Source organism: Haliotis rubra, unplaced genomic scaffold (assembly GCF_003918875.1).
Source record: "Haliotis rubra isolate DU_JTF1 unplaced genomic scaffold, ASM391887v1 Scf1820, whole genome shotgun sequence".
Classification (NCBI taxonomy): Eukaryota; Metazoa; Mollusca; class Gastropoda; order Lepetellida; family Haliotidae; genus Haliotis; species Haliotis rubra.
The window spans coordinates 2153-74241 of record NW_025765804.1 but is presented as its reverse complement, the minus strand read 5'-3'; the positions used below and the strand labels follow the sequence as shown (position 1 = coordinate 74241).

The 72089-nt window shown below is 43.2% G+C and overlaps 1 protein-coding gene across 1 annotated transcript; it reads left to right on the top strand.

Moving 5' to 3' along the window:
* Positions 1-17726: 17726 nt before the first annotated feature.
* On the top strand, positions 17727-70701 carry LOC124273631 (the record flags this gene model as incomplete). Its single annotated transcript, XM_046708905.1, has 27 exons — positions 17727-17747; positions 18983-19269; positions 20173-20342; positions 22987-23059; positions 32544-32611; positions 34000-34122; positions 40194-40326; positions 40577-40704; positions 41989-42159; positions 42392-42406; positions 46108-46367; positions 47262-47439; positions 48359-48419; positions 54923-54936; positions 56177-56303; positions 56552-56756; positions 57201-57258; positions 57976-58122; positions 58689-58822; positions 59837-59972; positions 60402-60556; positions 64490-64595; positions 65592-65726; positions 66233-66412; positions 67822-67929; positions 69615-69743; positions 70507-70701. Coding segments are annotated over exons 2-27 (3354 nt in total), but the record flags the coding sequence as incomplete, so codon positions are not given.
* Between the last annotated feature and the right edge of the window lie 1388 nt (positions 70702-72089).

Below are 72089 nucleotides of genomic sequence, written 5' to 3'. Positions count from 1 at the left end.
GTGGTCAGGGCGGGCCCAGAACGGGGTGAAAACACTCAGGGGGTCGGGAGAGGGGCTCGGGGACGAAGCCAGGGGACGCTACATCGGTGAGTGGGGAGGGTGGGAGAAAGGAGGGTCATTGGGCGAGGTTTATAGGAGTTGTTTATAAAAAACAATGTCAGAAAAGGTCATAGTGCATAGTCCCAGATTACACACTTTAGGATACAGTATCCCAAGACAAACAGGCTGTGCTAACAGATTGTTAGAAAGTTAACGTGTAAATGGGAGAGGGTACCCGAGCACTGATTTTCAGCACACCATAACACAGAAAATACAATAAAATGCCTCTATTATGCATACGACGATTATGGAAACTTGGACAAAAGAAGCAAACTATTCCGTCCCAGCTAAAGAAGATGTAGATAAAATGCATACACAGTCGGATTCCTCATCCAGCGACGGCCATAGACTAGCAGCAGGAGTGACATGATACCGGATCATATCTTCCCGTGCTGAAAATAACCAAAACAACACATTTAAATACGCATTAAATACATGAAGACTACGGCGACTACAACCAAAATGATTTAGGGGCCGTCGAAACGATAGTGGACAAGCGGATTGCCGATAATATAGACCATGGAGCCAATGGAATCTCTTTCGGGACAAGTATAGGCCACAAGAATAATAATGGGCATTTAATCGCTGCTTTGGTATACAATCCATCTATTACTAAAGCCATTATGGGCCGACTATTGGAATGAAAAGTGGACAAAAAATATGCCCGAACTATGTCTTATAAATAGTAAAACATGTCTACAGGATTGTAACAATACCCTCCGTCGTATATAAATACCGTGAGCTCTCATTTCGCGGGCAGAAAAGACATTAAACAGATACACATTTGGGAATTTTCACAAAATTGCAAATGGCGGCCAGTCATCCCCACCGTTACTGCTGTCAAACTACGGCCAATTTCAATGGTAATCTACACTTTAAACACTTTAAAATACAATGAATGGCTGCTTAAATACCTTGAATATGCAGCCTTGTAAACATCTTGTCAGTAGCAGAACTCGGAACGATGCTGTAGTCAACGAAATGCAGAGCGATAGGTAGCAAGAGCAATGGCGATTCTGTTAAAACAGAGGGACCGTTGGCAACGACAACGGTAACTACATGGAGACGAAGTCAGAACGAGGCGTCATCGAATGTTTCCGGCAACGTCAAACAGCCAGCTATAGCTGCTTCTCATGGTATCAAATACCTGACGATTTATAAGTTTTAAATCAATGCCTATGTGTCCCAACGTCGGATATACTGTAGTTCACTACCACGTCGTGTCTGTTAGTTCTTGAAAACACGCAGTCAATTCTCTAAAGCCCTGTAAAGATCAATACCAGTATGGAAAGTTGAGGGTTCGTTTTCAGTCAGAAATATCCAAGTCTTCCGATTCCCTTTGCTGTTATTTCACAGAAGTTTATCCCAGAAAGAGAAGTTGCAGTCTATAGGCTACACATGCAGTGCCGGTTATAATGGACAGATATACCTTAAGGTCATTTGCAGCAAGTTAAAATGTATAGGGGTTAGGATTTCTCGACAGGGACCATTTGTTTCCATAGAACTGTAAACAAACATGAAAACGACTACAAATAAGGAAGCACATCCTGCTTTGCCAGCCGTTGCCATGGTTTCCGTCGGTGATAAAAAGAAGTGCATGTTGTCTTTGTTTCGACCCCGAGTTTTAACTGGCAAACTGGTGAACGTAAGTAGTTGCTGGCAAAGTCCATTCATCTGATATTGGTACTGTCTGCTGGTGTGTAGCTCGTGGTGTACATTTATAGGTTGTCGGTAGCTGCACTAATTGCTGCGGAAAGATAAGCTACGCAATTCGGCTGGGTAAAATCGGGCTGATAAACGCTCGCTAATAGTCTGACAAGAGTTGTCTCCCTTTGTGCATCGGCCTCGACCAAGCTGGATAAGAGAGACCGGTCCATCCATTCCTTCAAATACACTTAAAGCTCATTAACCTGCTTGCGCGATCAGTTTGTTAATTTGGTGCACGATTCAATCAAGAAATTAAACCCGGCTACACAATAATCCATCCATATTCCCGCTCATCTGAATGCCAAGGCAAGGCGTCTAATTGTAAGGCAAAGAGTGTGATAACCTGCAGTTGCTTGTAATGACCGACCTGTTCTGACAGGTGGTAGTGGTAGCAGTAGTAGTGGTGGTAGTAACAGTAGTAGTAATGGTAGTGGTAGTAGTGGTGGTAGTTTGTCGTAGGAGCAGCAGTAAAAGTAAAAGTAATAGTAGTAGCAATCATTGTCATCATCATCATCACAATAAATATTGCATGTTTCAATCATGCTTATGTTCCGTCCAGCATACAGCTACACACATGACAGTACTAATTTCCATTCAATATCATGAGCATCGATCTACGCATTTGGGATACGATGACATGTGTCAACCAAGTCAGCGAGCCTGACCACCCGATCCCGTTAGTCGCCTCTTACGACAAGAATGAGTTGCTGAAGACCAATTCTAACCCGGATCTTCACGGGTATATCTATCAGGAACGCAATGAGCACCATAAATGTCCCAACATCATACAAGACCCGAAAGTATACGTCTATTACCTGGGTTGAAAATGACCACTAGACGAGGAGCACAACCCCTCTTTCAGTCTTAGAATATGTACAAATATCTAAAGACGAGGTGGGGTGGTAGGGTAGCCTTGTGGTCAAAGCGTTCGTTCATCCTGCGGAAGGGACGGGTTCGATTCCCCATTTCTGCTGTCCCCCGCCGTCATACAGCTGGACTATTGCTACAAGCGGCGTAAAATCCCACTCACTCACTAAAGACGAGGTGACGCTTAAACAGACACAAAGAGTGAAGGGAGACCACTCTCGATCATTCACCTGTGCATGTAACTTAAAGTACGTGAAGCCATCGTAAAATATCTAGACTTCCGACATCAGGTTTGTAGCTACAGCTGCACACGACTATAGACTCCGTCATTTCCATCACAGAGAACTTGTTAAACACTCGGCTAGAAGACAGCAACACAGCGGGATAGAGCAAACGACCACTCAATATCTTCATTTGTTAATTAGTTTACTCTTATAGCAACTTTAAGTTGTATAACGATAAAACAGGCTTGGTTCAATTGCCTCTCCTGCTGTGTTACTGTCCCCTAGTTCTTAGTAGATCCAAAGAAGGAAGGAAAACAGACTCATGTGTATACCATTCACTAATATTTATTATATATCAAGAAATAGAATGGCATGTGCTTAAAGAAAGTATCCGAATCGGGGCCAAAAGGGAAGAATGGTCCTCTCATTAGAAGAGAAATAAACTAAGAAATGTCAGCCAAAGGGTATGCCAAAAGATGCTTGATCGAAAGGGTGTGTCCAAAACAAAGCCCAAAAATGTAGCCAAAACAGACCAAAGAGGGGCAAATGGGATAATAGGGGATTATACGTGCAGCCAAACGTGTCAGCCAACCTGAAAACATACATATCAGAGCAGGCATGCAAATCACATGTACATCACAGATACAGAAGAATATCACCCGCTCTCTCTCTCTCTCTCTCTCTCTCTCTCTCTCTCTCTCTCTCTCTCTCTCTCTCTCTCTCTCTCTCTCTCTCTCTCTCTCTCTCTCTCTCTCTCTCTTTTCAAACATAAAGAGCGCATTCTTTCACATTCACACATTATCATACATCAAGCACTCTCGCACACATACACGTCTACATCCGTTCAAACTTCATAAACACGTTCACACACCTACATATTCACTGCCACACGCACGCACACTAACTGACACGCAAGCAAGCACACACACACACACACACACACACACACACACACTGGACGAGGAATCTACGAGAATACTCTCCTAAAGAAGGCAGCCACTCTCCTCAGCGCCTTCCTCACGGGGTGAATATCCTCCACAAAACTGTCGTCGTCCTCATCCTCATAGACCCAGTAGTCACTGTCGTCGTCACTTGGGACAGGGTAATAGTCGACATAGGTGATGGTGACTGGGGCAGGGAGCGTCTCGCCGTGGTCAGGGCGGGCCCAGAACGGGGTGAAAACACTCAGGGGGTCGGGAGAGGGGCTCGGGGACGAAGCCAGGGGACGCTACATCGGTGAGTGGGGAGGGTGGGAGAAAGGAGGGTCATTGGGCGAGGTTTATAGGAGTTGTTTATAAAAAACAATGTCAGAAAAGGTCATAGTGCATAGTCCCAGATTACACACTTTAGGATACAGTATCCCAAGACAAACAGGCTGTGCTAACAGATTGTTAGAAAGTTAACGTGTAAATGGGAGAGGGGTACCCGAGCACTGATTTTCAGCACACCATAACACAGAAAATACAATAAAATGCCTCTATTATGCATACGACGATTATGGAAACTTGGACAAAAGAAGCAAACTATTCCGTCCCAGCTAAAGAAGATGTAGATAAAATGCATACACAGTCGGATTCCTCATCCAGCGACGGCCATAGACTAGCAGCAGGAGTGACATGATACCGGATCATATCTTCCCGTGCTGAAAATAACCAAAACAACACATTTAAATACGCATTAAATACATGAAGACTACGGCGACTACAACCAAAATGATTTAGGGGCCGTCGAAACGATAGTGGACAAGCGGATTGCCGATAATATAGACCATGGAGCCAATGGAATCTCTTTCGGGACAAGTATAGGCCACAAGAATAATAATGGGCATTTAATCGCTGCTTTGGTATACAATCCATCTATTACTAAAGCCATTATGGGCCAACTATTTGAATGAAAAGTGGACAGAAAAAATATGCCCGAACTATGTCTTATAAATAGTAAAAACATGTCTACAGGATTGTAACAATACCCTCCGTCGTATATAAATACCGTGAGCTCTCATTTCGCGGGCAGAAAAGACATTAAACAGATACACATTTGGGAATTTTCACAAAATTGCAAATGGCGGCCAGTCATCCCCACCGTTACTGCTGTCAAACTACGGCCAATTTCAATGGTAATCTACACTTTAAACACTTTAAAATACAATGAATGGCTGCTTAAATACCTTGAATATGCAGCCTTGTAAACATCTTGTCAGTAGCAGAACTCGGAACGATGCTGTAGTCAACGAAATGCAGAGCGATAGGTAGCAAGAGCAATGGCGATTCTGTTAAAACAGAGGGACCGTTGGCAACGACAACGGTAACTACATGGAGACGAAGTCAGAACGAGGCGTCATCGAATGTTTCCGGCAACGTCAAACAGCCAGCTATAGCTGCTTCTCATGGTATCAAATACCTGACGATTTATAAGTTTTAAATCAATGCCTATGTGTCCCAACGTCGGATATACTGTAGTTCACTACCACGTCGTGTCTGTTAGTTCTTGAAAACACGCAGTCAATTCTCTAAAGCCCTGTAAAGATCAATACCAGTATGGAAAGTTGAGGGTTCGTTTTCAGTCAGAAATATCCAAGTCTTCCGATTCCCTTTGCTGTTATTTCACAGAAGTTTATCCCAGAAAGAGAAGTTGCAGTCTATAGGCTACACATGCAGTGCCGGTTATAATGGACAGATATACGTTAAGGTCATTTGCAGCAAGTTAAAATGTATAGGGTTAGGATTTCTCGACAGGGACCATTTGTTTCCATAGAACTGTAAACAAACATGAAAACGACTACAAATAAGGAAGCACATCCTGCTTTGCCAGCCGTTGCCATGGTTTCCGTCGGTGATAAAAAGAAGTGCATGTTGTCTTTGTTTCGACCCCGAGTTTTAACTGGCAAACTGGTGAACGTAAGTAGTTGCTGGCAAAGTCCATTCATCTGATATTGGTACTGTCTGCTGGTGTGTAGCTCGTGGTGTACATTTATAGGTTGTCGGTAGCTGCACTAATTGCTGCGGAAAGATAAGCTACGCAATTCGGCTGGGTAAAATCGGGCTGATAAACGCTCGCTAATAGTCTGACAAGAGTTGTCTCCCTTTGTGCATCGGCCTCGACCAAGCTGGATAAGAGAGACCGGTCCATCCATTCCTTCAAATACACTTAAAGCTCATTAACCTGCTTGCGCGATCAGTTTGTTAATTTGGTGCACGATTCAATCAAGAAATTAAACCCGGCTACACAATAATCCATCCATATTCCCGCTCATCTGAATGCCAAGGCAAGGCGTCTAATTGTAAGGCAAAGAGTGTGATAACCTGCAGTTGCTTGTAATGACCGACCTGTTCTGACAGGTGGTAGTGGTAGCAGTAGTAGTGGTGGTAGTAACAGTAGTAGTAATGGTAGTGGTAGTAGTGGTGGTAGTTTGTCGTAGGAGCAGCAGTAAAAGTAAAAGTAATAGTAGTAGCAATCATTGTCATCATCATCATCACAATAAATATTGCATGTTTCAATCATGCTTATGTTCCGTCCAGCATACAGCTACACACATGACAGTACTAATTTCCATTCAATATCATGAGCATCGATCTACGCATTTGGGATACGATGACATGTGTCAACCAAGTCAGCGAGCCTGACCACCCGATCCCGTTAGTCGCCTCTTACGACAAGAATGAGTTGCTGAAGACCAATTCTAACCCGGATCTTCACGGGTATATCTATCAGGAACGCAATGAGCACCATAAATGTCCCAACATCATACAAGACCCGAAAGTATACGTCTATTACCTGGGTTGAAAATGACCACTAGACGAGGAGCACAACCCCTCTTTCAGTCTTAGAATATGTACAAATATCTAAAGACGAGGTGGGGTGGTAGGGTAGCCTTGTGGTCAAAGCGTTCGTTCATCCTGCGGAAGGGACGGGTTCGATTCCCCATTTCTGCTGTCCCCCCGCCGTCATACAGCTGGACTATTGCTACAAGCGGCGTAAAATCCCACTCACTCACTAAAGACGAGGTGACGCTTAAACAGACACAAAGAGTGAAGGGAGACCACTCTCGATCATTCACCTGTGCATGTAACTTAAAGTACGTGAAGCCATCGTAAAATATCTAGACTTCCGACATCAGGTTTGTAGCTACAGCTGCACACGACTATAGACTCCGTCATTTCCATCACAGAGAACTTGTTAAACACTCGGCTAGAAGACAGCAACACAGCGGGATAGAGCAAACGACCACTCAATATCTTCATTTGTTAATTAGTTTACTCTTATAGCAACTTTAAGTTGTATAACGATAAAACAGGCTTGGTTCAATTGCCTCTCCTGCTGTGTTACTGTCCCCTAGTTCTTAGTAGATCCAAAGAAGGAAGGAAAACAGACTCATGTGTATACCATTCACTAATATTTATTATATATCAAGAAATAGAATGGCATGTGCTTAAAGAAAGTATCCGAATCGGGGCCAAAAGGGAAGAATGGTCCTCTCATTAGAAGAGAAATAAACTAAGAAATGTCAGCCAAAGGGTATGCCAAAAGATGCTTGATCGAAAGGGTGTGTCCAAAACAAAGCCCAAAAATGTAGCCAAAACAGACCAAAGAGGGGCAAATGGGATAATAGGGGATTATACGTGCAGCCAAACGTGTCAGCCAACCTGAAAACATACATATCAGAGCAGGCATGCAAATCACATGTACATCACAGATACAGAAGAATATCTCTCTCTCTCTCTCTCTCTCTCTCTCTCTCTCTCTCTCTCTCTCTCTCTCTCTCTCTCTCTCTCTCTCTCTCTCTCTCTTCAAACATAAAGAGCGCATTCTTTCACATTCACACATTATCATACATCAAGCACTCTCGCACACATACACGTCTACATCCGTTCAAACTTCATAAACACGTTCACACACCTACATATTCACTGCCACACGCACGCACACTAACTGACACGCAAGCACGCACACACACACACACACACACACACACACACACACACACACACACACACACACACACACTGGACGAGGAATCTACGAGAATACTCTCCTAAAGAAGGCAGCCACTCTCCTCAGCGCCTTCCTCACGGGGTGAATATCCTCCACAAAACTGTCGTCGTCCTCATCCTCATAGACCCAGTAGTCACTGTCGTCGTCACTTGGGACAGGGTAATAGTCGACATAGGTGATGGTGACTGGGGCAGGGAGCGTCTCGCCGTGGTCAGGGCGGGCCCAGAACGGGGTGAAAACACTCAGGGGGTCGGGAGAGGGGCTCGGGGACGAAGCCAGGGGACGCTACATCGGTGAGTGGGGAGGGTGGGAGAAAGGAGGGTCATTGGGCGAGGTTTATAGGAGTTGTTTATAAAAAACAATGTCAGAAAAGGTCATAGTGCATAGTCCCAGATTACACACTTTAGGATACAGTATCCCAAGACAAACAGGCTGTGCTAACAGATTGTTAGAAAGTTAACGTGTAAATGGGAGAGGGTACCCGAGCACTGATTTTCAGCACACCATAACACAGAAAATACAATAAAATGCCTCTATTATGCATACGACGATTATGGAAACTTGGACAAAAGAAGCAAACTATTCCGTCCCAGCTAAAGAAGATGTAGATAAAATGCATACACAGTCGGATTCCTCATCCAGCGACGGCCATAGACTAGCAGCAGGAGTGACATGATACCGGATCATATCTTCCCGTGCTGAAAATAACCAAAACAACACATTTAAATACGCATTAAATACATGAAGACTACGGCGACTACAACCAAAATGATTTAGGGGCCGTCGAAACGATAGTGGACAAGCGGATTGCCGATAATATAGACCATGGAGCCAATGGAATCTCTTTCGGGACAAGTATAGGCCACAAGAATAATAATGGGCATTTAATCGCTGCTTTGGTATACAATCCATCTATTACTAAAGCCATTATGGGCCAACTATTTGAATGAAAAGTGGACAGAAAAAATATGCCCGAACTATGTCTTATAAATAGTAAAAACATGTCTACAGGATTGTAACAATACCCTCCGTCGTATATAAATACCGTGAGCTCTCATTTCGCGGGCAGAAAAGACATTAAACAGATACACATTTGGGAATTTTCACAAAATTGCAAATGGCGGCCAGTCATCCCCACCGTTACTGCTGTCAAACTACGGCCAATTTCAATGGTAATCTACACTTTAAACACTTTAAAATACAATGAATGAATGCTTAAATACCTTGAATATGCAGCCTTGTAAACATCTTGTCAGTAGCAGAACTCGGAACGATGCTGTAGTCAACGAAATGCAGAGCGATAGGTAGCAAGAGCAATGGCGATTCTGTTAAAAACAGAGGGGACCGTTGGCAACGACAACGGTAACTACATGGAGACGAAGTCAGAACGAGGCGTCATCGAATGTTTCCGGCAACGTCAAACAGCCAGCTATAGCTGCTTCTCATGGTATCAAATACCTGACGATTTATAAGTTTTAAATCAATGCCTATGTGTCCCAACGTCGGATATACTGTAGTTCACTACCACGTCGTGTCTGTTAGTTCTTGAAAACACGCAGTCAATTCTCTAAAGCCCTGTAAAGATCAATACCAGTATGGAAAGTTGAGGGTTCGTTTTCAGTCAGAAATATCCAAGTCTTCCGATTCCCTTTGCTGTTATTTCACAGAAGTTTATCCCAGAAAGAGAAGTTGCAGTCTATAGGCTACACATGCAGTGCCGGTTATAATGGACAGATATACGTTAAGGTCATTTGCAGCAAGTTAAAATGTATAGGGTTAGGATTTCTCGACAGGGACCATTTGTTTCCATAGAACTGTAAACAAACATGAAAACGACTACAAATAAGGAAGCACATCCTGCTTTGCCAGCCGTTGCCATGGTTTCCGTCGGTGATAAAAAGAAGTGCATGTTGTCTTTGTTTCGACCCCGAGTTTTAACTGGCAAACTGGTGAACGTAAGTAGTTGCTGGCAAAGTCCATTCATCTGATATTGGTACTGTCTGCTGGTGTGTAGCTCGTGGTGTACATTTATAGGTTGTCGGTAGCTGCACTAATTGCTGCGGAAAGATAAGCTACGCAATTCGGCTGGGTAAAATCGGGCTGATAAACGCTCGCTAATAGTCTGACAAGAGTTGTCTCCCTTTGTGCATCGGCCTCGACCAAGCTGGATAAGAGAGACCGGTCCATCCATTCCTTCAAATACACTTAAAGCTCATTAACCTGCTTGCGCGATCAGTTTGTTAATTTGGTGCACGATTCAATCAAGAAATTAAACCCGGCTACACAATAATCCATCCATATTCCCGCTCATCTGAATGCCAAGGCAAGGCGTCTAATTGTAAGGCAAAGAGTGTGATAACCTGCAGTTGCTTGTAATGACCGACCTGTTCTGACAGGTGGTAGTGGTAGCAGTAGTAGTGGTGGTAGTAACAGTAGTAGTAATGGTAGTGGTAGTAGTGGTGGTAGTTTGTCGTAGGAGCAGCAGTAAAAGTAAAAGTAATAGTAGTAGCAATCATTGTCATCATCATCATCACAATAAATATTGCATGTTTCAATCATGCTTATGTTCCGTCCAGCATACAGCCACACACATGACAGTACTAATTTCCATTCAATATCATGAGCATCGATCTACGCATTTGGGATACGATGACATGTGTCAACCAAGTCAGCGAGCCTGACCACCCGATCCCGTTAGTCGCCTCTTACGACAAGAATGAGTTGCTGAAGACCAATTCTAACCCGGATCTTCACGGGTATATCTATCAGGAACGCAATGAGCACCATAAATGTCCCAACATCATACAAGACCCGAAAGTATACGTCTATTACCTGGGTTGAAAATGACCACTAGACGAGGAGCACAAGCCCTCTTTCAGTCTTAGAATATGTACAAATATCTAAAGACGAGGTGGGGTGGTAGGGTAGCCTTGTGGTCAAAGCGTTCGTTCATCCTGCGGAAGGGACGGGTTCGATTCCCCATTTCTGCTGTCCCCCGCCGTCATACAGCTGGACTATTGCTACAAGCGGCGTAAAATCCGACTCACTCACTAAAGACGAGGTGACGCTTAAACAGACACAAAGAGTGAAGGGAGACCACTCTCGATCATTCACCTGTGCATGTAACTTAAAGTACGTGAAGCCATCGTAAAATATCTAGACTTCCGACATCAGGTTTGTAGCTACAGCTGCACACGACTATAGACTCCGTCATTTCCATCACAGAGAACTTGTTAAACACTCGGCTAGAAGACAGCAACACAGCGGGATAGAGCAAACGACCACTCAATATCTTCATTTGTTAATTAGTTTACTCTTATAGCAACTTTAAGTTGTATAACGATAAAACAGGCTTGGTTCAATTGCTCTCCTGCTGTGTTACTGTCCCCTAGTTCTTAGTAGATCCAAAGAAGGAAGGAAAACAGACTCATGTGTATACCATTCACTAATATTTATTATATATCAAGAAATAGAATGGCATGTGCTTAAAGAAAGTATCCGAATCGGGGCCAAAAGGGAAGAATGGTCCTCTCATTAGAAGAGAAATAAACTAAGAAATGTCAGCCAAAGGGTATGCCAAAAGATGCTTGATCGAAAGGGTGTGTCCAAAACAAAGCCCAAAAATGTAGCCAAAACAGACCAAAGAGGGGCAAATGGGATAATAGGGGATTATACGGGCAGCCAAACGTGTCAGCCAACCTGAAAACATACATATCAGAGCAGGCATGCAAATCACATGTACATCACAGATACATAAGAATATCATCTCTCTCTCTCTCTCTCTCTCTCTCTCTCTCTCTCTCTCTCTCTCTCTCTCTCTCTCTCTCTCTCTCTCTCTCTCTCTCTCTCTCTCTCTTTCTCTCTCTCTCTCTCTCATACATCAAGCACTTCTCAAACATAAAGAGCACATTCTACATCCATTCAAACTATCATACATCAAGCACACACGTCTACACATTCAAACTTCATACACGTTCACATTCATTCACTGCCACACGCACGCACACACACACACACACACACACTGCACACACACACACACACACACACACACACACACACACACTGGACGAGGAATCTACGAGAATACTCTCCTAAAGAAGGCAGCCACTCTCCTCAGCGCCTTCCTCACGGGGTGAATATCCTCCACAAAACTGTCGTCGTCCTCATCCTCATAGACCCAGTAGTCACTGTCGTCGTCACTTGGGACAGGGTAATAGTCGACATAGGTGATGGTGACTGGGGCAGGGAGCGTCTCGCCGTGGTCAGGGCGGGCCCAGAACGGGGTGAAAACACTCAGGGGTCGGGAGAGGGGCTCGGGGACGAAGCCAGGGACGCTACATCGGTGAGTGGGGAGGGTGGGAGAAAGGAGGGTCATTGGGCGAGGTTTATAGGAGTTGTTTATAAAAAACAATGTCAGAAAAGGTCATAGTGCATAGTCCCAGATTACACACTTTAGGATACAGTATCCCAAGACAAACAGGCTGTGCTAACAGATTGTTAGAAAGTTAACGTGTAAATGGGAGAGGGGTACCCGAGCACTGATTTTCAGCACACCATAACACAGAAAATACAATAAAATGCCTCTATTATGCATACGACGATTATGGAAACTTGGACAAAAGAAGCAAACTATTCCGTCCCAGCTAAAGAAGATGTAGATAAAATGCATACACAGTCGGATTCCTCATCCAGCGACGGCCATAGACTAGCAGCAGGAGTGACATGATACCGGATCATATCTTCCCGTGCTGAAAATAACCAAAACAACACATTTAAATACACATTAAATACATGAAGACTACGGCGACTACAACCAAAATGATTTAGGGGCCGTCGAAACGATAGTGGACAAGCGGATTGCCGATAATATAGACCATGGAGCCAATGGAATCTCTTTCGGGACAAGTATAGGCCACAAGAATAATAATGGGCATTTAATCGCTGCTTTGGTATACAATCCATCTATTACTAAAGCCATTATGGGCCAACTATTTGAATGAAAAGTGGACAGAAAAAATATGCCCGAACTATGTCTTATAAATAGTAAAAAACATGTCTACAGGATTGTAACAATACCCTCCGTCGTATATAAATACCGTGAGCTCTCATTTCGCGGGCAGAAAAGACATTAAACAGATACACATTTGGGAATTTTCACAAAATTGCAAATGGCGGCCAGTCATCCCCACCGTTACTGCTGTCAAACTACGGCCAATTTCAATGGTAATCTACACTTTAAACACTTTAAAATACAATGAATGAATGCTTAAATACCTTGAATATGCAGCCTTGTAAACATCTTGTCAGTAGCAGAACTCGGAACGATGCTGTAGTCAACGAAATGCAGAGCGATAGGTAGCAAGAGCAATGGCGATTCTGTTAAAAACAGAGGGGACCGTTGGCAACGACAACGGTAACTACATGGAGACGAAGTCAGAACGAGGCGTCATCGAATGTTTCCGGCAACGTCAAACAGCCAGCTATAGCTGCTTCTCATGGTATCAAATACCTGACGATTTATAAGTTTTAAATCAATGCCTATGTGTCCCAACGTCGGATATACTGTAGTTCACTACCACGTCGTGTCTGTTAGTTCTTGAAAACACGCAGTCAATTCTCTAAAGCCCTGTAAAGATCAATACCAGTATGGAAAGTTGAGGGTTCGTTTTCAGTCAGAAATATCCAAGTCTTCCGATTCCCTTTTCTGTTATTTCACAGAAGTTTATCCCAGAAAGAGAAGTTGCAGTCTATAGGCTACACATGCAGTGCCGGTTATAATGGACAGATATACGTTAAGGTCATTTGCACCAAGTTAAAATGTATAGGGGTTAGGATTTCTCGACAGGGACCATTTGTTTCCATAGAACTGTAAACAAACATGAAAACGACTACAAATAAGGAAGCACATCCTGCTTTGCCAGCCGTTGCCATGGTTTCCGTCGGTGATAAAAAGAAGTGCATGTTGTCTTTGTTTCGACCCCGAGTTTTAACTGGCAAACTGGTGAACGTAAGTAGTTGCTGGCAAAGTCCATTCATCTGATATTGGCACTGTCTGCTGGTGTGTAGCTCGTGGTGTACATTTATAGGTTGTCGGTAGCTGCACTAATTGCTGCGGAAAGATAAGCTACGCAATTCGGCTGGGTAAAATCGGGCTGATAAACGCTCGCTAATAGTCTGACAAGAGTTGTCTCCCTTTGTGCATCGGCCTCGACCAAGCTGGATAAGAGAGACCGGTCCATCCATTCCTTCAAATACACTTAAAGCTCATTAACCTGCTTGCGCGATCAGTTTGTTAATTTGGTGCACGATTCAATCAAGAAATTAAACCCGGCTACACAATATTCCATCCATATTCCCGCTCATCTGAATGCCAAGGCAAGGCGTCTAATTGTAAGGCAAAGAGTGTGATAACCTGCAGTTGCTTGTAATGACCGACCTGTTCTGACAGGTGGTAGTGGTAGCAGTAGTAGTGGTGGTAGTAACAGTAGTAGTAATGGTAGTGGTAGTAGTGGTGGTAGTTTGTAGTAGGAGCAGCAGTAAAAGTAAAAGTAATAGTAGTAGCAATCATTGTCATCATCATCATCACTATAAATATTGCATGTTTCAATCATGCTTGTGTTCCGTTCAGCATACAGCTCCATTCGTGACATAAAAGTAACGTGCTCCTTCTGTACTTGCTTTATGTTTCGGATGATACGTGTCCAACTAAAACGTGTGAAAACCATTCTGTTGCTAAGAGCTAACTACACTCACTCACTTTGAAGTCATGGCGATTTCCGTGTCTAAAATATCAAGGGGAGTCTAGACCTAGTCAAAATGGCTGTATTTGTGGGTTTGGTTAACGTTTCTCAAACACCACTATGTTTTCTTCATCCAATATTGTAGCCTATAGCTATCAGGGATGGTCGGTTGTGTAACGCCGCACTCTGCGATATTCCAGTTATATGGCGGCGGTATGTAAACAATCGAGTCTGGACCAGGCAATCCAGTGATCAACGTAATGAGCACCATAACTGTCCCAGTATCATACCAGAACCGAAATAGTACATCTGTTGCCTGGATTGAAAATGACCACTAGAAGAGGAGCACAACCCCTCTTTCAGTCTAAGAATATGTACAAATATCTTTTTAAAGACGAGGTGTGGGTGGTAGGGTAGCCTTGTGGTCAAAGCGTTCGTTCACCTTCCAGAAGGGCCGGGTTCGATTCCCCAAATGGGTGAAACCCATTTCTGGTGTCCCCCGCCGAGATACAGCTGGAATATTGCTAAAAGCGGCGTAAAATCCCACTCACTCACTAAAGACGAGGTGACGCTTAAACAGCCACAAAGAGTGAAGGGAGACCACTCTCGATCATTCAACTGTGCACGTAACTTAAAGTAGGTAAAGCCATCGTAAAATATCTAGACTTCCGACATCAGGTTTGTAGCTACAGCTGCACACGACTAAAGACCCCGTCATTTCCATTACAGAGAACTTGTTAACACTCGACTGGAAGACAGCAACACAGTCGGATAGAGCAAACGACTTTGTATATATTGATTTGTCCAGAAAAGATCATAGTGCATAGCCACAGATTACACATTTTATGAGATAGTAACCAAGGACAATTAGGCTGAGCTGAGGAAAGTTGAGGATTCGTTTTCAGTCAGAAAGATCCAAGTCTTCCGATTCCTTTTTGTATATTTCACATATGTTCATCTCAGAAAGGGTTTGTCCCCCCAAAAAGCCGAAAGATGTAGCCAAAGAGGGGCAAATGGGATATCAGGGCATTATAGCGGCACTAAAATACGCCATCCAACAGAAAAACATCTCCATCTGAACATCTTTCTCCCAAACACAGAGAGAGAGAGAGAGGGACCCGCACCCCTTGTAGCCAAAACAGACCAAACTGGGGAAATGGGATAATAGGGCACCCCACCATGTCAACCAATACCTCTCTATCTCGCACACACTCACACACACGTTTGTAAACATCCGATGAAATTTCATAAACACGTTCTCACACCTATATATTCACTGCCACACGCACGCACGCACGCACGCACGCACGCACACCATACTCAATCACACACACGCGCACACTGGATGAGGAATCTACGAGAATACTCTCCTAAAGAAGACAGCCACTCTCCTCAGCGCCGTCCTAAAAGGATGAACATCCTCCACGAAACTGTCGTCGTCCTCTTCTTCATTGTATTTTTTTAAGAATCTTCAAAATTCATTTAATTTGCTAGACATTTTGTTGTAAATCAGAACAGAACAGAACAGAATTTTATTTCAGTAACAGGCCTCCGGCCCAAAATACATGTACATAAATTGATGATAAGTAGAGCACATATATATTTCATTTAGATTTGTGTTTCTTGTCAACAAAGTATAAAAATAGACATACATCCTTGATAATATTAACATTTTTACTCTGTAATATTGATATAAAATTAATAATTGATGGACATTTACTAAAATATTTTGATATGTACTTATTTCTGATATGAGAATATGCATCACAGATATAAAACACATGCCATTCATCTTCAACAACAAAGATACCACTTAATTTACAAAACAGGCAATGCCTTTCATTATATGCAACATCAGTGTATCTGCCCGTTTCAACTGCTAGTTTAAAATTACAGCACCGAAATCGGGCATATATAGTTTTTTAAATATTGAGGGATATCATTATTTATCAAGTAGCTCTCAACATTTAACAAAGATTTGAATTGCTTATAGTAAAGACATTTACGGTTACTGTGCAAAGATGAATGCCAAGATTGAAATAAATTATCACGTAGTCTCTGTTTAAATGATTCCATAAATATTTTGTGATCACCAATTTCTTGACTTATCCAAACAAATCCAAAGCCAAATTGAAAAAGAATATTTTTAATTCTAGTTGTCCATGAGTTTCGTCCTACCCTGTCTAAAGATAATAGCATAAAATAACATTGTTTTGGTAATCTATAGTCAGGCATGTTTAGAAGTCTGCACCAGTATTTCACTGCATTGGTTGTGTAAGTAAACTGTAAAGGCACTCTTCCACATTCACCCAAGACCATATTATTGTTACAGGTGGATTTCCCAAGTTTCAAGACATATTTACAGAATTTAATATGGACAGATTCAATGGTATTACAGTAGGATGTGCCCCAGATTTCAGACCCATAACAGAGAATGGGTGATATCATACAATCAAAGATTTTAAATAAATCTGTACAATTAATGCTGCCAAGTTTCCTTTGGAAATTTTTAACAGAGAATATTGCCTTACTAGCTTGTGATGCAAGGCAAGATGTAGCTCTACTCCAGGATAATTTAGGAGTGAACATAATTCCAAGGTACTTGTAAAAGGATACAGTGTCAATAACATTGCCATTATAAAACCAATTTTCATATGAGCGCAAGGGACCACCATTTCTAAAAACAATAATCTTAGTTTTCTTTAGATTCACATTTAGATTTATGTTGTAAATCCGCCACTATGAAAGCCTGAAAAAGCTAGTGTGCTCATTTACTGTGAAGATGCCGTGTTTATCAACTTTAGTATGTAAAGGGTGGATTCAAAGTGTGGGTGTAAAACTGGTTTTAATGTTATTTATTATATATATATATATGCATGTGTCGATAAAACATAATGGGAAAATTGCATTAGTGCACATTTATTTTGTTTGCCATTTTAATGACGACATGATATTATGGTGTCGCTTTTCTGATGTTTCGCATCAAAGTTTTCTTGACTACATTTTCAATGTTTAAATTTATTGGCTCTCAGTGAACACACAATCAGGGGACATCACTCTAAAATCTTTGCTTACTGTTATACTACTTCCGGTACATGTGACATGTAAACAAGAGGTGGGTTGGGTTTGGCATGTACATTTTTCATTTGTCAGTCTTCACTTGTGATGAGATAAGTTGGTTGGATATGGCGGAAAGCTGGTTGACCATATCCACGGTGAAACGATTTGGACGACATCCATAAACGCAGCTGTGTATTTTCAGTGTAATGCATCGTAAAACAGATGTTGTATCACCATATCATTATCAGCTTGGCTGCTAGAGGGCTGCTGATTAAGAAATGATGATCAAATTCTGATTTATGTACTGTGTATGCAGACATAGAGGTTTTTCAGCAGAACACCCATTTGTTAATTCACGTTATCATGAATTCTGTCAAAAATTTTGAAAAATTCTAAAAATATCAACTCTCTTATTTCTTGTTAATAGTCTATTGCTGGCATACTATTAGCAAAGCAATACAACGAGTGCCAGCCTATCATCAATGAAAGGTTTTGCTAAACAGTGTTGCAAAGCCAATGGCACTGTTAAAATTATGTTTAGTCCTGCTATCATTGAAAATCATGATGAGTCACATCTACCTGGTGCCAGCCTTCTCCCTCATGCTGAGCCTTCTCCCTCATGCTGAGCCTATACTATAGTTCATATAAATAAAGTTGTATTCCAGCCAAAGCCAACATCGGCAGACCTTGGTATAGTGCTAAGTTGTCTCGTTATATGCTGAACTAACTAAGCCTAATACACTTATACGATCCATTTCTGTTGTTGTTGTTTTCTTCCTGGACAAAATAGGATGTACCGGTAAACGTTTTTAAATGATTCAAAACATGATGAAAGGGTGAATGAAGTATCCACAACGATATAGTGGTGCGGCTTTATGTTTCTACTTTTGGAATTCCTTGAATATACTTGTTATTAAGAGAAATAGGTAAGCTAGCTTCATGCTTTACCGGTACTTTCTGTCATCCCTGCTTGCCAGGCTAGCTATTCTCGAAACCTTCGTAGCCCTACAAACTTCTTAAGCCCATTCTAAACATATTGGCTACGATCAAAGTTAAGACTTCTTAGGACTATGAACGTTTCAAGAGTACGGGCCCAGGACCTCCAATAGAAATATCCTCAATTCTTTATACAGAAAGATATCATATCAGAAGAAAAGATATGATTTTATAGAGGTTGCTTTGGACACAGAAATGTTTATTTAGTATCATTATCTTAAAGAATACTTTTATTTCATCATGCAAGATCTCCACCATCCCTTGTCAAGTTAAGTTGTATCACATTTATTTCAGGTTAGATTTACTGGTGAACCTGTACAGACCTATGATGGGATAGAATCAAAGATGAATACATAAGAAAAGAGTTCCTGATGAGCCATGTAGTTGAAGAGAAGGAGTCATAGCCGCACCACTGGTAGAAGTTGTATCCCGCAACATGCAGCACTCGTTGTTTGAAATGACGCGGCTGTTGTCGCTGAGTCAGGAGACACGTGGCAGTGTCAAGCCAAAGAGTTCCATCACGCAGTACGCGTGGAAGGAAGAAGGAGAGGTCAACATGCTGGCGTTGGCTTGTTCAAATGGTACATAAATCTTGACCAGAATCCGTTCACCAAAGTGAACACATGCAAATCTTGTGCTCAGGCAATTGTAAATTCAGTACTTTAACATAGGTTTACATCTGCGACCAATTCCTATGTCATCGTATCACAATTACGTAGATCAATGCTCATGCTGGATTGCTGCCATATAACTGGAATATTGCTGAGTGCGGCATAAAACTAAACTCACTCACTGATCTTATAGTTACGATTGTCTTTGGCTTAGGTAAAGTATTGGAGTTACGATTGCTTTGTTGAATGGGCCCAGATTACAGTCAAATCCGACTGCTGCATTTTGTTTTCTCACCAAGATCTCTTCAAGCAAATTACAAGTAAAACAACAAGAAATCACAGTCTGTTTTGCAAATACTTAGTATTCTATTTGTTGTTGGCACACTTGTTATCCCATGGAACCGTTTCCATAGCAACATCCTACAAATGTATTTCCAACTGTAATCACAAATAGATAGGAAAGATTAATTCCTGATGCAGATGTGTGTATTAGAATATTTGGTGTTGTATTTTTGTACTTTTTAATTATAAATGGTTTACTGTTATTTCATTTACTAAGGCCATTTCTTACACTTTTCAAGGGGCAATGGGGTAGCCTAGTGGTTAAAGTGTTTTCTCGTCACGCCGAAGACCCGCATTCGAATCCCCACATGGGTACAATGTATGAAGCCCATTTCTGGTGTCCCCCGCCGTGATGTTGCTGGAATATTGCTAAAAGCGGTGTAAAACCAAACTCAGTCAGTCAGTCTTACACTTTTCAACACTCACTCACCCACTGTTACTGTTATCTGCTCCATGTCACATGTTGTATTAAGTTTTTAATCTATTTTTCATTTATCTATTTATATTTCAAGTACTTATTGATGATTTCAGATCAGATTGTGTTGCGGTATTGCATTGCTGGAAAACCTCCACTTATTAAACAGTTGTCATGGATACCGAGTACCACAATTGTGGCAATGTGTTTTGACCCAACAGTGACCTGGCTCCTCATCTTGACCCATAACCCAGATATCTACCTGGTGCCAGCCTTCTCCCTCATGGTGAGTCTTACCTACCTGGTGCCAGCCTTCTCCCTCATGGTGAGTCACATTTACCTGGTGCCAGCCTTCTCCCTCATGGTGAGTCACATCTACCTGCTGCAAGCCTTCTCCCTCATGTTGAGTCACATCTACCTGGTGCAAGCCTTCCCCCTCATGGTGAGTCACATCTACCTGGTGCTAGTCATGGTGAGTCACATCTACCTGGTGCCAGCCTTCTCCCTCATGTTGAGTCACATCTACCTGGTGCAAGCCTTCCCCCTCATGGTGAGTCACATTTACCTGGTGCCAGCCTTTTTCCTCATGGTGAGTCACATCTTCCTGGCTCTATCCTTCTCCCTCATGTTGAGTCACATCTACCTGGTGCCAGCCTTCCCCCTCATGGTGAGTCACATTTACCAGGTGCCAGCCTTCTCCCTCATGGTGAGTCTCATCTACCTGGTGCCAGCCTTCTCCGTCATGGTGAGTCACATCTACCTGGTGCCAGCCTATTTCCTCATGGTGAGTCACATCTATCTGGTGCCAGCCTTCTCCCACATGGTGAGTCACATCTACCTGGTGCCAGCCTTCTCCCTCCTGGTGAGTCACATCTATCTGGTGCCAGCCATCTCCCTCATGGTGAGTCATATCTACCTGGTGCCAGCCTTTCCCTCATGGTGAGTCACATCTATCTGGTGCCAGCCTTCTCCCTCATGGTGAGTCACATCTACCTGGTGCCAGCCATCTCCCTCATGGTGAGTCACATCTACCGGGTGCCAGCCTTCTCCCTCATGGTGAGTCACATCTACCTGGTGCCAGCCTTCTCCCACATGGTGAGTCACATCTACCTAGTGCCAGCCTTCTCCCTCATGGTGAGTCACATCTATCTGGTGCAAGCCTTCTCCCACATGGTGAGTCACATCTACCTGGTGCCAGCCTTTTTTCTCATGGTGAGTCACACCTCTCCCACATGGTGAGTCACGTCTATCTGGTGCCAGCCTTCTCCCTCATGGTGAGTCACATCTACCTGGTGCCAGCCTTCTCCCCCATGACTGCCTCCATGGTGTAGTGGTTAGAGCGTCCGTCCGCCCGGAGAGCGGAAGGTCGCGGGTTCGATCCCCGGCCGCATCATTCCAAAAGACGTTAAAATATGGTACTTGTTGGTCCCTGCCTGGCGCTCGGTATTAATGGGTACAACAAGGACTGGTCGGCTCGGAGTCAGTATAATGTGTCTGAGTGGGGTATTCATGCTTCACTGCGGCATGGTATCTCAGTGGGCTAGCACTATAAAACCAGCTTAAGTCTGGGCTAGTACAAGCAGCCGCACTTACACATACACACGCATGCCCGTCGTCATATGAGCGAAATATTCTCAAGCCCGACGTTAAACCCAATTTCACCTCACCTCACCTTCTCCCCCATGGTGAGTCACATCTATCTGGTGCCAGCCTTCTCCCTCATGGTGAGTCATATCTATCTGGTGCCAGCCTTCTCCCACATGGTGAGTCATATCTACCTGGTGCCAGCCTTCTCCCTGATGGTGAGTCAGTCACATCTATCTGGTGCCAGCCATCTCCCTCATGGTGAGTCACATCTACCTGGTGCCAGCCTTCTCCCACATGGTGAGTCATATCTACCTGGTGCCAGCCTTCTCCCACATGGTGAGTCATATCTACCTGGTGCCAGCCTTCTCCCTCATGGTGAGTCACATCTACCTGGTGCCAGCCTTCTCCCTCATGGTGAGTCATATCTACCTGGTGCCAGCCTTCTCCCACATTGTGAGTCATATCTATCTGGTGCTAGCCATCTCCCTCATGGTGAGTCACATCTACCTGGTGCCAGCCTTCCCCTCATGGTGAGTCATATCTACCTGGTGCCAGCCATCTCCCTCATGGTGAGTCTCATTTACCTGGTGCCAGCCTTCTCCGTCATGGTGAGTCACATCTACCTGGTGCCAGCCTTTTTCCTCATGGTGAGTCACATCTATCTGGTGCCAGCCTTCTCCCACATGGTGAGTCACATCTACCTGGTGCCAGCCTTCTCCCTCATGGTGAGTCACATCTATCTGGTGCCAGCCATCTCCCTCATGGTGAGTCATATCTACCTGGTGCCAGCCTTCTCCCTCATGGTGAGTCACATCTACCTGGTGCCTGCCTTCTCCCTCATGGTGAGTCACATCTACCTGGTGCCAGCCTTTTTCCTCATGGTGAGTCACATCTATCTGGTGCCAGCCTTCTCCCTCATGGTAAGTCACATCTATCTGGTGCCCGCCTTCTCCCTCCTGGTGAGTCACATCTACCTGGTGCCTGCCTTCTCCCTCATGGTGAGTCACATCTATCTGGTGCCAGCCTTCTCACTCATGGCCAGACTATATAATATATATGTTGAGGCAGTATCACATAAAGTATGTGGTATAATGCACCCCCTTCCATCTCATAGTGAAGATCCGGGTTAAAACTGATCTTCAGTAACCCATGCTTGTCGTAAGAGGCGACTAACGGGATCGGGTGGTCAGGCTCACTGGCTTGGTTGACACGTCATCGTATCCCAATTGATCAATGCTCATGCTGTTGATCACTGGATTGTCTGGTTCTGATTCAATTATTTACAGACCACAGCCATGTAGCAGGAATATTGCTGGTGTTTATGATTATTATTATATTTTCAGGAGCCCAAGGCACGTGTGAACCAACTTTGGAACACAGACGATGTCACACACATCAAACTCCAACAGCCAAAGGGTAATCAAAGCATTCAGTTTTGTCTAAGATCATATTCATGAACACAAAGCAGTAAACCTCATACTCATAGGGTTCTTTTTCATTTAGACTGACTGACTGAGTTTGGTTTTACGCCGCTTTTAGCAATATTCCAGCAACATCACGGCGGGGAACACCAGAAATGAGCTTCACACATTGTACCCATGTGGGGATTCGAACCCGGGTCTTCGGCGTGACGAGCGAACGCTTTAACCACTAGGCTACCCCACCGCCCCTTTTCATTTAGAAGGTCGATTTCTGCAAGACCCGTGCGGATCCGGGTTAGAATTGGTCTTTAGCAACCCATGCTTGTCCTAAAAGGCGACTAACGGGATCGGGTGGTCAGGGTTGCTGACTTGGTTGACACACGTTATCGTATCCAATTGAGTATATCGATGCTCATGCTGTTTACCACTGGATCATCTGGTCCAGACTTGATTGTTTACAGACTGCCCCCATATAGTTGGAATACTGCTGAGTGTGGCGTTAAACAACAAACTAAGACCAGCAGCCAATCTGTCAGCATTTGTATTCTGTAAAGAGATTGAGGTGCCGGGATCGAGCCCACCTGTGACCAGGTGTAAAAACCTTGGAGTCAACTTTGTGTGCAGACTCTTTCAGTGTTGTCACAACCCCTAGTGTACAGTACACAACCCTGTGCACTTAATTGAACCCGAAAATCCGATGGTAATTGACCAGATGATAGCCACAGGAATATGTGCAAACACCTAGTTGCGGGTACAACAATGTGCAGTTAATGTGGACAACGTACTGTCACTATGTGTCTCAGTCCACCCAGCTGTGAATGGGTACCTCGTAAGGATGGGAAAGCCACATAAACCTTGTGCGCCTAGTGGCTGCAAGAATTGTATGATCCCCAGGGAGTTGAGATAAATAATACGAAGTGCTGGTGATATTGACATCATATGATCGAGGGGTAAACAGGGATTTACCTTGAGTCCTGTATTTGAGGGTCCCTGGGACTCATGCTTATAATTTTCAGGGGTCCTGGACAACAAAATGGGGGTCCCAGACACTTAAATATTATTACTAATACTGTTATTGTATTGTTTATCATGATCATCACATTGTTACAGTGATTAAAATGCAAATGATACCATAACCCAGCTAGTAGCAAACTCAGTGATAACTTATTGTTACTTGATTGGAATTTTTACAAAAGTATTTGACTTTTTTCCCTGTGGATGCCCTGTGGATGCATATAGGGCCTTAGGAATTCGGCGATCCTGTAAATCCTGGGTAAGCACAAAGCATATGTGAGCAGCCATTGTATATAATAGTATAGAGGATGCCATGTTCATATGGATCTGTGTCTTTTATTTGGGACTGTACAGGATGCTTGCTTGACAAACGACATTAGAATCTATGTCAAAATGTCAGCCCACAGAATAAAGAATTTGTATATCCACAAAAATCATCATTCTCCGCACAGAATAGGTTTGTAGCTTGTTCCACCACCCGCCATGTTACTATTACAATCAGGGTAATTTGATTGGACATCTAGTTTTGAATCTGTTTAAAAACGACGCTAACAAATTTACAGGGATGAGAATTTTCTGCGGATCTGCGGAATTCCAGGAATTTCATAGGGCCAAGGGTGATTTTTGTGAATCATCTAAATCCGATAGATGCTAACCCCCTGGCTAGGTTTCAGAGTTTTTCTCAAAACTTTATTCTCATCCCTGACTTTATCCAGGGTTTTTATCAGAATAGAAATCAGATATATTACACTGTATAATCAAGTTGTATGGGGTTTTGTTTAATGCTGCATACAGAGACTTATGTGACAAACAATCTATGATTCTTTTTTATATATTCCTCCTTGGGGTACTTATAAGCATTTAAATGTCCATTTAAAATCCCTACGACAGTTGTAACAATATTTGAATAAAAATATTTACAAAACAAAAACTACGTTTTGTCTTGTGAGACCACCCTTACAGGGCCCTCCGGCCCCCTACAGCCAAGAGCAGGTAACTCTAGACCGTAACCTCGTACCTCACTTTCCATGCTGTCGTTTCCCGACAAGACGTGGGTCCATTACAAGAAAGTTTTTCCGCCAGAATTATGAGTGGGTCAGAAACAGCAACTGTATGTATGGTTCTCTTTTTACCTGCATGGGCGATTTGAAGGCTTGTTCTGAACTTTTTCATTCATAAGTTTTAGTTGTAACTTGGTACCTGTCGCTGTCGGGAAGTCACCGGTGCATGCCAAGATGGCGCCAGGTCCCTTCGCTATCATCACTGTTCATCGGTTTCCCGTGTGGTTTTCAATGTTACAGGTGGTTTTAGTCATTTTTACTTATATGTGGTTACATGTAGGGCGCTTCCACTGCTTGCATTTTCTATCTTCACGATAATAAGTAAGAAGTTATGTCAGTGCGTATTATGGTTATTGTCAACTGTATGCCACGCTGTCGCATTAGTTGTGTCGCCCATCGTGTTTTTTCATATATGTATGTGTGTATGGGGTTGATTGCTGCACAGGTTGTTTACTTGTTGCAGTTTAAATCCTGTACTTCTGCGTGCGCCTCGCTGCCATTCCCGCCAGGGACACACACGAGGTGTGCTTTACGCTGCCCTCACCCAAACTGAGCATGAGGAAGAGGGGTGTGTGGCATGTGCCACTTTCACGCCCAAACTATTAGAGCACGACGAGTGGATCAGCTGTTCTACAGCAACCTGATTCGGCGGGGTGATATCTGGGCACAGGATCCCCTGTCCAAGCCGCTTCACAAAAAGGGGGTCTACGGGAGCCGCTTCCATAACGGAGCCAGCTCCCCAAAAGAGCTAAAAGGTTCCAAGGAGGCATCTAATCCCAAACCTCAACCTGCTCCTGTCTCTACCACCACCCCCCATGTTGTGGCGTCGGCACCAGTTGTGCCTGTTGAATCACTAGCCACTTTATTCCAGGAACAGATGGCGCCAGTGAAATCTCTCATCGATACGGCGTTGGATGGGTTCCGTAAGGAGCTCAGCGCGCCGGTCGTAGGGGGTGGATCTGACACATCTGGGGGGGTTGGCTGCGGGGAACGCGCCTCCCCCAGGGCAGCTTGATCCCGGAGGAATCGGAGGCGGGAGTGCCGTACTCCTTTGGCTCATCTCTGAGGCAGGTGCGGGAAAAAATTACCGAAGCCCTGCCCCAGGTGGCCGTTCCCACACAGGCGCCCGACCCCGCGGAGTTTCGGCTCCCGGGGGAGGCTTTCGGGCCTGCCAAGGTCGCCGAGGCGTGCCTCCGCATTCGACCATCACTGGTAGGTGAGGTGGTAAATCCTCTCTTGACTGGTTCTCGCTCGAGATTTGATCTGCCCGACGTTGGCACGAGGTACCAGTTGGGAGAGGAGGCGCTATTCGAGCCGCCAGTGGTGGACGAGTGTGTCTTTGCGTCCGTTACTTTGGGGGGATCGTCCTCGTCTTCCCTGGCCTCGGTCAGGCAGGGCAGGCTCCTCCCCCCTTTTCCTACTAATTCCCTTACGCTGAAGTCTGCGTACCGGTCCTTCGAGGAGTGCTACCGGTGCGCAGCCCAGCAATTAAAGGTGGCGGTCCACTCAGCCTACCTGTCTGCTCTGCAGGGGCAGCTGGTGGACCAGAGCGCTTGTGACGCCGACTCACATCTGGCTCGGGATAGCATTCGGTGCTGTGCCAGTCAAATGATGGGTGCCCTGATGGGCCTGCACCGCCTGTGGTTGTCTGTGGCGCGGTATTCACCGGCCACGCAACAGGCGCTCCTGTCATTGCCCAATACCATGGGATCTTCCCTGTTCCCTGGGGCATTGCAGGTTGTACCAGAGGCCGCGGAGGCTGTTTCTACCTTCAAAGACTCTAAGCCTTTGTTGGAGCAACCCTCCGCTCCTCGCCACCGGCCTTCCCGCCGCTCGCTTTATCCTTCTGCCCCGGCGGAAGGACACTGCAAAGTGGACTGCCCCTTGCAGTCCAAGCGAGCAGGCGCAAGAAGAGGCAAGGGCAGGCCTGCCCAAGCTCAGCAGCCTTTTCGGGGCAGGGGGAAGCCAGCCCCGGCTTCCCACTGATCACTTCCCCAGAGCCCTTATTGCCCCCCACTCACGCAAGCGGAGACTTGCCGACTGTGGGGTGCACTGCCTCATGCCACACGCCCCTGTCGGGCGTCGGTTGTCCCTATTCCTTCCGGGAGTGGGAGGCAGCCACCTCAAATCCCTGGGTCCTGTCCACGTTCAGGGATGGCCATTTGCCACAGTGGAGGCGTAGATCCTCCGTCCTTCTCCGGGTTCGGCTACGCCTGTGCCGACCTCCCCGCCGATGGGCAAAGGCGGACACGCCCGATGCCGAAAGTTCATTCCTTACTGAACAAGGCAGCCATCGAGGTGGTTCCTGTGGGTCAGCAAGGAGAGGGGTTTTACTTCCACCTACTTCCTAGTGACAAAAAGGACGGAGGGTTCAGACCCATTCTGAATCTCAGAGGGTTGAACCAGTTACTGGAGGTGCCGTCTTTCAGGATGGAGACACTCAGGTCAGTGATCTCCTCCGCCGAGACAGGGATTGGCTTACGCCAATCGATCTCAAAGACGATACCTCCATGTTCCAATGCACCCCGAAGTTCAAGAAGTACCTCCGGTTCTCCTTCGACGGGCGCACTACCAGTTTCAAGGCGGCTCCCTTCGGCATCTCCACGGGGCCAAGGGTGTTCACCAAACTTATGCTAATCCCAGCTCAGTTAGCCAGGTCTCAGGGCAGGTGTTGTCACCCGTATCTAGACGCATTGGCTTCTCAGGGCCTTAGGTCCTCAGTTAAGCAGAGCCTCCACACTGTGCGTGATGGATACTCTGGTGTCACTGGGCTGGATTATCAACCTCAAGAAATCAGACCTCGCTCCGACGCAGGATCTGATATTCTTGGGGCCAGATTCAACATGGAGCTAGGGATTGTTTCTTTGTTCGACCGCATCGCCAAAGTCCAGAGGACTGTTACACAGTTTCTCCAGTCGCCTAAATGCGCCAGCCCTAACATGGCTTCGGGTTGCTAGGGCAACATGGCTGGCGACAGTGGACGTGGTTTGGCGCGGCGCTGCCTGAGGATGCGACCAGTTCAGCAAGCGCTAGCTCAGCTGTGGTCCCACTCGCAGAGCTATAAGATTATTCTCACAACGCCAGAGTGGTTAATTCTCACTTTGCGATGGTGGACGGACGCCGGAATTTGTCCAGGGGGATCCCCCTCGACACCCCGACACCTTCCCTCTCAGTTCAGACGGACGCCTCCCTCACAGGTTGGGGGGGGGTCCTGGGCGAGCACTCAGCATCCGGCCTCTGGTCGGAGCGGGAAGTCAGCCTACACATCAATGTGTTAGAACTGAGAGCAGTCCGCAGGGTGTTCGAGTGCTTCCGGGTGTTGGTGCAGGGCCGTGTGGTTCGCCTAGAAATGGACAATCAAACGCCATGTCTTACATCTCAAGCAAGGCGGCACAGTGTTCCGCCGCCCTTCAGGAGGCGTGGCAGTTTCTACTGTGGTGCGATCAGTTGCATTCGGTTTTGCCTGTTTATCTCCCCGGGTAGACAACGCCAGGCAGATGCACTCTCACAGCGTATACTAGCCCCACACGCGGTGGATGCTCGACCGAAATATTCGGATTATCTCCCAGTTGTTCGGTCGTTTCCAGGTGGATCTGTTTGGCGCCTGGGGTGACGAACCAGATTCCTGTGTTTTGCTCCCGGATTCCTCGATCCGGGAGCTTAGCCAACGACGCCTTTCAGCTCGATTGGACGGACAGGGTACTGTGGGCCTCCGCATACCACTGATTTCCAGGGTCCTGTCACAGCTGACCGCACAACCAGCTCGGCTACTTGTGCTTCTGGCACCCCTTTGGTCGGCACAACGCTGGTTTCCGTAATTTCAGGTTTCTGACTCAGCCTCCTGTTCTATTACCTTTTCGACCGACCTCCTATCCCAGAACGAGTGCTCCCACCAATCCCAGGATTCAGTGGGTGGCTTCGGGCTGCTGTCAGGGATCGCCTCCGCGAAGCGAATTCCTGAACCAGTTGCAGACACAATTCTGGCTTCATGTGGAGGGATTCGACAAACGCTCAATATGAGGATAGATGGGCCTGTTATTCAAGGCTGGTGTGTCAACAGGGGATTCTTGATCCCTTTCTACAGATTTAGTCTGTGTTTTAGAATTCCTCTAGTCTCGCTTGACGCCGGTCTAGCGGCTTCAACTGTTCGAGGATATTCTACAGCTATTTCTGGCGCTTCATATTCCTGTTGACGGTGCTCTCTTTGGGGCAGCACCTCTTGTACACAGCTTTTAGCAGGCGTGGACAGAATCCGTCCGGGTTATCCGGGCGGATTAGTCCCCGTGGGACTTGTCAATCGCTCTTGATTGGCTGTCCGGTCCACTGTTTTCACAATCTGTCGGCTCTTTCACTCCAGCTGTTGACGTGGAAGACGGCGCTTGTGGCGTGTGACTTCAGGCAGGCGGGTTGGCGATATTCACGCAATGTCGGGCCGATCCTCCCGCTTTAATGTTTTTCACAAAGACAGAGTTAGCATACGGCTGCCTGATACTCTACCGCCCTAAGAAGGATAGTCCCTTCCATGTGACTGCGCCTATTGAGCTCCCAGCTTTCACTCAGCCTTCCTGTCCGGGTACCTCTCTACGACGTGTTTCACATCTTAGATGTCCGTAAGACACTTAAGGCTTATATCAAATCGAACAAGGGTACCCGTAAGGGTAACCAATTGTTTTGTTGTTATGGCGGGTTCAGGTTGGTCTTCCGCCACCAAGCTTAAACCATTTCTCGGTGGCTTGTCTCTGCCATACATATGAGCTATACTCAAACAGGGCGTATCCCGCCTGTAGGGTTGAAAGCTCATTCGGTTAGGGCAGTTGCTACATCGAAAAGCTTACGCTGCAGCCCTGCCCATTGAGGAGATCTCGTTCGCTGCTATTTGGAGCCGTCCGAAAGCACGCTCATCCGGCTATTACCAACTTGGCAGACTCTCCAGTGAGCGCAAGGCTCGGTTCGGTCAGTCAGTTCTCTCCAGTGGGCATGGTTCCACCTCTCTAGCCGATTGAGCTTTCGAGGAATTATGTGAACCATTCTATGCCAAATTTTTTAACACTGGTGTTGGGTTTTAAAAATCTTGTTTACATATTCCCTTGGTGACGGGTTTTATGTGGTGATGGTTTTTATTCCCATGTCTTTTGCATTCTGCTCTAGACTTTACTGGCCTTGGAAACTTTGCTAAATATATACATATTAAGGCATTTCGTTTCTGGCGGCTTATTAGCGGGACCCTTATCTTCGCTCCGAGTGCAGATTACGGGAAGGAGGGAGGGTGTGTCTCGTTAGTTTGCTTTAGCGAGGTTTCGCTGGGCAATTTACATATGTTCGACCCTGACCCTGGCTCATGCCCCCGCCTGATTGGCTATGGTGGACACGTGACCGGGTAAGTGTGCTTTTTCTGCTATAATTAGCTTGGGAAATTCCACTTTGTCGGGGTGTTTTCTGCAGACAGAATGCCGCCCTTAGTCTCGGGCTCTTTAGGAGTCTGTCTTATGCTTATAAGTACCCCCAAGGAGGAATATATAAAAGAATCGAACTAACCTGTAGAGGTTTCAGATTCTTTGAATATATTCCTCCTTGGGGTACTACCACCTCCCACATTCTGTCTGATGTCGCTCAGCATGGAAAGTGAGGTACGAGGTTACGGTCTAGAGTTACCTGCTCTTGGCTGTAGGGGGCCGGAGGGCCCTGTAAGGGTGGTCTCACAAGACAAAACGTAGTTTTTGTTTTGTAAATATTTTTATTCAAATATTGTTACAACTGTCGTAGGGATTTTAAATGGACATTTAAATGCTTTTAAGTACCCCAAGGAGGAATATATTCAAAGAATCTGAAACCTCTACAGGTTAGTTCGAGTTATACTCAGTGATAAGTATTGTTGATTTCTTGTGTTTCCCCACTAATAGTGCTGTAATGATGCATCGAACTATCGATGGATTGCAATTGTTACGTCTCTCATTGCAATTAATCGATGGTGGAAACGAAAACCTGTCGATGCATCGATAGTATGTGTGACTATCGATAGTTTAGTAATTGAATTCCGTTCATAAATGCGCAGTGCAAAATACTATAAGTACCAGATTCATTCACTTTGATTTAGAGTTATCTGCCCCTGTTACCTCTTAAACAAACATGCCATGCGAAATTGTGAATATCAATAAGTTTATGTTTTAACTGTTAACTTGATCTGGGTTTCAAGTTTCTTGTCAGTTATTAAAAGAGACTGAAACTACTTCAACTTGTTTTTATTTCATATAAACTATACCCTCATTGGGAAAACAACTTCAAATGAGACAATTCAAGGAGAAAAAACTGTTCCCCCTCAATAGTCACCCCTTTCCACCATCGTAGCTAAGGAATATTGCTTAAAGTCATTTTGCTAGTCTTCAAATAGCTGAAAAATTACTGAGTCATCTCATCAGGTCTGGCTGTGACAAACAAACCATTGGAATGTTAAAACTGTGAAATTTCTTTAACACCGTGAATGTATTAATTACATTAAGGTCATCAGTTTATTAAGTTGCTGCTAGATAATGTATGTATGTGATATGTGTCATAGAAAATGTTAGTTTGTACATGAATTTCATTGGAATTGCTAAAATGAAGTCATTCAGAATATGCTCTCATTACTCCTGTTGTTTTGATAAATGCAGACACTATTTCCCCATCTGCAGACCGCCTCTGTTGTGTGGTGGTTAGAGCGGCCGCCCGGAGACCGGAAGGTCGCGGGTTCAATATCCAACCGCGTCAAACCAAAAGACGTTCACATATGGTATTTGTTGGTCCCTGCCTGGCGCTCGGCATTAATGGGTACAACAAGGACTTGTCGGTTTGGAGTCAGTATAATGTGTCTGAGTGGGGTGTTCATGCTTCACTGCGGCATGGTATCTCAGTGAGCTTGCACTATAAAACCAGCTTCAGTCTGGGCTAGTACAAGCAGCCACACATACACATACACACGCATGCACTTTGTCATATGAGCGAAATATTCTCAAGCACGACGTCAAACCCAATTTCACCTGACCTCTCCATCTGCAATGTTTATGCTCAAGAAGCTCTTGAGGTGTGGCGTTGATGAACAAAAGGTGTGGACAAAAATCACAGTTGTGACTTAGACCTGTGTTTGTCATAAATCAACAACATCAATAAAGAAGAGGTGTGAAATATGTACCCCTATAGACGTCATTAGTTTCACACCCATCCGATGTTTTTTTCTACGTGTGCTGTCTGTTTTATGTTAACACCGTTCATAAAAAGGCGTAACATTTTAGAACACTTCTATCATTTGAAAGTGCCACTCTCATTTAGTGTTTTGATCTACATGTGCTGCCTGTTTTACGTAAATAACGCAACATTTAGAACCCTATAGACCTCGTCAGTTCCACTCTCATCCAGTGTTGTATTCTAAAGGTGATGTGTGCGTGGTGCACTGGTGGCACACTCTAGACGACCAGCAAGTTGCTGTCATTGGAACTAAGGTATGTGTTTCTCCTTCTCCGGCATACGAGAAAGTTACATATGTCATATTTGGGATTACACGTTCTAAGTAAAGCACAAATTCTAGTACTTTTTTAGTTGAGTCCCATCCGGGATTCGAACCGACTACCCCATAGTCAGGCACCTAATCGCCAGCACACAAAGTCAGCCTAACCCGCTCAGCCGCCGTGACTTCCACAAGAATGGAAGTCGGACAACTGGTAGTCTAGACTGCGTACTTTGTGTACCCCTCTGATAAGTGTAAATTGGCACGGCTCCCACAGCCGAAAGCTATGATTACACAATACCATTTAGAAAGTGGTCAAATGTAACATATGTTATATTTGGGATTACACTTTCTTAGTAAAGTACAAATTCTAGTATGTTGCCTTTGACCACTTTCTAAATGGCATTGTGCAATTAGTAGATAAACGCATCGGGTGTTTTTAAATTAGATGAATATTGGGCCAGTTGAGAGTCTCTAAATTTGATGGTCTGAAATTTCATTTGAAGTTTCAACACGGATCAGGCTGAATCTCAATGCTGTTCGATCCCCAACCGCTGGCCATACCAAAGAGCGCTAAAATATGGCACTTCTTGGTCCCCGTCTGGTGCTCGCAGGTGTAATCGGGTACAACAAGGACTGAATTCGGCTCGAGTCAGTATAATGTGTCCTGAGTGGAATTATTCATGCTTCACTCATGACATGGTATCTCCAGTGGGCCTAGCACTATAAAACCAGCTTCTGATCTCTGGCTAATTACAAGCAGCCCGCTTTGTACACATACACACACATGCACATTGGGTCATATGAGCCAAATATTCTCAAGCTTACGACATTAAACCCACTTCGCATTCCGAACTCACCCTCTGGTTTGCGGATCAACCTTCAGTTGCTGGTGATCTATAGCCCGTTGTATATATTGTAATTGTCCTTCAGTATGAGCAATGGTATCACTCACCTCACTCACCACCACCACTCACTCACTCACTCACCACTCACTCACCTCACTCACTCACCTCACTCACTCACTCACTCACTCACTCACTCACTCCTCACTCACTCACCTCACTCTCCACCACTCACTCACTCACTCACTCACTCACTCACTCACTCACTCACTCACTCACTCACTCACTCTTCCTCTCACTCACTCACTCACCACTCACTCACTCACTCACTCACTCCACTCTGCACCACTCCACCACTCACTCACTCACTCACTCACTCACTCACTCCACTCTCCTCACTCACTCCACTCCTCACTGCACAGTGGTTATTAGGTCTCTTTGTACTTTTATTTCCACAATCACAATTGATTGTTTTGAAGGACAGTAGACTTGTAAACTCATTAATACCATGGTTGTAATGATGTTTCATGTTTCCCAGGCCGGAGAGATTATATTTGTCGACTTGTTGCGGAAGAAGACTGTTGCTTCTACTCGTGTTGACACTGCTGTCTTGAAACTTGATCTAGTGATGGATGATCAACAGATGGCGACATCACTACTGGTAACCTCAAACCGCGCTGTCCTTCTGTATGTAGTATGATAAGCTCACCTGCTTACAGTATTCATTGGTATATTATAGGTTGTTCACTGGTCTCGATGGGGGACATGGGTTCATATACTCGATGTTTGTTTATGTACCCAATGCGCAGGGAACATAAAGAAACATCGAGGGTACTATCAACCCATGGGACCCGAGAGGACCAGTGAACAACGTATCTATCTTACCGAACACCTCAGTGGTAGTTTTGAACTGTTTGAAACACGGGTATCAGATCATAGTATGGAGTACCAGGCGACAAGAAAAACAATTTAGAGTTATCTCTCTTCTATCGATTTGCATTCTACAAAAACATCGGTGATTCCTCAGACATCATACGTGATTCAATGTTATTTGAGATAAAGAAGTACTACTACGAGGTACCAAATGAGTTCGGCATTCCCAGCCCGAGGTACATAGGAAATGTTACTGAAGCTTGTAAATGGCGGGGGTACACTGAAAATAATAGAAAGGCTCAGCCAATCAGAAGCGACATTCATGTGTGGGGCAAGAGATAATAACAGTTGTCTGCTGCTTCAAGATGTTCTGACCCGTATGAAGATCCGGTTAGGTTTGATCTTCAGTAACCCATGATTGTCTGAAGAGGTGACTAACAGGATGGGATGGTTAGAGTATGACTGACTGATCTTCCCCATGCTTGTCTGAAGATCAGTATGTGTTAGGTTTGATCTTCAGTAACCCATGCTTGTCTGAAGAGGTGACTAACAGGATGGGATGGTTAGAGTATGTGACTGACCCGTGAAGATCCCGGTTAGATTTGATCTTCAGTAACCCATGGTTGTCTGAAAGGTGACTAACAGGATGGGGTGAGTTAGAATTATGTGACTGACCTGAAGAGGTGCTTATGCTTGTCTGAAGAGGTGACTAACAGGATGGATGGGTTAGAGTATGTGACTGACCGGGGTGGTTAGGTATGTCACTGACCGATGAAGATCCGGTTAGATTTGATCTTCAGTAACCCATGCTTGTCTGAAGAGGTGACTAACAGGATGGAGTGGTTAGAGTATGTATTGACTGACCTAGGTGAAGATCAATAAGAGGTGACCGGTTGAAGATTTGATCTTCAGTAACCCATGCTTGTCTGAAAGAGGTGACTAACAGGATGGGGTACAGAGTTAGAGTATGTGACTGAGGTGACCGGATGGGGAGTGGTTGAGTATGTGATGGACCGTGAAGATCCCTGTTAGATTTGATCTTCAGTAACCCATGATTGTCTGAAGAGGTGACCTAACAGGATGGAGTGGTTAGAGTATGTGACTGACTGATCCGCGGTTGGAATTGGATCTTGAAGATCCCGGTTGACCCGTGAAAGATCCCGGGATTTGATCTTCAGTAACCCATGCTTGTCTGAAGAGGTGGACTAACAGGATGGGAGTGGTTAGAGTCATGTGACTGACCTGCGAAGACGTTAGATTTGATCTTCAGTAACCCATGCTTGTCTGAAGAGGTGACTAACAGGATGGGATGGTTAGAGTATGTGACTGACCCATTGAAGATCACGGTTAGGATTTGATCTTCAGTAACCCATACTTGTCTGAAGAGGTGACTAACAGGATGGAGTTAGAGTATGTGTGACTGAGAAGATAGCGTTGATTTGATCTTCAGTAACCCATGGTTGTCTGAAGATCCTATAGGATGGAGTGGTTAGAGTATGTGACTGACCCGCGGAAGATCCCAGTTAGATTTGATCTTCAGTAACCCCCATGCTTGTCGTGAAAGAGGTGAATTTGATCTTCAGTAACAGGATGGAAGTGGTTAGAGTATGTGACTGACCGTGAAGATCGGTTAGATTTGATCTTCAGTAACCCATGCTTGTCTGAAGAGGTGACTAACAGGATGGAGTGGTTAGAGTATGTGACTGACCCGTGAAGATCCATGATTGTCTGAAAGTTAGATTTGATCTTCATTTGTAACCCATGCTTGTCTGAAGAGGTGACAGGATGGGGTGGTTAGAAGTATGTGAGGACCGTGAAGATGTGGTTAGAGTGATCTTCAGTAACCCATGACATCTGAAGAATTGTGAACAGGATGGTGGTTGAAGATGTGACTGACCTTGAAGATCCCAGTTAGATTTGATCTTCAGTAACCCATGATATGTCTGAAGAGGTGACTAACAGGATGGAGTGGAGTTAGAGTATGTGACTGACCCGTGAAGATCCCGGTTAGATTTGATCTTCAGTAACCCATGATTGTCTGAAGAGGTGACTAACAGGATAGGAGTGTAACAGGATAAGTATGTGACTGACCCGTGAAGATCATCCGGTTAGATTTGATCTTCAGTAACCCATGATTGTCTGAAGAGGTGTGAACAGGATGGAGTGGTTAGAGTATGTGACTGACCCGTGAAGATCACGTGAAAGATGTTAGATTTGATCTTCAGTAACCCATGATTGTCTGAAGAGGTGAGTAGTTTGAACAGGATGGAGTGGTTAGAGTATGTGACTGACCCGTGAAGATCGCGGTTAGATTTGATCTTCAGTAACCCATGATTGTCTGAAGAGGTGACGAACAGGATGGAGTGGTTAGAGTATGTGACTGACCCGTGAAGATCGCGGTTAGATTTGATCTTCAGTAACCCATGATTGTCTGGAAGAGGTGACGAACAGGATGGAGTGGTTAAGAGTATGTGACTGACCGTATGAAGATCGCGGTTAGATTTGATCTTCAGTAACCCATGATTGTCTGAAGAATTGACGTTCAACAGGATGGAGTGGTTAGAGTATGTGACTGACCCGTGAAGATCCCGGTTAGATTTGATCTTCAGTAACCCATGATTGTCTGAAGAGGTGACGAACAGGATGGAGTGGTTAGAGTATGTGACTGACCCGTGAAGATCCCGGTTAGATTTGATCTTCAGTAACCCATGATTGTCTGAAGAGGTGTATTGAACAGGATGGAGTGGTTAGAGTATGTGACTGACCATTGAAGATCCCGGTTAGAATTTGATCTTCAGTAACCCATGCTTGTCTGAAGAGGTGGCCGAACAGGATGGAGTGGTTAGAGTATGTGACTGACCAAGTGAAGATCCCAGTTAGATTTGATCTTCAGTAACCCATGCTTGTCTGAAAGGTGTGCGAACAGGATGGAGTGGTTAGAGTATGTGACTGACCGTGAAGATCCTGGTTAGATTTGATCTTCAGTAACCCATGCTTGTCTGAAGAAAGGTGGCGAACAGGATGGAGTGGTTAGAGTATGTGACTGACCCGTGAAAGATCCCAGTTCCCAGGAGATTTGATCTTCAGTAACCCATGCTTGTCTGAAGAGGTGACGAACAGGATGGAGTGGTTAGAGTATGTGACTGACCCGTGAAGATCCCAGTTAGATTTGATCTTCAGTAACCCATGCTTGTCTGAAGAGGTGACGAACAGGATGGAGTGGTTAGAGTATGTGACTGACCCGTGAAGATCCCAGTTAGATTTGATCTTCAGTAACCCATGCTTGTCTGAAGAGGTGACGAACAGGATGGAGTGGTTAGAGTATGTGACTGACCCGAAAGATCCCAGTTAGATTTGATCTTCAGTAACCCATGCTTGTCTGAAGAAGGTGACTGAACAGGATGGAGTGGTTAGAGTATGTGACTGACCCGTGAAGATCCCAGTTAGATTTGATCTTCAGTAACCCATGCTTGTCTGAAGAGGTGACGAACAGGATGGAGTGGTTAGAGTATGTGACTGACCCGTGAAGATCCCAGTTAGATTTGATCTTCAGTAACCCATGCTTGTCTGAAGAGGTGACGAACAGGATGGAGTGGTTAGAGTATGTGACTGACCCGTGAAGATCGCGGTTAGATTTGATCTTCAGTAACCCATGCTTGTCTGAAGAGGTGACTAACAGGATGGGGTGGTTAGAGTATGTGACTGATCCAATATAGTGAAGATCGAACAGGATGGAGCGGTTAGATTTGATCTTCAGTAACCCATGCTTGTCTGAAGAGGTGACTAACAGGATGGGGTGGTTAGAGTATGTGACTTGGTTGACACATGTCATCAAGTCCCAATTGCGTAGATTGATGCTTCATGCTGTTGATCACTGCATTGTCTGGCCCAGACTCGATTATTTACAGACCGCTGCCATACAGCTGGAATATTCCTGAATGCGACGTAAAACTTAACTCACTCACTCATTCAAGATGTTCCTGCCTGGTATCTTATGGAAATAACACAATTGAATGAACAATCTTATGAAAAAAACAGGAGCATTTTGATGACAAATGAGATAAGTCAGTGCTAGCAAGATGAATTCGTCATCATCCTTTATACCGGTAGTAAGCGCCGAACCGAGACCACCAGTAGTAAGCGCTGATCCGTGCACACCGGTAGTAAGCTCTGAACCGAGACCACCAGCAGTAATAAGCACCGATCCGGGGAACACCGGTAGTAAGCGCCGATCCGCGTTACACGGTAGTAAGCGCCCGGGTGGACACAAGCTTTGGCTCTGAAAGACATCACGTGATCGGCAACAAGCAGCGCTCTCACAGATATCTGGCCTAAAGGAAACAACGCTTGTGAGGCAAGTGGCGCACTAGAATAATGTGGTGGTCTATAAGCAAGTGACACATTCGACGGAAACACCGAATGAGAAACAGACGTAGTAACAACCACCGTAGACAGACGAGGTTGTGGTGAGGACGTAGACAACACAACAACCCTAGGTGGAGACGAGTCTTCCAAAGTGATCGGGTTAAAGCCACACGGTTGGAACAGTTGTCTTAAGTTCTCACTAAGGTAGGAATCAGATGCCTCTCCTAGGAAATCTTCAGTAGGAGACGGGGACCTCGAACGACGGACTGCCATAGTGTTACGACGATTAGCCTTAGTACGTTTCGATGCCGACGGACCCTCAGATAGTTGACGGCGATCTCTATCTGATAATCGTCTACCAGCCACCCGGCGATATGCCGAGAAGTCATCATCATTGAGATCCTTACAAAAAGTACAACGACGCGACTATTCACATTTGCCTAAACAGTCTACACACAAGGCATGTGGATCCGCCGCTGAAAAATTACTGTTGCATTTATCACAATGCTTTCGTTTCTTAGAACTACTGCGATTAGACTTTCCCATAGTTGAAGAAAGCGAAAACAAACTTTCTATAGACAAGCACCGTCCACACGACCCAGCAACAAGAAGGAGAATGACAGGCACAGGTAGTCACATGATCATCTGAGCGAGCTCCACGCTTACAGAGATGATTGACAGGTGCTGATGTCGGAGTGAGGGCAGAGGTCAGGGCAGGTCAGAGGCCAGTAAGATTTGATTCAACTTAGCCTACAGCGTTTCCAAACATGGTCGTAGAAGAAGAGAAGAGGTGCATACCGTGAGATAGGATAAGTATATAAATATACAATTTATAATAAAATTTTCAATTTTCTACTCTGTCTAGCTCTATTGCAGCTAGCTATATTGACCGTCTATTTCAATAAACTATTAAATTCTTTTGATCAGTCTTTCTACATACTACTTGGACGAGCTAACAAAACGAATTTGTGAAGAGCTGTCACCCAACTCAAGGAAAATCTGAACTCAAGTGCCTCCGATTCGATCATTTCAACTGCACTTGATCTGACCGCAGAGCGTGTTGAGTTCAAACTGTCTGTCTTCAGACCACTAGTTTTACCACAAGGCCGTTATTGCCGCTGCACGTTAAGCCAAAAGTTACCTCAGCCATGAGCTCGTAGCAGCGCTGGTAATGCAAACTGTACCACAACTGGTTTCCCGAAGTTGTAAGGAGTTGTCACGAAGTACATCCAGTCTTTGCGTGAAGGAGGGTTTTGTCATTGCCAGAACTGCACAAGTGGTATTACGATATTGAATTGTACTAATGAATGTCTATCATTCTTCATGGCTGTATGGTTCTGAGAATTTCAGGGAATTCAATATTTGTAGCGATAAGTTTTTGGGGGATGGGGGGTCTGTGTCAAACCTTAAGGACTTATATTTTTTATCCTACATTGAACTGGTTCCAAATGGTGGTGTGTTACAGAGTCGAATGTTCGGTGTTGTGTTTTCCAGATCACTGCCAGCGGGAACAACCAGTTGAAGCTCCTTCTGGAGAGTCGCTCCATGGATAGGATGTTTGCCGAGCTGAGTATCAGTGGCACCGAGACGTTCCAGGACCCTGTCAACAACATCATGGTTCAGACAGGTAAGTTGGTCTTGATGTTAGTATTTAGTACTGAGCTGAGTATGGACGGCACCGAGACGTTCCAGGACCCTGTCAACAACATCATGGTTCAGACAGGTAAGTTGGTCTTGATGTTAGTATTTAGTACTGAGCTGAATGTTGACAGCACCAAGACGTTCCAGACAGGTCTGACATATCTTCATGTTTACTGAGTTATGATGTCATTGTTTGGTTAAGATAGTTTGGTTCATGTATCCATGTGATATTTCAGATGACAACAAGGAGATGTTCCTTCCGCTACGCTACGAGCAGTTCCAGCGCTCCGTCATCCTCTGTCCTCAGAATGCCCGAGGCCGACACTTCATCACTGCTCATGAAGACAAGACGTCCACATTCCAGGTATGCTAAGATCAGACTGAGTCTCGGAGTCAGTATAATGTGTCTGAGTGGGGTATTCATGCTTCACTGCGGCATGGTATCTCAGTGGGCTAGCAATATAAAACCAGCCTAAGTCTGGGCTAGTACAAGCAGCCGCACATACACACACACACGCATGCACGTCATCATATGAGCGAAATATTATCAAGCACGACATTAAACCCACATTCAACTCACCTCACCTCACAAACTCTGTTTAAGCCTTGAAAAGGAAACTAATACTTAGAAATACCTTGCAATGACAATATGTGTTAATTAATCCACATCTTGTCTCTTGGCTCGTCAGTACCATATCTTTGACATAGGTCAAAGGGATGAATGTCTAAGCCCTGTTGCACTTCAGGCTTTTTATGAAACTGACTTGCCATAATATAACTTGCTTTTTATCATCTAATAGAGAGTGTTATCAGTGCAATAAAGCAATCTGAGTTGAGTTAAGTTGGGCTTTACGTCACATCGGCATTATTCCAGCCATATAGTGACGACAACAAGTCTGCATTAATAAACATTGTAATTAAAGCAATCTGATAAACTTGGTGTCCAAATCTGATAACTATACAAATTACGTCAATACACGAACTACTTTCACAACACTCCATACATGCCATGTGAATCCTAAGAGGTAAATATTTCATTGATGACGTCGTTGCGAGTTTACAGCTGGTTTTCCATCGCGTGGGCGAGTTTGTAAACAAACATGGCTTCTCCCATTATCAAAATTGATGATTACGTAAGAATTGATGACAGAGGTTATGGAGTCATTACTGCCATAATTGACTTTGGGAAACTTGAAACTGAGTACTATGAGGCAAGATAAAAGGCGATCGTCTAAGAAAGGTCCCAACCAAGGCTTTCGATCGATCAATCACAAAGCAGACGACAGATCGATTCTGCCAGGTATCAGAAACTGATATTGATGAGGTGATCACTCACTGTGATCACACCAAAGGCTGGCATAATACAATTTTTATTCCTAATATATGATATTAATGAATTAATGATACGGAAACACACTCGGTTAATAATCTCTATATACTGCTCATAGCAGCATTAAACCAAACTTCACTCACTCACCCACTCACTCACTCAATCACTCAATCACTCACTCAATCACTCACTCACTCACTCAATCAATCAATCATCAAGTCGTCATATGACTGAAATACTGTTCAAAACAGCATTAAACCCTGATCATTCACTCACTCACTGTGAATGTTGTACATGTGTTGTACATGTTGTATCCAGGTGTACGACAGCCACGTGGAACATTCCCCTCTGTTTGTGTACAAGCTGCCCATTGGGGCGTACAACGTGATCCTCACAGATCGTCTCATCTTCACGACATCACGGGTGAGCGGCAGGCGGCTGCTAATCATATCTAACCAGCGGGCCGAGACATCACTGGAGGACCACCAGGTCAGTCGACACACAGTTATCTCCCTTGAATCTGAAACACGATGTGACATAACCAACTAGAGATAATTTAAGTTAATTTTGAGTGTAATTATTTGTTGTTTTTTATAAGATTATAATATTTAATAGAGATGATGATGATGATGATGATGATGATGTTATATTCTATATATGTAAAATAATTCAATGATATGGACATATTTGATAACATTCAGATGTGTATTGCTAATTGCAGATGGGTATTGTGAAGGTAAAACATTTGTGGAATATGATATGTGTAGTTAGCTCCCTTTGACAAATACAGGATCTCGTTTGCCAGGCTAATATACAAATGAATAGTACCTATAACCATAATAACCTCTCAAAGATGACGAATCAATCAAACAGTACGACATAATAATGTATATCCTGATCTCCAAACACAAATCTTTTAATCTCATTAAAATCAGATCTTTCATTCCAAAACAATAACTTTTCTCCATGATAAACCGATGACAGCACAACAGATCATGTTAGGTAACCATAAGTGACACTTGACTGCCCTACCTGAGTGAAGGATGCAGGGTTTGTGGAGCTACTCAAAAACCAGCTATGTTACATGATTGCTTAATATTTTTTACCATCTCAGATTTAAAATTTTGATCTTATCCAAAGAAAAACACTACAGAACACCCTTGAAAGTATAGACCTGTGAGTGTAGATGTCAAATGACAGAGCTTACAGGGGCGTTGGGGTACCATAGTGGTTAAGGAGTTCACTCATCAAACCGAAGACCCGGGTTCGAATCCTCACATGGGTACAATGTGTGAAGCCCATTTCTAGTGTTCCCCACTGTGATATTGCTGGATTATTGCTGAAAGTGATGTAAAACCATAAACACTCACTCACTCACTCACTCACTCACTCACTCACTCACTCACACAGTTTACAAGTACTGGTAACAGTATAATAGCATGGCTTTATACATTTCCATTCAGAACTGCCTGGTTACATTCATTTTTAACACATAAGAGGAAACAAACATTATCGATTGCTCAGGCTCTCTGATTTGGTTGACACTTGTCATCGTATCCCTATTGTGGAGATCAATGCTTATGATGCTGATCACTGGATTGTCTGACCCAGACTCGGTTATTTACAGACCACCGCCATTTCTGGAATATTGCTGAGTGCAGCTTTAAACAACAAACCCATCAATTTTGACAGAAAAACGTGATACTTTGCTCACTCCCTCAAAAACTTTTAAAAGACTGGACATTGACAACTGATAATAAAATGACCAAAGCAGTAAAATTGCTGAGCAAATCCCTGGCAGGTAGACAGAACTGTATTTGTCATTTCTGTTGTAAGAAAGTTCGTTTTCTCCCATTGGAATTCTGGTACTAAGGTGCGAGGGGCGGTGGGGTAGCCTAGTGGTTAAAGCATTCACTCAGCACAACGAACACCCAGGTTCGATTCCCAACATGGGTACAATGTGTGAAGCCCATTTCTGGTGTCCTCCACTGTTATATTGCTGGAATATTGCTAAAAGCGGCGTAAAACCAAACTCAGTCAGTCAGTCACTATGGGACTAAGAGAAGGATGAAGAGGGAATCGTGGTGAACAGTGGCTGACTTGTTTGAGATGGGGACAAGGGTGTCGGTACAGGTGGCTTCATCATGTAGTATATGCTAAGCGGCACCACAATTAGCTGTGCAGAGTTGCTTCCCTTAGACAGAATCCTTTGTATTGTGGGTTCAAATCCCTGTTTGCCCTGATTATGTTTTGTAACAATTTTTCAAATCATATATTTTTCCCATTCTTCATGATAAGTAGCAATATCAGCTTTCGATATTTTTTTGCATGTTTGCCTGAATTAATTTTATAAAATAGCCAGTACATGTGTATTTCATTATAGCCTTGTTGTATATTGTCTGTCACCAGTTCTATATTTTGTTGTGTATATTGATTGTTGTAAGGTAGTTTTAGTATTCTGGATTAAGTTTATATTCTACCATGGCTACGTGAAATGCTCAAATTTAATTGGTCAATCGATAAAATCAGACGGTATCAATTTGGATTGAAAATGCGTCTGATTTTATGGCGCTTCACTGCGCATGTATACAACGCTGCCGCACTACTTGAGCTTGGCCACCAACATGACTAATATCACCAACTAGTATGGATGAAAGGCAAATTATTTTTCCTTATCCTGACTAATGCTATTTTGCTTGCGAACGTTAGTGGAACACTTGAATCCCCTTTTTGATGCTCCCTTCAAAAAAGCAGATCTTAAATCACTACTCACCAAGAGTTATCTCCCTTCCCAGTTTTGGCGGGAGACGGCACCACCCGTCTCCCAGCTCCTCACTCTCTCCTTCTTCGCCCTAGTGGACGGTTAGGAGAGCGCCTGAGTCCCCTATACGGCACTATATCCTTTTCTAACTCAGAAAATTACATTTTTCAAAAGGTTTCATTAAGTGTTGATCAGAAACCATTTTTCTTTGGAAATGAACAATCAGACATAACAATCATATTATATTCATATTATGGTGAATAACTTTCTTTTTGTCCCAGACATGTTCACATCTTCTCTAGAAGCTGAAAGAAGGTTTATCCTACCTCATCTGATGTATAAGTATGGATGAGGCTTCGTGTTTGTTACTGGGGTGGTGGGGTAGCCCAGTGGTTAAAGCGTTGACTCGTCACCCGAAGACACGGGTTCAAATCCCCACATGGGTACAATGTGTGAAGCCCATTTCTGGTGTCCCCCGTCATGATGTTGCTGGAATATTGCTAAAAGCGGCGTAAAACCAAACCCAGTCAGTCAGTCATGTTTGTTACTCAATTCGATATGTTGTACGTCCTCTTGTGATTCTTACTGACACATCACATAGAACATGCTATTTTCCTGATAGCCAACTTGTGCGCAAAGTCCTGAGTATTTACTAGTACTTTGTTTATTATCAAATGATATGTTTAGTAATGGTTCGTGGGAACTTATGTTTATTTTGCTTTTTCATGGGTTTTGAAAAACAAATTGAGGGGATCCATAAAATGTTTAAACAAATTTGTTTAGTTTAATTCAATCTTATTAATGTTGAATGTTAGTTTTGTGGTTAGGGTCAAGGTCAAGGTGAGGGCTAGGATTACGTAGGTTTTGATAATAGTATCACAATATTATGTCTCTCACAAGAAGTAAAGGAACACCCAATTCTTTCCTATTGCTAGGGTAATTAGCAGTGTGCAACTAGTATTTTGTTAAAGTCCTATTAATAATAACTGTAATAATGTTGTGTTATAGAAAAACTGTTGTACATGATGTTTGCAATAACAGGACAAATATTGCTGTATGTTTCTGAACTTGTGTAGCACTGGCAATAACAGGGACTTCTTTCAGTGGCATTTTAGAAGCTTGGAAGTACATGATAGACAAACTTTATGGATAACAACGTCTTTATTTCATGTGTGTGACGTTTCAATACAGATTCGACCACCTCCATGGTGTGGTTAGAGCGTCCACCCGGAAAGCGGAAGGTCGCAGGTTCGATCCCTGACCGCGTCAAACCAAAAGATGTTATAATATGGTACTTGTTGGTCCCTGCCTAGAGCTCGGCATTAATGGGTACAACAAGGACTTGGAGTCAGTATAATGTGTCTGAGTGTGGTATTCATGCTTCACTGCGGCATGGTATCTCAGTGGGCTAGCACTATAAAACCAGCTTCAGTCTGGGCTAGTACAAGCAGCACACACACATACACACGCATGCACATCGTCATATGAGCAAAATATTCTCCAGCACGACGTAAAACCTCAATACAGATTCTTGTACCGTTGCCTCCAACCTTGACAATGGTACAAGAATCTGTATCGAAATGTTGCACTCATGAAATAAAGACGTTGTTGTCAGTAAATTTTGTCTATCTAATAAGAGGGACATATTTTACTATAATGTTATGAACTTTTTGTAGGACTTCAACAAAGAAGCGATAGTTCAACAGTTTGACCTGCCACCAGACGAAACCTTGCTTGGAGTTCAAAAGAAATGTTTCCCATTTTACTGGCATGAGAAGCGTGAGGAGGAACGTCTTCGATCGGTGCAGGAAGGGGAAGAGATGGAACAGCCAACAAGTCTTCCCCCAAACATTCAAGCTATTCCAGTCACCTCCCACACTGTTTTAGATGGATGCATTGTCATAACAAACCAGGCAATTTATGAATGTCGACCAAGGTTAGTGTTAGCTGTGCTCCCTTGTGTCTATTAAAGTATTGTGACTGTAACATCAGTGTAACATGACTATAATATGTAATAGTGTCAAACCAGCGTAAAGCCAGTTTCACATCAGTGTGACATCAGTGTAACACGACCAGTGTAAAACCAGTGCTAGGATGGTGCATGATGTTAAACCAGTGTTAAGATGGTGCATGATGTTAAACCAGTGTAAAACCAGTGTTAAGATGGTACATGATGTTAAACCAGTGTTAAGATGGCGCATGATGTTAAACCAGTGTAAAACCAGTGTTAAGATGGTACATGATGTTAAACCAGTGTTAAGATGGTGCATGATGTTAAACCAGTGTAAAACCAGTGTTAAGATGGTGCATGATGTTAAACCAGTGTAAAACTAGTGTAAAGATGGTGCATGATGTTAAACCAGTGTAAAACCAGTGTTAAGATGGTGCATGATGTTAAACCAGTGTTAAGATGGTGCATGATGTTAAACCAGTGTAAAACCAGTGTTACGATGGTGCATGATGTTCAACCAGTGTTAAACCAGTGTTAAGATGGTGCATGATGTTAAACCAGTGTAAAACCAGTGTTAAGATGGTACATGATGTTAAACCAGTGTTAAGATGGTGCATGATGTTAAACCAGTGTAAAACCGGTGTTAAGATGGTGCATGATGTTAAACCAGTGTTAATATGGTGCATGATGTTAAACCAGTGTAAAACCAGTGTTATTATGGTGCATGATGTAAGCCCATTGTAAAACCAGTTTTACTTAGTGAAACATCAATGTAACAACACCATTGTAAGCCAGTTTAAGAACAGTTAATGTAACCTAGGTTACACACCAGTCGAGAGAAAGCCTATATCTTGTTACATGTTTACCTCCCCTTGTCAGGATCTCTCCAGAGCGTCTGTTCCTTGCCCTGGCGATACAACACACAGATGCTGCATATGCTGAGAGCCTCGGTATCAGCATTGGCCTTGACCTTACAGCACTGTTTGAGGTTGCAGCAGATCACCTCCTCCGAGCAGGAGAGTTCTCCCGATCTGTTCGTCTTTACCAACTGTCCAAGGTCTGTATCACCAAGATTCTTGTACATTTAAATGCAGTGGACAACTTTGGAGATTTAATTCATCCATATTAAGTTCAATTTCATTCACTAAGTACAACTGCTCATCACATGTCACTCCATATAAGTGTCCGCATGTAAATAGTTATGTACATTTGCATCTGTCTTACAGGATGAAATACACCCAACTTCACAATACCCTTTCACCGTTTTACGAAACAAACATTCATCATTCTTCCTCTATGCATTCAACACATTAAGATAAAAATTATGATTAAATGCTGCCACCTCACCTCTCACAACCCCACCCCAATGCCTTCTCTTTTTCTGTTGAAAATTGAAGGAAATTCACATATTTAATAATGTAATAATTAATTATTAAAATTAAGTTACATAGTGTATGACTGAATCCTGATTCAGTGCTCGAATATTTAACTACTAGTTTGCCTGCTCAAAATCTGCCTAAAATATACACTGTAGATGTGATATGGCTTTCTTACAGATCAGTAAGATGAAATATTAATGAAAGTTAGATACTTTGAATTTTACCCTAATGCAAATTTGTTGACATAATTGCAAGAGATACCTTATGTGTTTCATATGAGTAAGTGGATGTAAATGCACCTACCACCATACATGCAAATTAATTCATCTTTCTTCACTGGGGCATTTTGAGTGATTAATATAGAATTTAGAAATATCTACAAATTTTAAATCAATGTCATGTTTTAATACGTCTTTAACAGTGTGAGGTGATGGGGTAGCCTAGTGGTTAATGTGTTTGCTCGTAAGGCTGAAGACCCGGGTTCGATTCCCCACATAGGTACAATGTGTGAAGCCCATTTCTGGTGTCCCCTGCCATGATATTGCTGGAATATTGCTAAAAGTGGCGTAAAACCATACTCACTTACTCTTTTAACAGTGTTCTCACGAAGCGAGTTGGGAACCTTGCCCGTCATGGCCGTCTACAGGAAGTGACATCAGTGATTTTTCCTTATCCTGACTCATGCTCTTTTGCTTGTCTTCTTCTTCTTGCTAACATAGTGGAACACTTGTATCTCCCTAATTGAAGCTCCCTTCAATGTAAAATCACTAATTAGTACTCACCACGAAGTTACCTCCCTTCCACAAGCTGAACGAGGGCCACCTCCACCCATGTGCCTCACTCTTCCTTCTTCGCCCAGTGAGCTGGACGTGAGAGCTCTGTGTCTCCGACACACTATATCCTTTGATTATATTTAGTTAGTTACCCTCGTGATAGACATCTATAGAGGTTTAGCTAGTATCCTTCAACAATTATATATTGATATTTAGTCGCGGTTTCTACTGTTTATTCATGGACGCCGTGGTTGTTTCAGTGGATTACGCTTGATAAAAATTCTGTACTGTTGCAGATTACGCTTTTTATTCTGCTGCTGATCCAAGATTTAATATGCCCTAGCTGTACTGCGCGCCATGTTTCATTTTATTCACGCTGCAGTTGGCGGTACTAATTTATCCAATTCTGCCTTTAATAAATAATTACTTTGGCGCTTGAGACGCCAAGCAGCAGATAGGTCGCGATGCAGAGTCTAGCCATGACTGATACACCTGAACCCTCGCCAGTCTACTGCTGTTGGTCGACCCTCCCGCCTGGTGTTCCGCTAGAGTGGTGGAGAGGCGTGGGGACGAGTCCGCTTCCAAGAAGCGCCCTGCTTCCCCAGACATCCCATCGCCGCAGTCAAGACTAGAGGGTTTCTACTGCATCTCAACGCGAACCTCTGAGGGGAAATCAACTAAGTCTACTTGAACTTTCTCAGCCGAGATTGTTCCCGCCGCAGATTTGGGCCTGTATGATGATCAGCCGATCATCATACCTGATGTACATCAAAAGAATGACCGATGTCGGCAACAGTGATGTCAGCGCGAGATCAACATGCAGCCTGATGTACCAACGCTGATATTCTATGATCTTCCTGAGGGTCCCGTGCGCTACATCAACACTCAACGAGACTTCGCGACCCCAGGGCAGCGCCGACCTCTGAGGGGAAATCAACTAAGTCTACTAGGACTTTCTCAACCGAGATTGTTCCAGCCGCTGAACTGGCCTCTACGATGATCAGCCGATCATCATCCCCCGACGACGCCACAAGAAGCGCACCGGAGACAGCTACAGTGACATCAGCAGAGATCGCCATGCAGCCTGATGTCTCTACACTGACGCCAGACGACTTCCCTGAGGGCCCCGCCGCTAACATCGCAGAGAGGGCACCGACTACTTTCGCCGCAGACCATCCCAGATGAACTGTTGCGCGCAAATCATGATCATGATGGAGGGCCACTACAGACTGGAGAAGAAGCCAGCCCAAGGCCTGAGCCTTCGCTGAAGGTTCCAACGCAGACGACACCCCAGAGGCACCCCCGCCAGCTTAGCAGCCACGACGAAGCCACCTTCGCGAAGGAAGTCGCAGACCACCTCGACGGCGACCCAGATGTACAGCCTTCAAGGCTCGCGGCGGATAGATCATCACCTTCCTCGCTTCATCCTTAGATGCGGACTCAGACCACCAGACTCTCACGGAAGCCTTCGCTGGAAGGTCAAGTCGCCGCTCCCCAGGACCGACGCAGAGGAAGTTTCGCCAAGGCCTTCGGCGACACCTGACTACACAAGAGCTTCGCTGGCTATCAACATTCTCCTCACAGGTCTCCGAAGGTCAACCCATAGACGAGATCACCAAGACGATCTCCTCGCCGCTCACCGCTACCGATCTCCTCAGACATCACCACGCCGATCGCCTTCACAGGTCACCACACAAGTCTGCACACAAGTCTACAGTCAGGTCTCCCCGAAGGCCACCCGACATAGAGATAGAAATACACAGTCCACCATCAGAAGAGCATCAACCTCTCATCAGCGATGCTGGGATAGAAGATGATGGAGGCATCATTTTTCAGACGCTGAGATACGATATTGATGGTAAACAACCTAGATCTCTTCACCTTCCAAGAGTGGCAACTCGGCGCAGACATACCTGATAAAGGAAGACGATGCAGACGCCATCACCTTACCTCCGATCGACTGATTGCTGCGGTGCCACAGAATGTGGACACAGCCTACCATAAAGCCATAAAGTTCAAACGCCAGAGGCGTATGTTCTTGGCCTTAATAGATCTAGAACGATCAATGAGATTCTTATCACCAGATTTCGCGGACACGACTTCTGAAGATGATAGGATGATCTACTCGGCTCTACTTATGCAGAACCAGCAAGAACCACACCCTGTATGAAGCTAACGCCATATATTGATCGGACTCTAGACACTTCGCTAAGGAAGTCCCAGGCCACCTCCGCACAAGGAGCTAGAGCCTCACCAGTTACAAGGGACGCCGCTGAGGAGTAGCGCTTCACCGACCCCACATATTGCTGAGTGCGGCGAAAACTAAAAACTCACTCACTCACTCACTCCTGTTGAACACAGAGGTCGCTCGGGCAAGCAAGCCATATATATATATACTGATCGGGCTCTGACTCGATACCTTCGCTAAGGTCGCTAAGGCTAAGTGGCTACAAGTCTACTTCACACAGAAAATCTAGAATGGATACTTCGAGAGCTTCGCTAAGTCTCCTCCGGCCCACCGAGGAAATCTCCTCCAAGGTCTCCATATATTAGCCACTCATCATATATAGCTACTCGCCAGTCCGTTTCAAGACATCGTGATAAGTTGTCTATCAACTGTATGCCATATGCCGCCTATAAGCCTACGCTAAGACAATTGCACAGGCTATTTACAACACAGAACGCCGCTGTATTAATTAGTCAACGACGCTTCATAGATCTTCACAGGAATCAACCTTTCCGTGATAGATTGCTAGAATATGCAATCCCGACTACGATACGATTATCTACATGCGACCATTACGCAGATCTGCAGACAATTCAATATCGAAATTGAACAGCAGCCTTGTTACAGCCAGTATAACTCATAATCGCCAAAGTTTCTGAGAAGAAATATGTACAACAAGTTCAGCTTTAATTCTACAATTATGACGATACATTCATGTATACAGTCTACAAGCTGACAACTTGCAAGTTTATTGTACCTTTATATAAGGAAGTCGGAATTATATTCAAAACTGAAGTTACTTTCACGACAGCCAGGAAAATAACCTACCCAGCATTAATATTACAGAGCGAGGTATTTTCTACCGGAGGTTTCGCGCTTACCTTTAACCCTCAAACACGCGGGTCACTCGGGTAACTTCGAAGCTACGTGAAGACCGACGATTATGCTAATATCAACGACGGCAAGATTTTATACAAGGTTTTTTCCTGCTACACCGGTGACATCACAGCTGGTATTCTACAGAATCAAAATGCCTTGTTCTGATTGGACCGCTGTTGGACAACACTCCACGCAGAGGTCGATCTTAGTTCACAGTTCAAGACTTACGCTACAAGTGACAACTATATATCAGTGAACGAAAGCAAGCCTCCTTACAGTCCAGTTAATCTGAACCTTCATGATTGGGCTGCTTTCTTCAGGTTAGAGACCTCCCCTGTCAAGTTAGGACGAGGCACGGCAGTCAGGCGATTTTACATAAAGTTCAACGAGGACAGACACACCTGGTTGTGCACCTACATCGCCAAGGACTTCGCAAGAGCTTAATAACCTAGACGACGGGATACAAGTGGATCTAAATCCACAGCGCCTCAGACTACAGCTGAATTTCATCATCAAGCTACTAACACAACTAGATGGTTAGTAAACCTACTTAAGCTTTCTGATTGAGAATTAAAACGGAAGTTTCACCCTCCAACTTGGGATCTGAATATAGTGTTCCAACACCTCACAAGTGAGGTTTATGAACACGCCTGGATGACATACTTGGACTCCATGATACGATGATTCTATCAATGATGGCCAGCAAGAGCACTGTAAATTTATCTCCACCGAACCAAACAGGAGGGAAAATGCAACAGATTATTTCCTCTATCATCAACTTACGCAGAATGAAGTCTCACGCACTATATCTCCGCTTTTGATCAGAACTGTCATACTACGTGCATACAAGACGGATGGACCTAATCCGACCCTCCATGAGCTTTTAATACTCATGATATTAGAGCTTAACTTCTACAATTGATCTACACAAATGTTATTTGAAATAATGGAGGGTTTATTTCTGAGATCCGATATGGTGGTTGCCAACCATTATCTGAGAGATATCACCACCGAGGACGCCTCAGGTATCCACCAATTCGATCCCATGGTCCTCGCGACAACAGTTGACAGTTCTCGAGAAGATAAGTCAATCTTACAGATTTCTACTTATCTTATAACAGTACTAAATAGCTACATGCTATATATAATTTGCTTAAGTTCTTTTATCATCACAGTACTATGATTATTACATCATACAATATATAAGTTAACAACTCTACAGAGTTGGTTATTATATATTTACCTTAAGTTAATCATATCTTAAGAGTAGTACTATGGTTACATGATAAATGCATTAGCTAACAAACTCTACAGAGTTTTTGGCTATTATATAATGTAGCTTAAGTTAATTATATCTTAAGCATAGTACTATACTCATATTGTAAAAATATATAGCTAACAAACTCTACAGAGTTTGGGCTATTATATAGGTAGCTTAAGCTTATTCATATCTTAAGCTCAGTACTATGTTTATATCATATAAGTATATTAGCTAACAAACTCTAAAGAGTTTTTGCTATTTGGCTTAAGTTTCATCATATCTTAAGCAATATGGTTACATTATAACATGTATTAGCTAACAAACTCTACGGAGTTTTTGCTATTATATATGTAACTTAAGCTTATTCATATCTTAAGCGCAGTACTATGTTTATATCATATAGGTATATTAGCTATCAAAACTCTAAAAGAGTTTTTTGCTATTATATATTTGGCTTAAGTTTCATCATAATTTAAGCTTTATGGTTACATTATAACTTGTATTAGCTAACAAACTCTATGGAGTTTTTGCTATTATATATGTAGCTTAAGGTTTCCTTCATATCTTAAGCTCAATACTATGTTTATATCATATAAGTATATTAGCTAACAAAACTCTAAAAGGGTTTTTGCTATTATATATTTAGCTTAAGGTTTTCCTTCATATCTTAAGCTCAATACTAGGTTTATATCATATAAGTATTTTAGCTAACAAACTCTAAAGGGTTTTTTGCTATTATATAATTAGCTTAAGTTTCATCATATCTTAAGCAGTATGGTTACATTATAAAATGTATTAGCTAACAAAACTCTACAGAGTTTTGCTATTATATATATAGCTTAAGTTTAATCATATCTTAAGCTCAGTACTATGTTTATAACATAAAAGTATATTAGTTAATAAACTCTAAGGAGTTTTTGCTATATACATTTAGCTTAAGTCTAATCTTATCTTAAGCTTAGTACTATGGTTACATTATAAATCTATTAGCTAATAAACTCTACAGAGTTTTTTTTTTGGCTATTGTATATGTAGCTTAAGTTAATTATATCTTAAGCACAGTACTATACTCATATTGTAAAAATATATTAGCTAACAAACTCTACAGAGTTTTGCTATTATATATGTAGCTAAAGCTTATTCATATCTTAAGCTCAGCATTATATCTATATCATATAAGTATATTAACTAACAAACTCTAAAGAGTTTTGCTATTATATAATTAGCTTAAGTTTAATCATATCTTAAGCTTAGTACTATGTTTATATCTTAAAGTATTTTAGCTAACAAACTCTAAGGAGTTTATACTAGCATATTAACAAGCTTAAGTCTATTAGTCTTAAGCATTGTATTAATGTTATATATACTTTATCATAATAAGTACATTGTAATAACCTTTATATGGCAGCTGATAAGTTAGCAGCAGGAATTCATCAGTTCAGTGCCTTTATGAAGTTCCCATAGGGTTATTACAATCATCACAGTTCAAATCACTAATTATTAAAATCCAAAGTATTATATATTCCCACCTCCTTTCCGTTAGGATTCTACAAGCAAGAGATGAGTCAGGATAAGGAAAAATATGTAATTTTTAGAGTAAAATTGATATTTTATACTTATCCTGACTCATGAGGTAAGCTCCTCCCATCCTCCCCACATAACACTTTGGATTTCCTGTAAATTCAAATGTTGGGCTCAGTATATGAGGAGAGAGTGAGGCACATGGGTGGAGGTGGCGCCCCGCTCCCAGCTTGTGGAAGGGAGGTAACCTCGTGGTGAGTACTAATTAGTGATTTTACATTGAAGGGAGCTTCAATTAGGGGAGATACAAGTGTTCCACTATGTTCGCAAGAAGAAGAAGACAAGCAAAAGAGCATGAGTCAGGATAAGTATAAAATATCAATTTTACTCTAAAAATTACATGATCGTAACTCCCATACTTTAACACAGACTTATGACTGTCTGTAGCACTAAGGTGATCGTAGCTCCCATACTTTAACACAGACTTATGACTGCTGTAGCACTAAGGTTGATCGTAACTCCCATGCTTTAACACAGACTTACGACTGCTGTAGCACTAAGTTGATCGTAACTCCCATACTTTAACACAGACTTATGACTGCTGTAGCACTAAGTTGATCGTAACTCCCATACTTTAACACAGACTTATGACTGCTGTAGCACTAAGTTGATCGTAGCTCCCATACTTTAACACAGACTTACGACTGCCGTAGCACTAAGTTGATCGTAACTCCCATACTTTAACACAGACTTATGACTGTCGTAGCACTAAGTTGATCGTAACTCCCATGCTTTAACACAGACTTATGACTGTCATAGCACTAAGTTGATCGTAACTCCCATGCTTTAACACAGACTTATGACAGTCTGTAGCACTAAGTTGATCGTAACTCCCATACTTTAACACAGACTTATGACAGTCATAGCACTAAGGTGATCGTAACTCCCATGCTTTAACACAGACTTATGACTGCCGTAGCACTAAGTTGATCGTAACTCCTATGCTTTAACACAGACTTATGACTGCTGTAGCACTAAGTTGATCGTAACTCCCATACTTTAACACAGACTTATGACTGCTGTAGCACTAAGTTGATCGTAACTCCCATACTTTAACACAGACTTATGACTGCTGTAGCACTAAGTTGATCATAGCTCCCATACTTTAACACAGACTTACGACTGCCGTAGCACTAAGTTGATCGTAACTCCTATGCTTTAACACTGACTTACGACTGCCGTAGCACTAAGGTGATCATAGCTCCCATACTTTAACACAGACTTACGACTGCCGTAGCACTAAGTTGATCGTAACTCCCGTACTTTAACACAGACTTACGACTGCCGTAGCACGAAGGTGATCGTAACTCCTATACTTTAACATAGACTTACATTTGTCGTAGCACTACGATCACTTTAATGGGAACTAGATCTGCTAACTGGATCCTTCAAAAGTTTTACAATTTTGTGTTTTGTCTGCCCTAATATTTCTTCGTCTTTTTATTAAAGTCTGATGACCTTATTCATATAAGGGGCGCTGGGGTAGCCCAGTGGTTATACCATTCGCTCGTCAACGCTCGTCACGGCGAAGACCCAGGTTCGATTCCCCACATGGGTACAATGTGTAAAGCCCATTTCTGGTGTCCCCCGCTGTGATATTGCTGGGATATTGCTAAAAGTTGCGTAAAACCATACTCACTCGCTCACTTCATATAAGCTTCAAACATATTTATAGAACTGTCCCCATATTCCAGGCACGTGGGTTGGTGGTCCAGGCGTTGGAGCTGCTGTCTTCAAGGAGTCAGTTCAACATCCCCACCCACCTTCTGTCCGATCTCGTCACGCGGGGATTCAGTGCTCATCTGCTGCAAGCTGGACAAGGTAACGACGCCATCTTGGATAGTGGGGATAGTTGGGTGTGCTAATTGATTTATACCAAGTTGACCAAAGAATGTGCATGAAGAAGCAGAACCACAACCCAAGGCTTCCTTCCACAATGTTTGAATGGAAAAGTCCAACCTAAAAGGACCTATATGGACGGTTTATTCAAACTGTCCTGACATAATATGCCGCAGTATAGATGAAGGAGTGACTTAACTTTAATGTCCCGCTCTCATCTCATGTACCAGGGTCACTGCTGCAGTGTATCAGTGCAGACGAACTTGTGCGTCTGCTCCTCACCAAGCCCCAGCTGGCAATACAGAATGTGGGTCTCATGGAGAACCAGCTCAGTCTGCTTGATGAGGAGCTGTTGGTCTCGCTGGCCGAGGTCTTCGACCCCTCCCGACCTGTGATGAGGGGCATCCTCAACAGACACCACTACTCCAGGAGGAGGTAGGTACACCTGTGTTAGTTACCATGGTTACTGGAGATGTTTGACCTCTCCCGACCTGTGATGAGGGGCATCCTCAACAGACACCAGGGGCGGTGGGGTAGCCTAATGGTTAAAGCATTGGCTCGTCACGCCGAAGACCCGGGTTCGAATCCCCACATGGGCACAATGTGTGAAGCCCATTTCTGGTGTCCCCCGCCGTGATGTTGCTGGAATATTGCTAAAAGCGGCGTAAAACCAAACTCAGTCAGTCAGTCAGTCAACAGACACCACTAATCCAGGAGGAGGTAGGTACACCTGTGTTAGTTACCATGGTTACTGGAGATGATTAACCCCTTCCGACCTGTGATGAGGGGCATCCTCAACAGACACCGCTACTCTAGAAGTAGCTAGCTACACCTGTGTTAGTTACCATGGTAGCTGAAGCATTACCTGTTTGTTTCCAGGACAACCAGCATCTCTTCTTTGACCTCCTTTACAAGTGATGTCCTTGACTTCTCCGGGGTAGGTAATACCAAAGTTAGGTCAACAAATTTAGCCTGAACTTTTAGTTCTTGAGGGTAGGAGTTCCTATATTCTAAAATAACTTTACGTCAACAGACTATTAAAGAATTTTTAATTTATCGGTTAAGATTTACATCTGAAAGGTTATCTTTTGTTTTATTGGCCTACAGAAATGCCAACTCCCAAAATATGCACTTTGACATATTTATTCTGCTGACTGCAAACTGTATTTTTTACCAATTCTATCAGTGAAGAAATTATACAGTCAAACCTAATATTTTCTAATATTTTCTTAATCTAGCTGGGGCGGTGGGGTAGCCTAGTGGTTAAAGCGTTGGCTCGTCACGCCGAAGACCCGGGTTCGATTCCCCACATGGGCACAATGTGTTAAGCCCATTTCTGGTGTCCCCCGCCGTGATATTGCTGGAACATTGCTAAAAGCGGCGTAAAACTAAACTCAGTCAGTCAGTCTTAATCTAGCTGTGATGCTGCTTTGAATATTATTGATGGATCTGGGCGGTTGGGTAGTCTTGTGGTTAAAGCGTTTGCTCGCCACACTGAAGACCCAGGTTTGATTCCCCACATGGGTACAATATGTGAAGCCCAATTTCTGGTGTCTCCTGCCGTGATATTACTGGAATATTGCTAAAAGTTGCGCAAAACCCAACTAAGTCACAATTGACGGATGACATCTCTATGAAACTGCTCCTCCTACAGGATATGGGCACCTCCAACCTGTGTCGGCTGATGGACTTCTTCATCTCCGTCGTCCTGCAGCTCAACAAGAAGCGAGAGGCAGACAGCACACAGCTGGATCTGGCAGACATGTTGGCAGACGTCAACACTCAACTGGAGGAGCTCAGGGTATGGCAGTATTGTCTTTACTCAACAGTCCCTAGGATGGTGATCTACCTTCAGTTGTTAGCGATCTATAGTCAGTTTTTATATTGTATTGTCCAAATAGTGTTATTAGTTTTAAGTTTCTACACTAGTTTTAGTTGTAATTGTGATATTCTAGTTGTTTTACTGTCCTTTGCAGACAGGTTTTTATTATATACATATATTCCATTTCAATGTCAAATATGTTCTCGTCACGATATGGCTGAAATATTGCCGATGTGACGTTAAATCTTAACTCACTCACTCACTCACTTTACTCAACAGGTTATAAAACTGCTTATTACTTCATTCTGGTTGAACCCAAATGCTTTACAATTATCTAAGGATTACAAAGTTCTGGAGAAGGGTTAGAGGTTGCCTAATGTTTCATATTTTTCACTGGTTCAATAGTAAGAGAAAGTTCTTTTTCACCATGGTCAGTTATGATCCCCAGCAATTGATTGTTGCATCAATACCATTGCCAGTCAGTCGTTATTGTCCTAAGGAAAGGCAGTGTATTAATCACCTGTCACACCCATCTTTCTGTGTAGGAAAAGAAACAGCCTGTCGTAGAGATGTCTCGGAAGCTGGCCCTTCAGCCAACCATCATCGGCTGTGGCAGCCAGCACACCGCCATCATCAGGAACAGCGACCTCTACGTCTGGGGGCTCACCAACAGTGGCAGGTCAGCAGTTGTTGTGTCTCAGTTGTGTGTGTCAGAAACTTGTTGTAGGAAACTAAATCGGATGGGATGGTCAGACTTGGACGTGGTGATTCTTTGTTGATAAAGGTTCCCAGTGACCAGTGCGGGTAGTAAAAGCCGACCAAACTGATTGGCTGGTTATCCTTGGTTGACATGTTTCATCATACCCTGATGGCTGCGAACATTGTTCTCAATATCAAATATATTATCTGCAGGCTCTTGTCATAAGGCAATATTGCATTTTGTTGATGGATGGATAAATGGATAAATTGATTGAAAGGTGGGTGGTAGGGTGGATTGATGAATGGATTGAAGGGTGGGTGGTAGGGTGGATTGATGAATGGATTGAAGGGTGGGTGGTAGGGTAGATTGATGAATGGATTGAAGGGTGGGTGGTAGGGTGGATTGATGAATGGATTGAAGGGTGGGTGGTAGGATGGATTGATGAATGGATTGTAGGGTGGGTGGTAGGATGGATTGATTGGTAGACGAATGAATGGATTGATGGGTAGTTAGGTGAATGGATTGTAGGGTGGGTGGTAGGATGGATTGATTGGTAGACGAATGAATGGATTGATGGGTAGTTAGGTGAATGGAGTGAAGGGTGGATGGTGGGATGGATTGATGGGTGGATGGACAGATGGACAAAGATGAAAGGAGAAATGAATGAGTGGATGAATGGAGGGATGGATGGATGGATGCTGCTTAGACAACATCAGCAATAGTGGTGGCTTGTTTAAGTGTGTGTCATGGTACCTCAATGACATGGTACATTGCTTGCCTAGTCTGCACTTATATCACTTGAACATGTACAACGCAGTCAAGACTCATGTGTCATACATGTCATGTCATTCATTGTCATGGTCAGATAAATACTGGGAATGTTTAATCCCAAATGTAGCATGTTACATTACATTGTCAGTTGAGTCAGGGGAGACTACTCCAGTATGCAGCTGAGAACGTGATCTTGGTTCACACAGGTGTTTGTTGATATAGGTTGGGTCATGGTGACCTGGTGACAGACAACAGCATCGCAGCGCCGTCACGGGTGGAGACGCTGCACATGCTGCAGATGCGGGTCCTGTCAGTGGCATGTGGGGGAGAACACACGCTTGTCATCACACAGCAAGGGGTAGGCAAAAGCACAATAATAAATCCACTTTCATACTGAACATCTAGATAATAATATTCTCTATCAATTATTTCTACAGAGCCAATGAATGCTAAATATGATGAGTATTTTTACTGAAGACCCAGGTTAATTCCCCTCATAGGTACAAATATGTGCAGCCCATTTCTGGTGTACCCCAGTCTGGAGGGACTAGTGAGTTCCTTGTTGACTAGCACTTGTAGCATTAACATGTTAAGCAGATAGCGACACTGTAGCTGATAATTTCTGACATTTTAATTTTGATTTTGATTTTGAAAACTAAAAAGCCAGGGCCCCATTTCATGAAGCAAGTGCTAAGGTGATCATAACGTTAGCCCATACTATAACATAGATTTACGACAGTCGTAGCACTACAATCGCTTTATGAAACGGGCCCCTGATGTGTTTCAGGTGTATGGGTGGGGGCGGTCACAGTACGGCCAGGTGGGGGTGGGGACACGACACCACTACACCCGTCCCATGCTGATCGAGTCCCTGCTGTCGGAGACGGTTGTCAGTATAGAGTGTGGTCAGTACCACAGTCTGGCTCTCACGGAGAACAGCGAGTAAGTGGTGACAAACGTGTGGGTGAATGTTGGATTTAATGCCTCTACAGTTATATCAAATAATTACTGAGTGCAGCATTGACAAAAAAGAAAGAAACTTAATTGTGGATGAAGAAAAACGTATTTACACGTATTTCTTGACTCGAACCTGTTTTACCAGCCCATTGTTCTGACTAAACAACCGTTGGTGATTGGTCTTCAGCAACCCATGTTTGTCGTAAGAGGCGACTAACAGGATCGGGTCGCTCTCTGTCTTGGTTGACACATCATCGTATCCCAATTGCGTAGATCGATGCTCGTGCTGTTGACCACTGGATTGTGTGGTCCAGACTCGATTATTTACAGACAGCCGCCATATAGCTGCAATATTGCTGAGTGCGGAGTTAAACAAACAACAAAGCAAAACTTTTCACATCATGTCAGGTAAACTTTCCATTCAACAAATCAGTTTGAAGACTTCTAAATAATCTCAGTGTAAGATGTATATCAGCAGAATATTTGATTTCTAAATCTGAAAAACAGACTTAAAAAGGAAGTTTATGATTGGAATTAAAGGCTGAGCCGTTATATCATTGTAAATTAGCCCACTGTCAGTTCTGGCCACCATTGTATCTGGACCTAAAAGTGTGTACCATCGAGGGTTTATAGCTAAAATGGATAGAATTATCATTAAAACGGCCCAATGTTATCAGAAATAACTGATAAGATGCACAGTTAATGAATGACCTCAGGCTTCTGCAAATGATAATGCCCTGACAAAATAGCGTTACTCTTTTTCCATACAACTCCTGTCATACAAACCCCTTTCATACAACTCCCTTTCATACAATTCCTTTCATTCCCTTTTATTCCCCTTTCCATACTATTCCTTTCATTTCCCCTTTTTCCTTTCATCCTTTTCCTTTCCTTCCTCCTTTCCTTCCTTTTTCCTTTTCCTTTCCTTTCCTTCCTTTCCTTTCCTTCCTCCTTTCTTCCTTTCCTTTCCTTCCTTCCTTCCTTTCCACTCCTTTCCTTCCTTCTTTCCTTTCCTTTCCTTTCCTTCCTTTCCTTTCCTTCCCTTTCCTTCCTTTTCCTTTCCTTTCCTTTCCTTTTTTCCTTCCTTCTTTCCTTTCCTTTTCCTTTCCTTTTCTTTTCCTTTCCTTTTCCTTTCATCTCCTTCCTTTCATCCTTCCTTTCCTTTTCTTTTTCCTTTTCCTTTCTTTCCTTTCCTTTCCTTCCTTTCCTTTTCCTTTTTCCTTCTTTTCCTTTCCTTCCTTCCTTTTTCCTTTCATACTCCTTTCCTTCCTTTCATACAACTCCACTTCCTTTTCCTTCACTTCCTTTTTTCCTCTTCCTTTCCTCTTTCATCCTTTCTTTCCTCCTTTCCTCTTTCCTTTCCTTTCCTTCTTTCTTTTCCTTCTTTCTTTCTTTCCTTTCCTTTTCCTTTCCTTTCCTTTTCCTTTCCTTTCCTTTCCTTTCCTTTCATCTTTCCTTTCATCCATCCTTTCCTTCCTTTTCATTTTCCTTTCATTACTTCCTTTTCCTTTCTTTCCTTTCCTTTCTTTTCCCTTTTTCCTTTTCTTTCCTGTTTTCCTTCTCATTCCTTTCCTTTCCTTTCTTTCCTTTTCCTTTTCCTTTCCTTTCCTTTTTCCTTTTCCTTTCCAACTTTCCTTTACAACTCCCTTTCATTCCTTTCATCCTTTCATCCTTTTTCCTTTTCTTTCTTTCCTTTCCTTTCCTTTCCTCCCTTTTCCTTTTCCTTTCCTTTCCTTCCTTTTCAATTCCTTCCTTTTCCTTCCTTTCATACAACTCCTTTTCTTTTTCCTCCTTTCATTTCCATTCCTTTCCTTTTTCTTTCATACAAGGCCCTTTCATCCTTTCCATTCCTTTCCTTTCCTTTTTTCCTTTTCCTTTCCTTTTCATCTCCTTTCCTTTCATCCTTTTCTTCCTTTCATACAAAGCCCTTTCCATACAACTCCTTTCCTTTCATGCAAGGCCCCTTTCATCCTCCTTTCTGCTGGAGCCCTTTCATACAACTCCTTTCATTCCTTTTCCTTCCTTTCATTCCTTCCCTTTCATACAAGCCCACTTTCATACAACTTTCCTTACAAAGCCCTTTCCTTTTCTTTCATACAGCTCCTTTCATGCAAACCCTTTCATACAACTCCCGCTTTCATGCAAACCCCTTTCATGCAGCTCCCTTTCCTTTACAAGGCCCTTTCATACAACCTTCATACAACTCCCCTCATTTTCATGCAAACCCCCTTTCATACAACTCCTTTCATACAAACCCCTTTCACTTCATACAACCCCTTTCATACAACTCCCCTTTCATACAAACCCCCTTTCATACAAACCCCTTTCATACAACTCCCTTTCATACAAACCCCATACACAACCCATACAAACCCTTTCATACATCCCTCCCTTTCATCATACAAGCTCCTTTCATACAACTCCCATTCATACAACTCCCTTCATACAACTCCTTTCATACAAACCCTTTCATATACAAACCCTTTCATACAACTCAAACCTTTCATACAACTCCTTTCATACAAACCCCTTTCATACAACTCCCTTTCATACAAACCCCTTTCATACAAACCCCCTTTCATACAACTCCCTTTCATACACTTTCATACAAACTCCTTTCATACAAACGCTCCTTTCCTCCTTCTTTCACAACCCCTTTCATACAAACCCTTTCTATACAACTCCTTTCATACAAACCCCCTTTCATACAAACCCCTTTCATACAACCTCCCTTTACAACTCCCTTTCATACAAACCCCTTTCATACATACAAACCCTTTCATACAACTCCTTTCATAAACCCCTTTCATACTCCCTTTCATACAAACTCCCTTTCATACAAGCCCCTTCATACAACTCCTTTCATACAAAGCCCCTTTCATACAAACCCCTTTCATACAACTCCTTTCATGCAAACCCTTTCATACAACTCCTTTCATACAAACCCTTTCATACAACTCCCTTTCATGCAACTCATACAACTTTCATACATACACCTGCTTTCAACAGCCCCTTTCATACAAACCCCCATACAAACCCCTTTCATACAAACCCCTTTCATACAACTCCCTTTCATACAACTCCCTTTCATACAAATTTTTCATACCTTTTTCATATAACTCCCTTTCATACAACTCACATGCTAAGTTATGTCACAGTCTAAGTAAACAGGCTCAGTTTTATTCATTATACTGCTATACTGGGTCTAACAAAACCTTGTGGAAGGTCGCATCAGCCGACCTTTTCAATGGACCAATCAGAACACAGCTTACGAAATCGCGAAAGTTGACATTTGCACATACCTTTTGAACTTTTACCTCGAAAACGTTTTGTACCCAAACGATTCTGAATGTTATTTTCCGTACGATCGCTTCCGATTGATGCACATGGAGCACGCCACAAGAGCGAGTAAACAGTCGCTGAAAATAGCGTTTTGTCAGTTATTAGCTAATGATAGCCTTGTCAACAGAAACCCATAAGCGTATATTCTGCAGGTCATATATCTGTGTTCTATGCGGGTTTTCATTTGTTATGAGATCAGTGTTGGCGACCGGGGAAGAGAAAATCCATTTTGTAAGTCCCGAAAAAACCTACATAGTAGCCGTTGTCTGATTGGTTAAATCTGTTCGGCCATCTCGCGTTTGATTGGACGGTCATAGGTCGCTCAAAGGTTACCTGACAGGACCTTCCATAAGGTTTTGTTAGACTCAGTATAGCAGTGCAACGAATAATATTGAGTTTAAGTTTACTTAGACTGAGTTATGTCAGTGTCTGTGAGATGTAAACATGAGACGAATGGTCCCTTTAGTATTGTGATGCCAGTGCATCACATGTGATGCCATGAGCCAATCATGACTGAGTTCTATGAACTCGTCCATGCTGCATGTTTGCATCAGTCTCGTCTTGTCTTATGTCCAGTGTAGTAGTCACAAATACATGTTTTGTGTGCCGGCCGGCCGCCTTGATTGTTATCCCTTACATCACTCCATGTGCCATTGCTCAGTTCTTCCTGGATCCAGGGGCGGTGGGGTAGCCTAGTGGTTAAAGTGTTTGCTCATCACGCTGAAGACCCAGGTTGCATTCCCCACATGGGTACAATGTGTGAAGCCCATTTCTGGTGTCCCCACCATGATATTTCTGGAATATTGCTAAAAGTTACTTAAAACCAAACTCACTCACTGACTCACTCTCTCCTCCTGGATCCTCCTGAGATCCTTCCTGTATCATCCCATGAGTCTTTGTTAGCTAACCTGATCAGATAGGCAAGGTGATGCTGCTGCTGATGATTTGGAGATTTTACTTGCTATTTTGCACTCAGACAACTGGAGTATCTGGGTATCGGACAGACAAGTAGCGGTTGTGTGATGATGTGTGTTGATCTATAGCAAATGTAAATCCTCAGAATTTTGGTGCCCAGAATCTACACACAGCTCCACAGAATCCACACATCACAGTTCAGCATATGTTGGCATATGGTCCTGTACATGGGTTGAGTGCACAGGTCACAAATCAGGATAAAGTTACGTTATGTTGGTCGCACACTTTCACTCCTCACATTTGTCTCGGTCCTGCCTGCAATAAAATGTGTTTTATGTTGTTTCACTTAAGGCAAGTGACTTTAGTCATATGCCTCTCTTCACCCTGCAGTGAGTGGGTACCCAGAAGGATGCAATAGTAAAGTGTCTTCTAACACCACAATTGACCCTTTATGATGTATAGTGCACAGGGACTGACTGACTGACTGAGTTTAGTTTTACGCCGCTTTTAGCAATATTCCAGCAATATCACGGCGGGGGACACCAGAAATGGGCTTAACACATTGTGCCCATGTGGGGAATCGAACCCGGTTCTTTGGCGTGACGAGACAACGCTTTAACCACTAGGCTAGCCCACCGCCCCAGTGCACAGGGAGTAGAACGTGAAAACTGAGTGTACTGAATAGGGCTGCACCATGAACAGCCACCTGTTGAACAGAACAGTGCATTATAGACGTAACTTCAGGCAGTGTTTGTTGTTGCAGGGCGCTGTGTACTCGTTTGGGTGTGGCTACTTTGGCGAGCTGGGCCTGGGGGACAACAGCAAGAAGTCCTGCCCCACCCGGATCTCTCTGCTGCCAGAGCCTGTCTGCATCATTGCCACTAAATACTTCCATTCTGTAAGATGCTAGATATCATATCTAGATCAGGCTCTCCAACACGATATCCTAGCTATTCCAACTATCCTATCCTATCTATCCCAACTGTCCCAGTTATCCAAGCTCTCATAGCTATTTTTTAGCTATCCTAACTATCCCAATTATCCTAGCTATCCTAACTATTCAGCTGTCCTAGCTACCCCATCTTTCTCAGTTATCCTAACTATCCTGCCTGTCCTATGACAGTGCTAAGATCCTTCTGTTGATTTCCCTGATTTACTTAAGATGAATATCTGTCAGAAAATAAAATTAATACAAATTTGTTCATACCTGACCAATGGTTGTACCTTTCAGTCAAAATGTGCATAGTGAAGTACGGTCATAATGAACTACAGTAAAAGTTGTCTGAATTATAACCGTACTTTACTATACCTAATTGTAGCAGGTTAATAATTTGAATGAATAGTTGGTCAGAGTCATTGACAGCAATCTCGATGTAGATAATTCATTGGAACGTGTATTTGCAGATTGCGGTAACCAGTAGCAACCGTGTGTACTCTTGGGGATGTCACCCACACAGTCTTCGATACTCCGCACAGCTTGTACGTAGAGCCAGACAACTGGGTCAGCATCTCAGTGACCCTGTGGAGAGCTATCTAAGTCCCAGTGTCGTAGACTCAGCTTATGTCAATGGGAAAATAACACAGGTTAGTGGTTGGTCATTTTTTATTTATTTTTTAAAGGTGATTTTTCTATCAGAAAATATAATTAAGTATATTACATATTATATATGTATTATTGTAATATTCTGAGATTCAGCTCTCTATGGATATAAATATATAGAAACATCCTAAACCTCATAAACTGTTCAATGAACTGAAATGTATTGAGTGTATTGTATTTGAATTTAGTATACTGATTGTGGATGTACTGAGATACATTGAGTGTCCTGACTGTGGTCCTACTTTGATGTTTTGAGTGTTCTGACTGGATGTACTAAGATGTATTGAGTGTCCTGACTGTGGTCATACTAAGATGTATTAAGTGTACTGACTGGATGTACTAAGATGCATTAAGTGTACTGACTGGATGAACTCAGATGTATTAAGTGTACTGGCTGGCTGTACTAAGATGTATTGAGTGTCCTGACTGTGGTCATTCTAAGATGTATTAAGTGTACTGACTGGATGTACTAACATGTATTAAGTGTACTGACTGGATGTACTCAGATGTATTGAGTGTCCAGACTGTGGTCATACTAAGATGTATTAAGTGTACTGGCTGGATGTACTAAGATGTATTAAGTGTACTGACTGAATGTACTAAGATGTATTGAGTGTCCAGACTGTGGTCATACTAAGATGTATTAAGTGTACTGACTGGATGTACTCAGATGTATTGAGTGTCCTGACTGTGGTCATTCTAAGATGTATTAAGTGTACTGACTGGATGTACTAAGATGTATTGAGTGTCCAGACTGTGGTCATACTAAGATGTATTAAGTGTACTGGCTGGATGGACTAAGATGTATTAAGTGTACTGACTGAATGTACTAAGATGTATTGAGTGTCCAGACTGTGGTCATACTAAGATGTATTAAGTGTACTGACTGGATGTACTAAGATGTATTGAGTGTCCAGACTGTGGTCATACTAAGATGTATTAAGTGTACTGACTGGATGTACTCAGTTGTATTAAGTGTACTGACTGGATGTACTCAGATGTATTGAGTGTCCAGACTGTGGTCATACTAAGATGTATTAAGTGTACTGACATGGTCATACTAAGATGTATTAAGTGTACTGACTGGATGTACACAGATGTTTCATGTACTGACTGTGTTTATCTCACCCGTGAAGATCCGGGTTAGAATATTGATCTTCAGTAACCCATGCTTATCGTAAGAGGCGACTAACCGGATCGGGTGGTCAGGTCTTGCTGACTTGGTTGACACATGACATCGGTTCCCAATAGCGCAGATCGATGCTCATGCTGTTGATAACTGGATTGTCTGGTCCAGACTCGATTATTTACAGACCGCCGCCATATAGCTGGAATATTGCTGAGTGCTGCGTAAAACTGAACTCACTCACTCACTCACTGTGTTTATCTGTAGGTGACTTGTGGCAGCCTCCACACCGTTCTCCAGACCATCGAGGGGGAGATCTACGTGTGGGGCAGGAACCTGGACGGACAGCTTGGCATCGGCAGCAAACAGGATGAGGTATGTGCAGGGGCTCAACCAATGGGCCACATTGATGTACAGGTTCAACCAATGGGCCACATTGATGTACAGAGCTCAACCAATGGGCCACATTGATGTACTGGTTCAACCAATGGGCCACATTGATGTACTGGTTCAACCAATGGGCCACATTGATGTACTGGTTCAACCAATGGGCCCCATTGATGTACTGGTTCAACCAATGGGCCACATTGATGTACTGGTTCAACCAATGGGCCACATTGATGTACAGGCTCAACCAATGGGCCGGATTGATGTACAGGCTCAACCAATGGGCCACATTGATGTACAGGTTCAACCAATGGGCCACACTGATGTACAGGTTCAACCAATGGGCCACACTGATGTACATGTTCAACCAATGGGCCACATTGATGTACATGTGCAACCAATGGGCCACATTGATGTACAGGTTCAACCAATGGGCCACATTGATGTACAGGTTCAACCAATGGGCCACATTGATGTACAGGTTCAACCAATGGGCCACATTGATGTACAGGTTCAACCAATGGGTCACACTGATGTACAGGTTCAACCAATGGGCCACATTGATGTACAGGTTCAACCAATGGAGCCACATTGATGTACAGGCTCAACCAATGGGCCACACTGATGTACAGGTTCAACCAATGGGATGTACATTGATGTAGCTGTACATTTGTTCAACCAATGGGCCACATTGATGTACAGGTTCAACCAATGGGCCACATTGATGTACACAGGTTCAACCAATGGGCCACACTGATGTACAGGTTCAACCAATGGGCCACACTGATGTACACAGGTTCAACCAATGGGCCACATTGATGTACAGGTTCAACCAATGAACCACAGTATGTGAATAAACAGAAACCTCTGTTCAGTTGAAACCATCAATGATCAGTGTAGCAACAATGTGAATGTTAGTTATTACGGACAGCAGCTGTTGCTGTATATTTTATACTACTCAAGAGAAGTTAAGCAACACATGATTCTTTCTTATAACTAGCCAATCATTCTGTGACAGATTTACTATCTAGTCAATCATTCTGTGACTGATTTACTATCTAGTCAATCATTCTGTGACAGATTTACTATAGTCTGCTTGAGTCAACATGATACCAATGAAATTAAACTGGCACCATTCATCCAGTCATCATAAGCATACAATCTGAGAGCAGTGAAAGTGAATCATTCATTTCAGTGCAGAATGTAATGAAAACATCAGACCAACTCTGGAAAAAGTTTCATAACGTTTGTCTCCAAAATAAAAAAGTTACATAACAAGCTATCATCAGTTTGTTTTGATTTTCCGTATGAAGTTTTACGAGGGTAAAGTAATAGTAGTACTGTTGTAGGAACCGCCTCAAGGGCAGGAAGTATGCGCACCTTAAGATGTCAACATGTAGGGGTTGTATCAACATTTAGGAGTTGTATCAAAACTCTTCCAGACTGGAATCTGAGGAAATTCCTGTTTGATCATGAACCGATTTGGAGTTAGATTGTGATTCATGGGTATCATTTTGACTCAGACTGTATATGTAGATGAAAGAATAGTGTGTTCTTTGATTTACTTCTAGTAGCAGTAGACTCAGGATAAACTGTCGAGGGTCTAGTTTTGTTCCTTCCTTTATTCTGGTAATGAAGAAGGATGATAGTCATTAACTTGCGTCATTTTTCAGAAAATTCCACGAATGTTGACGAAGATTAATGACCACAATATTGTATGTGTGAAATCTGGTGGAGAGTTCAACATCGCCATGGATACAGAGAACACAGTGTGGGTCTGGGGAAAGAACGATACTGGACAGGTAACTGTCAGTGAAAGTGAGAAAGTTGTAGTGGCTGAGTGGGTTAGATCGCTGACTGTGTGCTGGCAATTAGTTGCCTGACTGAGAGTGAGGGTTCATTCCTGGAAGGGACTCAACCTAACAAAAGTACTAGATTCTGTACTTCACTGAGAAAGTGTACTCATGTATAACCTATGTTACATTTGACCACTTTCTAAGTGTCGTTGTGTATTCATGGTTTATTGGAGAGCGGAAGGTCTCGGGTTCAATCCCTGGCCGCGTCATACCAAAAGACGTAAAAATATGGTAACTTGTTGGGCCCTGCCTGCTGCGGCATTAATGTGTACAACAAGGACTGAGTCGAAACTCCAGAGTCAGTATAATGTGTCTGAGTGGGGTATTCATCGTCCTCTTGCTGGTATCTCAGTCATTTCGCACTATAAAACCAGCTTAAGTCTGGGCTAGTACAATCAGCCACACACATCGCGACGTTTAACCCCATTTCACCTCACCTCACCTCACCTCACCCTCACTCATAATTTATTGATCAAGCATACATAGCAACATTTGTGTGGGTGGTATAAGTAGTTCCATCTTGATGGCCTTGTTTGAATATCTATGTGAATATGAGACCAGTTGTATCTGATTAGTTGTTAGCTACCGCTAACATTGTCCATTTATAATAAGTGTTAATTATAATTGCTCTTATTTTAAGTGTGGATAGAAAAGTAAGCAAATTTGATCTTGTGAGTCTGATTGTTACTATGGTTACTTTGCATTCCAGCTTGGTTACCATGTCATTGAACTGTCTAGCCCAGGCTCCGACAGACACGGTCCCGACGTACGCCAACTCCCAGCAGTACTGACTTCCTCAATCCACAGTCCTCAAAGGACTCTCCTGCTCAGGATCCAACTGTCATGTCACCATGGCAACAGTCGATTCCTGGCATCCTCAGAGAGTGGAGATTCAGAATATTGGGTAATCTTTGAATTTTCACCTTTATTTGTCATGAGTGTTAGGTAATGTGGCTATGAGGAAAAGTGTTTGAAAATTTGAGTGGAAAATATTTTTATTTTTATTTTATCCTATTTTTATTATATAAAGGTAGCATTTTAAATCAAACATCTAATCACCACTTTCGATGAACCAAGGCAAGAAACAGGGATTGCCCTGATGCAGATATCCTATGTATTTGATGTACTCTGTGTTGAAAGTACTCAGGTTAACTGTTGGATCGATTTGATGCGATGTGAAGTCAACCGACATTCGTGCATGATAAAGGTAAAAACAGAAACAGAAACATACTGACGTTGGACACCTTATTATATGAAATACCTCTGAAGGTCCAGGTTAGAATGAACCTTCAGTAACCCATGCTGATCGCAAGAAGACTCGCCAACGGGATCGGTGGTAAAGGTTCCAAGTGACTTGGTTGATACATGTCATTGGTTCCCAGTTGTGCAGATGCGATGTCTCATGCTGTTGATCAGTGGATTGTCTGGTCAGACTTCGATTATTTACTTGACCGCTGCCATATAGCTGGAATATTGCTGAGTGCTGTGTAAAACTAAACTCACTCACTCACTATTATATGCATATGACACTTGAGGGAGTCAATTCAATTCAATTCAGTTTATTGTATTAGCGTGGCCTTAGGCTCACATACATAAACATATAATGTCATACACATAAATATATTGGTAATGGAAATGTAACATATTTGGTACTTATGGTTTTGCCCATTTTGTTTCATCTTTTCATATCTTATAGAAATGGCTAAGTGTTACAGAGTTCCACACAGTTTCGTTATTACTATCGAACATAAGTATGCAAAACATTTAAAAATTACAATTCTTAATGGATTTCTGGAATATATAGTGTTGTCTAATTTCATCATACACTGTACATTTTAAAATAACATGGAATTCATCTTCTTTTACATTTAAGTTGCAAAATTTACAAATCCTATCTTCTTTGGGTATATTATTTCTAGATCACGATATATCTACCTGTAATTGGCCTCCAGTTCTTAGTAAAGCTAATCATCGTCTCTCAAATTTGAAAAGTTTGAAATTTGTTACATATTTTCTGGAAAATATTGCTGTTTATGTAAAGAATAATTATTGGTATCTGGTACTCTCAGTTATAATTGAATGCCACTCTTGTACAGAAACATCATTAAGTCTCATCTTTATCTTGTTCAAAATAACAATGTCCAACTTCTTGATATACCCATGCGTGTCCAGGCCAAGCTTAAATAATGATTCTGTAATAAAATAATACCCAGCTAACTTTTTGTATCTAAACAAAATATCATATTATAAGCTTTTAGGAAGTCTGTTATCTGTCATGTGTAGTAATGATAG